General features: G+C 46.7%; 1 protein-coding gene across 9 annotated transcripts; it reads right to left on the bottom strand.

The window, feature by feature from the left end:
- Positions 1–25641: 25641 nt before the first annotated feature.
- smarca2 (SWI/SNF related BAF chromatin remodeling complex subunit ATPase 2) lies at positions 25642–52537 on the bottom strand. 9 transcript variants are annotated; one of them, XR_013451919.1, is made up of 36 exons: positions 52374–52537; positions 50618–50869; positions 50242–50371; positions 49539–49895; positions 49304–49405; positions 48432–48681; positions 47586–47712; positions 46767–46940; positions 46506–46679; positions 45301–45471; positions 45009–45059; positions 44432–44562; positions 43903–43960; positions 43622–43719; positions 43183–43333; positions 40924–41087; positions 40088–40154; positions 39886–39996; positions 38712–38954; positions 37625–37738; positions 36583–36687; positions 36409–36495; positions 36175–36221; positions 34983–35149; positions 34168–34331; positions 33842–34069; positions 33487–33564; positions 32879–33097; positions 31750–31973; positions 30744–30849; positions 30366–30467; positions 29655–29781; positions 29398–29516; positions 26726–27512; positions 26614–26695; positions 25642–26483 (listed from the first exon to the last, which is right to left on the bottom strand). XR_013451919.1 is itself a non-coding variant. In XM_040195197.2 (34 exons), exons 2-34 carry the CDS (start codon positions 50837–50839, stop codon positions 27483–27485), a joined length of 4698 nt encoding a protein of 1565 aa, XP_040051131.2. In that variant the 5' UTR covers positions 50840–50869; positions 52374–52537; the 3' UTR covers positions 25642–27482. The 9 variants fall into 9 exon arrangements, 4 of the variants coding, with proteins under 4 accessions (XP_040051131.2, XP_077942372.1, XP_077942373.1 ...); XR_013451918.1 differs by having other exon boundaries at positions 25642–26639; positions 26696–27512; XR_013451917.1 differs by having other exon boundaries at positions 25642–26695.
- Between the last annotated feature and the right edge of the window lie 19552 nt (positions 52538–72089).

Here is a 72089-nt window from a genome sequence, read left to right as displayed (position 1 = left end):
TTCGTCCTGAAATCCACAACCATCTCCACTGTCTTCAGAGCGTTGATGTTGTTCTGGCTGCGCCACGACGCCAGATGGTCAGACCTCCCACCTGTAGGCGGACTCAATCACCCCACCAGAGATCAGTCCAATGAGGGTGGTGTCATCCGCAAACTTCAGGAGCTTAAGAAGAAGAAGGAATCACTGTGCATTCTGGGGTACAATCATCCTAATCTTTAAATAGATCATTTGCTGATGCATCACGGGCTTTTAGTGAGTCTACAATGAAAAAACTGACTCAAATATCACCAAAAGCAGTTGATCTGACTGGATGATTGACAGCTGATCTGTGGGTGGAAACACGACTACAGAAAGAGACGTCGGATTCCACGATGAGAAGAACAAGTGTCGTCACTTCAGACTCGACTCCATTTCAAAAAACGTGAACAAACTGATTATGAAGGAATAACATGGAGCGTGACATTAGCTTCTCCTCCTTCTCCACCAGCAACGAGGTTCAAGAGATGAACACATGAATGCTCGATTATGAGCCAGTCACTCTGGAGTTGTGCATTCCTCATAATGAGACTTTAAGTATATTAAGATTCTCACTGTTTTGTTTTGCTATTTCTACTTCAGGTAAACAACTGAGCACGACCCCCCCCCCCCTCATTAAACTTAAAAATCAATAGAGGGTCCACCAGGGCCTCAGCAGGGGCTGTTCCTTTCCATTATTTAGTAGTTTTTTGCCCGTTTAAAGGAGGAGATGAATGGCTCCCTCGGCCCCATTGGGAATGCGACCACTGATGCCCCGCCGCATTCCTCGATTCCCAGCATCCCTCTGCTGTTTCTACGGAAACACCACCAGCAGAGACTGTGACGGCCTGTGAATCTCAACGGACCCCCCCCCTCACATGTGACAGACTCCTCTTCATCGTCTCCATCTACTGAATGAACATCGTGCTGAGATTGAGACCATAAACCCGTGTTTACTGAGTCATTTTCTCGTGGACTGACTCACATATTCAGGCGTCTTCTTGCAATCAGGGAAGTTGCCCCTTGCTGCTTTTATTAGAGCGAATCTAAAGTGCAAATATATATAAAGTAGATGATTTGCTGGCGCTTTGCTTCTGGAGTCTTTTGGATGTTAATGTGGCCTCTTACAGACAAACAAGGTTGATGCCGCTTGTTCCTCGTAACTACGATTAGATAATCCACTCGTTTAGTATGAATACTAATTGTTTTTACTGCAGTAGTACGTTTTGTAGTTACTTGAAACAATTTTTTAACTAAAGCAGGCGGAAACCAGCAGTTATGAAGCATAACTTCATTTCTAGTGAAATAAATGTGGACGTGACTTCAACGTACGAGGTCTGTAGTGACCAGCAGGGGGCGACTCCTATATATATATATATATATATATGTGTATATAGATATACATATACATATATACATATACACATATATATACATATACACTTATACACATATATACATATATATATACATATATATAAATGTATACATATATATATATATATATATATATATATATATATATATATACATATACACATATATATAAATGTATACATATACATATATATAATTGTGCAAGATATACTATTTATTATATATATATATTACATAATGAATAGTAATGAATAGTATCGTAGGAGATGCATTGAAATTAATGTCACAAAAGGTATTTGAACAACCTTCAAAAGGGTAACAGACAATTAGGGGAGATATAATGTATAATAGACTCTGGAATAATAGATGCAATTACACACTGTAATGTAAAATTCATGCTTCCTCCTGGAAGCAATTTTTCTTATTATTCTTATTCTTATTAATCTTATTTGATTGATGAAAGACGGCCGATCTTTATTTATGGTGGAGTCACCAACCTTGTCGATCATAAACTTAAACTGAACTTGAGCACTGCATCGCTGCGTAGAAAACATATGTTCTAATGGCAGAAGTGGACGCTTCAAACATACGGGGAGATTTTAATCCTCCACTCCTGCCCCCCCGGGATGCATACCCAAGCACAGCGTATTGAAGGGAGATCACCAAAGGATCCATAGCTGTGATGTTGAGTGAAGTATTAATTCATCAGATTGTGCACCTCTGTCTGCAAATCCCTCAACCCACCTCCTTCTTTCCCGTTAGAGTGAATACCAAGCTGCCGTGAGCCTTTAAAAGATGCCCAAATGCCGGGAGAAGATAAACCAGAACCGGGATCTTACGGCACAATCTTGTTGAACGTTGTCTAAATATTACACACAAATATGGCACACGCAACCACTTCATTCAAATGAAAATACATGGCAATGTCTCAGATGCCGTTACCGTATAAGAGAGTGTGGAGGAGCCCCGACTGTTTCTTGCACTTTAATTTGCATTTGTATTAATGCATCTGTAACGCATCACAAGAGACAGGAGTGAAACCCAAGCGCAGAGCGCAGCTTTATTGTGGGAGTACAGACAAGGGTTAGGCGTGGTCGAGTCCAGTAGGCGGGCAGAGGGTCGAAAGCCAGGAGAGCGGGGATAAACAGAGGCACCGTCAGGGGGTCAGGCGTGGTCGTATCCGGAGTACAGGCGGGTGGTCGAAAGCCGGGATTACGTGGAGTTAGACAGAAGTACCGTTGAGGATCAGGCAGGCAGGAACGAGGTCTGGGACAAACGAGAGGTCAATAACAGGCAAGAACAGGAGATCGGGAAAACGCTCGGAATGTGATGGAACATGCACAAGACTTCGCAAGGAGCTTTGGGGAGTCACAGGCTTAAGTACAGGGCTGGCTCTGATTAGTGACGAGCCCCAGGTGAGTCGGTGGGCTGATCCCAGATGGCACAAACCATTATGGCTCAAAACAGAGGGGTGACTGAGGTCCCGATCTTCGCACCTCAATATTCCGGGGACGGGGAGCGTCTGCCTGTGACAGAGCCCCCCCTTCTACAGGCGGCTCCGGAAGCCGAAGTTCGTCCTCTACGGGGGGGCCGACCCCGAGGCCGCGGGCCGGGACATTCGGGGTGGGCCTGATGGAAGTCCGTGATGAGGTCAGGGTGTATGTCCGCGGCTGGACGCCAGGCTCTCTCCTCAGGGCCATAACCCTCCCAGTCTACGAGATATTGTAGACCAGACTGGCGACGACGCGAATTTAATAGTGCCCTGACCGTGTATGTTACCCCGTCATCCAGGAGCGGTGGGGGTGGTGCCGGCTGCACCTCAGGTCCTGACTGACCGCCCTCGGTCCTGACTGCAGGTTTAAGCAAGGAAACATGAAAGGTCGGATTGATCCTGTAATGGGAGGGTAACTGTAACCGATATGACACTGTGTTGATCTGTTTGATGATTTTGAATGGGCCAATGAAACGGGGACTTAGCTTCTTAGACGGGAGGCGGAGACGGATGTTCCGCGTGGAAAGCCACACGTCCTGCCCGGGTTGGAACCGGGGCGCTGGGCGCCTGCGCTGGTCGGCGTACTTCTTCTGGCGCTGAACGGCCCGTTGTATCTCTGTCCGGGTAGCGTCCCAGACCGTCCTGCTCCGCCTTAACCAATTGTCTACCGCCAAGATCTCAGACGGTTCCCCAGACCACGGGAACAGCGCTGGCTGAAAACCGAGCATGCACTGGAAGGGTGATATCCTTGTGGATGTGCTTTTATGCGAGTTTTGCGCATACTCTGCCCATGGCAAAAACCGGCTCCATTCCCCTGGTTGCTGAAAGCAGTAGGCGCGTAGGAACCGGCCAATCTCCTGGTTCAGCCTCTCCGTCTGTCCGTTGCTCTGCGGGTGGTATCCAGACGACAGATTCACTTGTACATTTAACATCTTGAAAAATGCTGCCCATACCTTCGAGGTAAACTGGACCCCTCGGTCTGACACAATCTCCTCAGGGAGGCCGAAGGTCCGGAACACATGATGGAATAGAGATTCCGCGGTCTCCAAGGCAGAGGGTAGCTTCTTAAGGGGAATCAAGCGGCAGGCTTTGGAGAATCTATCCACCGCCACCAAGATGGTGGTAAAACCCTGGGAACAGGGAAGGTCGGTGATAAAGTCCACTGCCATATGGGACCAGGGTCGGTTAGGTATGGGGAGGGGTTCCAGGAGACCTGAGGGGAGGTCCCGGGGGGATCTTGTTTGTGCACACGTGGTACATGCCTGAACATAGTCTGTGACATCCTGTGTTAGAGATGGCCACCAAAACTGCTCTCTGGCTAGTGCAAGGGTGCGTTGGATACCTGGGTGCCCAGAACTGGGGCATGAATGCATCCACTGAAGGAGCTGAGCTCGGACCGCTGCGGGCACATAGGTTTTATTCCCGGGGCACCCCTGGGGAATCGGGTCACCTGGCAGGGCCTGTTGTATCTGTCCCATGATATCCCACCTGATGGGAGCGATGATGTGCTTAGGTGGTAGGATTGGTCCCGGAGTGTCCTGGGAGGACGCAGATTCCTGGAGCCGGGAGAGTGCATCTGCCTTGCCATTTTTCGAGCCGGGTCTATAACTCAAAATGAAGTCAAAGCGGGTAAAAAACAGAGACCAGCGAGCTTGACGCGGATTTAGCCGTTTAGCCGACTGTATGTACTCCAAATTACGGTGGTCGGTTAGCACCAGAAAGGGGTGTTTGGCTCCCTCTAGCCAATGCCGCCACTCCTCAAACGCCAGTTTGACCGCCAAGAGTTCTCGATTCCCTACATCATAATTTCTTTCAGCCGAGGTCAATTTGTGAGAGAAGAACGCGCACGGGTGTAGCTTTGCGGGCTTACCCTGGCGTTGTGAGAGGACGCCTCCCACTCCTGTCTCAGATGCATCCACCTCCACCACAAAGGGGAGGGCCGGATCCGGGTGCCTGAGGACCGGCGCTGAGGTGAACATGTCCTTCAGTTTCCGGAAGGCCGAGGCGGCAGCCTCATTCCACCTGAGCTTCTTGGAGGACCCCTTGAATAGAGACGTTAAGGGTGCTGCAACAGAACTGAAATTACGGACGAAGCGTCTGTAAAAGTTTGCAAACCCTAGGAACCGCTGGAGCTCCTTGATAGTCTGGGGCTCGGGCCAGTTCATTACTGCCTTGACCTTCCCCTCGTCCATCTGGACCCCCTGGGGGGATATTATGTACCCCAGAAATTGTACCTGTGTCTGGTGGAATTCGCACTTCTCCAGCTTGACATACAAGTGGTTCTCAAGCAGTTTGTCGAGGACTTGGCGTACATGCCTGACATGCGCCTCCAGATCTGTGGAGTAGACCAGAATGTCATCAATATACACTATTACACTCCTGCCTATGAATTCCCGGAGTACTTCATTGACAAAGGCTTGGAACACTGATGGGGCATTGGCTAATCCAAAAGGCATCACCCGATACTCGTAATGCCCTGTTGCCGTGTGGAACGCCGTTTTCCACTCGTCCCCGTTCCTGATGCGAATGAGATTGTAGGCGCTGCGGAGATCTAGTTTAGTATATATCCGAGCTTCTCGCAGTTGTTCCACTGCTGCAGGCACCAAAGGCAGGGGGTAGCGGTACTTAACGGTGACGGAATTCAACCCCCTGTAGTCAATACATGGTCTGAGACCCCCATCCTTCTTCTTTACAAAAAAGAAACTTGAGGCTGCAGGTGACGTGGATGGGCGAATAAAGCCGTTGGCAAGAGCCTCCTCCACATATTTTTCCATGGCCCGGGACTCTGGTAAAGATAATGGGAAGATCCTACCTCGGGGTAGTGTAGCTCCTGGCACCAAGTCAATGGCGCAGTCCCATGGTCTGTGTGGTGGCAGGCACTCGGCGCTCGCCTTGCTGAACACCGCTGCAAGGTCTCGGTAGGCCGGGGGGACCTCTGGTGTGGCAGCCGTGGCTGTGCTCCTGATGGTGGCTGTTCTGAGGGGTTTTGTCAAACACTGAGAGACACACTTGTCACCCCAACGGAGCAGTTCGTTAGTGTTCCAAGAAATTTGTGGTTCATGAAAAGCCAGCCATGGCAGACCTAAAATAACATTGTTCGATACATTGTCAATGACTAACAGGGATAATTCTTCAGAATGCAGAACACCCACAACCAGGGTAACCGGGACGGTAACCTGTGAGATGAAGCCTGACCCAAGGGGCTGATTGTTTATGGCGGTAATCGATAATGGTGGGGAACAGGGCAACGTAGCTAGTTGCAGTTGTTGTACTAGGCGTTGACTAATAAAATTCCCCGCAGACCCCGAGTCTATCAACGCAGGAACGGTTGTTGCCTGCCCCCTGCTCCCGATGATAGTGACCGGTACCAGGCATTGGTGCTGGGAGATGTTTGGGCAGAAGAGCGTACTCACAGTCAGTGGCTGTTCCCTGGTCCGCCGATGGGGGCAGTTGTTCCGGTAGTGCCCAGCCTTACCACAATAAAAGCACAACCACTCCCTCCTTCGTTGATCTCGTTCCTCAGGGGACAGTCGAGTTTTTCTGAGCTGCACTGTTTCCCCCTCCGGGCCTGGGGTACCCTCGGGGACGCTGTGTGGAAGACCCCTTAGCGGGTGGTCATCACTGCCCCTGGACTCCTTCTCCTGCTGTCTCTCCCTCCTGCGACGGTCGAGTTGGGTAGCCAGGCTGATGAGGTCCTCAAGGGTATTGCCCCAGTCCCTGTTCACCAGTTCATCCTTAAGAGACTCGCTAAGGCCATGATAAAAGGTGGGCATCAGGGCAGAGTCTTCCCACCCGCTTTCTGTTGCCAAGGTCCTGAAGTCTATCGAAAAGTCAGACACTGACCGTGGGCCCTGGCGTAACTTCAGGAGGCGCCTCGCAGCCTCCTGCAGGCTAGTAGAGTGACCAAACACCTGTCTTAGCCGTTGCATGAACCCCTCATGGTCGGAACAGACAGGTTCCTGTTGGTCCCACAAGGCCGTGGCCCACACCAAGGCTCTTCCTGTGAGCCTAGAGATGATAAATGCCATTTTAGCACGGTCTGAAGCAAACTGTGGGGATTGCAGTTCAAATATCAACGAGCACTGCGTCAGGAAACCTCTGCAGAGTTCGGGACTACCATCATATCGCTGAGGTGGCGCTAGATGAAGTGCTGACTGTGGTAACGCTGGTGCGAGGGTTCCTCTGGTAGAGGGAGCCTCGACAGGGGCAGTAGCGGCGAGCGCCTGAACAGCCGTATGTACTGTGTACTGCTGGAAATCCTGGAGCGCTGCTGCTAAGTTGTGCACGGACTCCCCGACTCGACCCAGTCGTTGACCGTGCTCTGCTTGGACCGCGGCAAGATGTTTGACGATATGTGCCATGCTGGGGCCTCCTACAGCCCGCTGGTCCGGGTCGGACATCTCCAAGGACTGAAGGGACTCTGCGACTCTGCTGGGTCTGATTGAAGGCGAAGTCTTCTGTAACGCATCACAAGAGACAGGAGTGAAACCCAAGCGCAGAGCGCAGCTTTATTGTGGGAGTACAGACAAGGGTTAGGCGTGGTCGAGTCCAGTAGGCGGGCAGAGGGTCGAAAGCCAGGAGAGCGGGGATAAACAGAGGCACCGTCAGGGGGTCAGGCGTGGTCGTATCCGGAGTACAGGCGGGTGGTCGAAAGCCGGGATTACGTGGAGTTAGACAGAAGTACCGTTGAGGATCAGGCAGGCAGGAACGAGGTCTGGGACAAACGAGAGGTCAATAACAGGCAAGAACAGGAGATCGGGAAAACGCTCGGAATGTGATGGAACATGCACAAGACTTCGCAAGGAGCTTTGGGGAGTCACAGGCTTAAGTACAGGGCTGGCTCTGATTAGTGACGAGCCCCAGGTGAGTCGGTGGGCTGATCCCAGATGGCACAAACCATTATGGCTCAAAACAGAGGGGTGACTGAGGTCCCGATCTTCGCACCTCAATATTCCGGGGACGGGGAGCGTCTGCCTGTGACAGCATCTGACCATGAGGTGTGTCTGTACGCCGACGATATCTTGATCTATTTGAGGACTCTATCTTTGTTTAAATCGCGATCCTGCCAAAAGCATTTGGTGAATATTTAGGAGATGAAGCTAAATATGCAAAGATCTGATTTTTGGAATTTTAATTGTACACCCTCAAAACAGATTAGCTGGAACTCCTTGAAATAATTTCCATAGAAAAAAATCGACAAAAATGACAGATGACACAATGGATGGAACTATTTCTATAGAGTGATTCAGGGTTTTGTACGTGCAGAACATGTTCAAGACAAGAAGGGGACGTCCGAGTATCGAATGAAGACTTCAGTGGGAAATGCATCAATGCTCATTTTCAGATGGGCGCCAAAAGTACGCGTCGCCCGGGAAGCAAATCACTGGCATCTGCTATCGGAGTCCGATCCTTTCTGGGCTGAGTTCCATAAAGTATTCAGAAGAATACTCAACACTGACTGCAATTTGAAGCATTGTGCTTGAGGAAGAATTGATTTGCACGCAGCAAAGCGTCCAGATGAAAACGATAAGTGAGAAATGCACCCACGAGGCGGCGGCGGTTTCTCCCCGAGCTCCCTGAGCCGGATGAATACGCTGAATTACATGTTATGGAAATCTTTACCCTTTTTGCCTTCAGAATAATGTGTTTCTTCGATCCTGGAACAAGTGGGTGGGGGGGAAAGAATGTGAACCACTCACCCTTCACCCGCTCAGCCTGAAGGTGACGGTGCTGCAGCTCAGCAGCCCTCTCCGGTTTAGAAGAATTGTCGATCGCCGTCCCAAAAAAAGAAAGAAAATTCACCAAAGAAAAGTTCCGTCTTGAACTCGGCGCCTCCCTCTACAGTCGCATTTGGTCTTAGCCCCCAAAATCACAATCAGAAACCAACTGGCCCAAATATTTCAACATGAAATCATTTTGTTTTAATTGCTTGCAGCTGTGAGCGAAGGAACAAAACAGATGCAGTGGGTTTTATAATATGCAGACATTACATTTATGAAAACATATATGTATGAATAGATAACAAAGGAGGCCGGATCCTTTGGAAGCATTTGAAGCTCGTAGATCAAAGTGACTTTCTAACGTTTTCGCGGCTCCGATTCCACCAACGGACGGCGTTTGTGATGCGCTACGGTTTCTCCCGAGCGGCCTCGGGCCGTTTCCTCGCGAACGTTGTCGCTGATGAGGAACGCAGGCGGCTGAAACGCTCAGCTGGTTTCACGTGGCGAGGCTGCTCCAGATCTTACAGCAATTAGGCTTCTCATTTTCTAATTTGAATAAACGCTCATATATATATATATATATATAACGGAGAGACAATTAGCATGCAAGTGTGCAGCTCAAAACAAAACAAAGTCTAGTTCAGTGTTCGACACACTGTTTGTCTGCACCAAAGAGAAAAGAGAGAAGTCAGATGAATTTAGTATAATCGCCCCGTAAAAGCGGAATACAGAGGTATTTTTAGCTTTTCTCCTGCCACCGTTTATCTGTGCTTCATAAGCCGGAGCATTTCATGCAGCTTCTGAATGAGTCGCACAATGGGCTCCACTGAACGCACGGAGACAGTCGTAATCCTTCTTCGTGAAAAAGGATGTTTGGATGCTTTTCAGATAAGAGAGAGACTCTGTGGCTCATAATCCCTCTCGTGCACACTTTACATTGTGGGGGAGGTATGGAGGTCTTCATAAAGTATCACGGTGTTCTTCCATATTTACGATGTATCCGATGACTGAAGGTGAGACGGAAACCGGGGTTCATCCCTCTGAAGAACGTCTCAGCTGAGCGCGTTGGTTTCGGGCCTCTTTGGTGGGTCAGCCGGCTCTGGAGGTTTTCTGCCCCCTGGCGGAGAAGGTTAATGTGTAAAAACGCAGCACACTAAGCTATTGTTCTACATTGTGATTTGAACTGACATTCATCTGGTAATGAAAAACGTAGTCACATAAAACCTTAAACTCTTCTCGCCCCTGATGAACATCTGTTTTCAGTTCACTCTTTTATTGCGCGTAATTATAAATCTACGCACATCTGAGACACAGCGCCTGCTGCCCGTCAGCGGCACAGTCGTTTCTCCCCCCCTCCCCCCCAACCCGCCTCCCTCCCTCCCTCCCTCCCGCTCACTCCAACAGGAGCGAAACAGCCGTAAACTGTGAACGAGGTGTATTAGTGGCCCCCACGTGGAGGGAGAAGTAGGTCGCGCCGCCTTGTCAGATCGTTTTAAACGCCACGTGGCAAACAGGAGATGAAAAAGACCACCGCCCAGGCATTAGTCACCCCCGCAAGCTGCTGCGTTGTGCGCTTTCTTTCCCCCGCTTGGGAACATGATGTCGACGAGGCAGTTTTCTTCGTCGTATCAGGAACACGATTCCTGGCAGAGGAAGTCGGACGAACCGGGTCGAACAAACACAGGACTTTCCCCCAGGAGGCCGCTGTTGGTGTCCCGCGTGAAGCATACTCGCTTTAAGGCGTCGACCCACGAACGAACGGAACCGGCTGAGAAGAAGCAGCAGATTTACCACCTGGGAGAAAACAGGGCCTCATCCGGAACTATCCGCAGGCCACCATTGATGCTCAAGGGGGCGCTACGCAGTACTAGAACCAATGGAATGCAGATGAACCCCATTAAAAATGAACCATGCGTTCCTTTGTGAATAGTACACATCTCACAGGATGTGTAAAGGCGAGCGTGACGTGACATCGGTGGTCGGAGAGACTTCCCGTTAACCTTTGAGAGAAGACCCCTCCAGCTGGACTGCCCACCTTCCTACACACCCACCGAGCAAGGAACATTTTTACATGTTTGAACAGCCCTGGGTGGTGTGTTAAGACCAGTGTTTATTCGAATAATGCCCCAGAAAACAGGGACATTATTCAACTGGAAACAGTGCAAATGCAACATTAATCCTCCCGTTGTGAAAGGTTAAAATCAAGTAAAGGCCACAGCTTAAATACATAAACATAGCACATTATCACACGGCGGGCGAGGCAGAGTACGGTGGTGAGGAAAAAGGGGAACAAGAGTCATTATCACTTGCGTTGCATTTTTAATAATTGAAGTTACGGACTTTTCGGTTCTGGGGTGAAGTAAAGTAATTGGTTTTGCTGGAATTCTGGGTTTAAACCTGCTTGAAAGGGGCTATTTGTGACTGCAATTATAATAAAAGCCTTGTTTTTATGTAAAGTTGATTCTCTCGGGTGGCGGTTTTGTCATTTTGTTGATGGATTGCAATATATTGCAGCATTGAAAAGAAAGTGAGAGAATTTGATGGGATAGTGCAATCATCTGTGGATGATCTTTGCTCATGTATAGGCTGATACAAAACGCATACTAAGAACATCCTAACACATTGTTTACATCTCAACGGGACTTGAGCGGACGCCGACGTTGAACCCTTGGCGGAAATGAGAGATCCTCATGGAAAACTCATTATTGGGAAACCAGCACACACGTCGCACCCTTGAAGGTATGAAACACAATCACGAAACAGCGGAGGCAGCCGGTCTGGAGTGTGAGCTGCAGCGGCCGTGAATCCATTGAGTTTCATTAAATCCAGTTAGCGCTGTTGGACAGCTTGCACATTAGTAATTGGATTTATTTACGACTCCAGAGCAGCAGGCAGATGGTCGGACAGCCTGAGGCCGAGATGCAGCTTCACTGCAGAGGATTAATGGATGACACCCAAATCAGGGCAAAGTGAGAAAAATACAATAGCAATTGCATTGCTGAATATTCATAAGGACAGTTGTTCTATTTGCTTTGGAATGTACTGCCCATAGGACATCGGAAGAAATTCTCTAATTGCTTCTTCATGTCATCGTCTTAAATAGAAGCCGGTATTTGGGACTGATGATGAAACGGGAATAAAGCACAAGCAGATTGCAGAGCTGGCTTTAGCCCTGGTACAATATAGAAAGATAAAGAGAGGATAAAGGGGGGTGGGAGATGTAGGCCTGCAGTGGGACTGTATTGCATGAGCTATCAGTGTGTAAATGCCCCCCCCCCCCCCCCCCCCCTCCAATAAAACCCCCCCTCCAACCTCACGGGAAGTGTGGTTGAAAACACATCTGTCGGGAATAACATCCACACCTCTGGTGACTGAGCTGTTAATTGGACTTGGTGTGTGAGTGTAAGCGACGCATCAGCAAATCTCTGGAGCTGCGCCTTGCTTTCCTCTCAGAAGACGGCGGCGTGCGTTAGGAGGAGGAGAAGGAAGAGCAGGAGCAGGAGACGAGCCCTCTGTGAGCTATTTGTTGCACACGTGGGGGGGGGGGGGGTTTGCTCGTGTGAAGGCAGGACGGGCCGACTGTTCCCCAGCCGGATGCGGGTCTGAGGCCTGCATCCAAAGTCCAAACACGATTCCCTTCCCATTGCATCCATAACGGGAGTGAGTGCCGTCTGTCGTCCACCGGGACGCGCCGAGCTCCTCCCTCAGGTCGTTAGATCGCCGCTTTGCCGCGACAGCAGCTCTCACGCGCTGTCACGGCTTTCCACAGGGCCCTCGACTGGGTTCCCCTCCATTCCACACACACACACACACACACACACACACACACACACATCGCGTGTCTGATCCCCGCAGCCGTTAATCCGAGAGTCACAGCTTCCTTTTTTAGCTCTTTGTGTTTTCATTTGGGACGCGGCCGTGTGAACTGTTGGAGATCGTTGCTTCCTTCATCTTTTTGGTGCCTTTAAGAAAGAAGCCACATCTTCTGCGTCTGACCCCAGGTGACCTCCTGTTGAAGCCCAGTCTGTTTCAGGGCAATGAGACAAGCAAAGGTTTTATTCACCTTGATATTTTTGAGGAACCGTCTACAGATCATCATTTTTACATTTTGGGAAGAAAGTCATACTCTCTTGAAAATAGCATAGCCGGCATATTTGTATTTTACCTTAACTTTAAAGAAACAACTACCTGGTAGAGACAATTTGAGTATGACTTATTGGCCTTTAAAATAAATGGTTTGATATTTTGTGCAAGGCCTTTAAATACAGTATTTCTCTGGCTTTTATTGTGAAAGCTTTGCGCTGCCTCCTTTGACATCTAATGGAGAAATGATTGTTGCCATCGTGTTTTTGTGCCACGGAGCCTCAGAGTGGTTTCATAAATACAGGCACAATTCATCTGTCAATAAGTGGCTTTGCTTCCTGCGCCTTCTTCACCTTCTGTGTTTACACAAGACAAAAACATCTGGTTTAGAATAAAAGAAACGTACACTCAGCTTTATATATGGAGCCAGAACCCGGAGGGGGAATGCCAGTTAATGTCACATTTCTAAATTCTAAATGTCACAAATCTAAATTTGAGATAATTATGGGGGAGATTTGTAGCCATGGCAACTTTAACTTGCGTCACCGCCTGCAGACTTCTTCTGTCATCAGTGGAGTTGAGCTCATTTGGCGGCGTGGCATCGGTATTGAGCTCTTTTGGAGAAATGTCATTGGTATTGAGCGCTTTTGGAGGCGTGTCATCGGTGTTGAGCTCTTTTGGAGGCGTGTCATTGGTGGAGTTGAGCTCATTTGGAGGCGTGTCATCAGTGTTGAGCTCATTTGGAGGCGTGTCATCGGTGTCGCGCTCATTTGTCATCGGCGTTGAGCTCATTTGGAGGCGTGTCATTGGTGAAATTGAGCTAATTTGGAGGCGTGTCGTCAGTGTTGAGCTCATTTGGAGGCATGTCATCAGTCAAGCCTCAAATGAGCGGAGCTTACGAGCAATTAAGAATCTTTCGAGGAATCTTTCTTTGATTCCTTCCCAACTCGCCGCTCAAGATTAAGCGTTGCTTTTTCTGTCATAGAGCTGTAACACAACAGCACATCTTGTCAAATCAGACTAATCCCTCCTCAGGGCTGCTCCCCTCTGACAATCCACCTTGATCACATAATGATGATCCGCTCTCCAGTGGTGAACGCTGAGGGGGGGGGTACGCTTCCCGCCGCCAAGCCGGCTCACTGCCAGCGCCACGCTGGGGACGATTTTTATGTTGTGTTGTCCTGGAAGTGAATCAGATTTTAGATGACGTTCTCCCAGAAAAATGAAATTCTCCAGCCTCAAAATGTAGCTTGGTGCCGCCGTGCAGAGGAGACGGGGACACTCTGCGTGGTCTTCAGGTCCGCGTGTCCTCCTCGGAGGAGACAAACGTTGCGCTCTTCTTTCTGTTGTTTGGTACATTAACCAACAGCCCGGGCTTAGAAATTCCTCTGCAAAAAGACAAATATAGACAATATTCTCCTTTTGTTCCCTAACGTCACAAAACCTTTTTTCTAGCATCTCGCCTTTTCTTCCTCACCGAAGCACAAGCCTCTGCGGTCCCACCTTTGATTGGCCAACAATCAGCACTATATTTCTGTGCCGTCTCGCCCGGCAGACACTTTCGAGGTGTCATTATAGACGTAATTTTCTCCCAACAAAAAGCACTAAATGAGAGCGTGACAGCAGCTCCCGGTGACCATTCTGGTTCTCTAATGGAAGAAGGGATTCGACTCGGTATTGAATTTCATCACCGGCCTTCATTTCAACAAACCCTATAGCATTAATATAATATCTTCATCTGGGAAGTCAATTGAACATCGTGTAGAGTTCCTGCATCTAGAGGGTGCAGACATTCATGCATGTATCATGGATATCTTTTATCTCAAGGAATATCTCCCTCGTGTCCAATAGAGACACATAGTCACAATAATCTGGTGTAACGAGTTGGGAACAATTAGTATTCATGATGCAATGAAGCATGATGTAAATTCCGGAGAAGCCTCACGGGTCCTCGTTGCATCTCTTGTACTTCATTCTAAGTCCAAAGTGTTCAAAGTGCTTGGCTCAATCTTCTATTCCACAGGTGTCGCTCCGCAGAGCGCACCATGGTTTTAATCCATGTTTGGATCCGCTTCGAACAGCCATTGAACGAAAGCGGAATATAAATGCTGAGCCTCGTTTGGATCATAGAGCAAAAAGAAGTCTCCCCAGTTGAATGGCCGCCGCCTGCGTGAATCCTCATTCTGCAGCAACACGGAACCGAGATCTTCCCGCCGGCTACGATTGACGCCGAACTCGGCCTCCACCTCCACGGAGCCGCCAATCAAACACTCGTTACAGGAAGAACCGGAGTACGAGCTGATGTAAATGCAAAGATAAGAAGCACCCGGGAGGCCGGCGGAGACGGAATGTAAGCGATGATATCGCAGCGGCGATGAAAAAGCTTCTTGAAGAACCGGAGGAGTCGATCATGAACGATGGAGCGGGACTGACATCAGTGACACCATTTTCCTTCTCCCCCCCGAGTCTTTAAAAAGTGACACTCATCGGCACAAACTGGGGAGGGGGAGACGTTTAAGCTTTGCGCCGTTATTCGTCCGGTCGACGGCCTTTTGAGCATTTTTTTACTCTTTGCAGCCTTTGTTCCAGAAGAGGAACAAACTTTATCAGCTCATAGAGAATCTAGATGACAGTGTATTCAACAGTGGACAGTGCATTTAGTAGTTCTGGGGGCACTTTTTGCAAAAATCAATGAATGACCCAATGCTTTGGAAAGCTCCCACTTATAAAACACTGTTTGCCTTTGCGGAGCTGGAAATTGAAATTCATAGCGTTGCATTCATGTCCCGTGTGCCTTTGAAAAGCCCGGAGCCATCCGGTCTATCAAATAATTCACATCTATGTCCGTTTCTGTGCCACAATGAGAGAAAAACATCTCCCTCTTCTCATATAATTGCATTATTTTTGCATAATGCAGGATATCCGAGGACCGAGTGGCTTGGAAAAAGGCCGGGACAACCAAATTGCTGCCAGACGGATTACAATGTATTTCCATTACTTTGTTCCATGTGAACATCCAGTCCAGGGATTTAGATTAACCCGCCTCAGCATTGGACCTTCCTGTGAGAACGCTCGCTCCATTTGGCAAATAAAGGATGTTGTTCCTTTCACTCACGCCAGATACTTTATTTAAGCAGTAAGGTACGAGAGGCTGTACTATCGTCCAATAATAACAGTTAGGGGGTGTTGTTGGGGACGACTCATTCATTCATATCACTCATGGTGTCCACCTTAAAGCTCGCGTTGCCCGAAAACCGATCATTTGTGGGATTTCCGGTCTTTGTTCGGCGATCGCCACCGAGCTAAAGGCTAAAACTAAAATAAAAACTGTGGCTGCGCAGTGATGTGTAACGCTCGGGTCAATGTGAAGAGGTAGTGCGCGTCGGGCCTAACAACACCTACATGATTGGACGACAAAATACAGCCTGTGAGTCACTCTCAACCAATCAGAACGCTGGATTTCATCAACCCCTATTATAATGTGGGATAAAGCATAATAAACCGGACAGCAATATACGGGTTAGTCTTCATATGGAATAAAGAATAGGAAGCATAATTCTACGTTTTTACATATTTCCTTCAGCCCAATCAGGTTGAATTTTAATAGGTTTGATACTTTTGGTCAAACGATTCCCATCAGCCTCAACTCTCACAGATCAGAGCTCGACTGTCAGCATGCTGACATCCGTATTTTTAAAAAAAACCGGTGCAGCGTCGCGATTGCACTCGCCGTCCCGACAACGAGGAGGGATGTGCACAACGGACTTCTTGTTTTCGCTCTCTGACGGAAAGCTGGGCCACAGAAACCTCGAATAGAGCCCGATATCCTCGACCTGTCAAATGAACTCTGCAGAAAGCTGCAAAAAAAAAAAAATAGGATGAGATGCCAAACTGAGTCTGTGAGAGTGAGAAAGTGCACTTCACACTGCCAGGATTCTGCAGTCTGACGGTGACACGTGGTCTCCTCCTTCAGAACGAGACATTCATCCGTCATGAGCTCAGACTCGCCGGCCGGGTGATCGGGTCGGTGTTTAAACGGGTCTTTCAGCTCGTTAACGTGTACGTTTGCGGCGCGTCTATCGGTGATTATGTCGGAGCAGCAGGTTGAACGTTGACGTCTCTCGCTGCTTCTAGGAAACGGTTCGATCGAGGGCGTGACTCGTCGTTTGGAGAGAAGCATTTAGCTTCTCCCGGCCTCCTTCTGTAATTTTTCACCTTTTAGTTCCTTTCCTCTCCTTCTTTCACTCACAGGTTCAACCAGCTTTAGCGTCTGGAAGGCTGATTTATAACGAGTCTCTGCTCGGTGGAGATTCAAAAAGGGATGTAAATCAGTCATGTGACTAATTGGACCGCGTTGGCCTTTCACTGGCTAGTTTTGGTCGATTGGTCGATTGTGCGGCTGCTTTGTAGGAACCGTTGGAGTGGAACACGTTTTGACAGGTGTTCTCAGCTAACAGCGTTCACATGGGGAAGCGTCATTTATAAAGAGGGCGGCGCAGGAAATGGGTCTCAAAGTCGACGTGTTTTCCTAAATGGCTTTTTTGGACGCTTGTTGTTCTACGACTGAATGACTGCTGTCCTCGCGTCTCTGGTGGATCTGGGATTGTTTCGCGAGGACGTTCTGGTGCTCGGTGTGGGAAGCCGCGCTGCCCCCGGGTCGACCCGTTCTGTTATTCTGTTGTTCTGTTGTTCTGTTACGGTCACGAAGGCGGCGCACCGCCCACGCCGATCACGCGTTATCAAAAGTTCAAGATATTTATACAAATCCACAGAATCAGTCAAGTTTTACAGAGCCGGCCCACAGAGCTCAAGAACGGAGCTCAGAAGGGTCATGTTGTTCAAGATGTGGTTCTACTCTGGGGGTTGCAGTTAACAAACAAAAACACATATTTTACATATATATATATATATATACACACACACACCAGTTCTCCGTTTTATCTTGTTAAATTGCACGCGTTTGAGATATTCCAACGCGGATGAGGAGTCCTGAAAGCGGCCATAACAATCTACAGAATCGTACTGATGATCACCTGAATCTGCAGCTCGCTGGTGGCTTTGAGCTCATAGCTTTGCCAACAAAACAAAAAAAAACTCCATTAAACCATCGTACACCACCTACACCACCCGATCGGGACACCTGAAGGTTGGAGACCAGCTGGGGAACATGGTGGAGGATTTAGCTGAATTAGCTACAGGTGGTGGAGACCCAACACGGAGACAAAAGAGAGTGAATATCGGACTTCCACTCGACAATTTACCCTCCAACGAGTCGAATTCTCACCGCGGCACCAGTCCCTCTAAATGAAATATCCCTTACGTTTAAAAACCTATTCTATTTTAAGGAACAGTAATAATCTGTAAAGCATTCTCTGCAGTTTGCCCCGTTAATAAAAGAGCTTTAAATACTGTAACATGATGCAAGTGGTGACACAACCGCCTGCGGCCACATTTAAATCCAAATCTTGAATCAGAGGCGGGGTTAATTCTGCACAAATCTCCCGTTTGCATTACATCTTTAGTTTATTTGCCAAGAAATCCACGCAATCACCCCCCCAGCCGGCTGGATGATAAACCCTCATAACCAACTGAGAGATAATCCCGTCAAAGTGAAAAAGATGCAATCACATGTACCCGCACGCGTCTGCGTTGTGCTGCTAATGACCACTTACGCTGGTCGTTCCAGGCGTGATGACAGATAAAGGCGATCATGGTCACTCAATCACGGCAACAATTACAGCCGGGTTTTCCGGCAGGAGGCCACAGCTAGATGTCTGTTGATCCAACACTTCCCTCCAGAGGGAAATATATAAACACACTGTATTCGATGGGCAGAGCAGGAAATTCAAGAGAAACATTTGTGATCTCCAGAGAGCAAAAGAAAAACCTTGTAATAAGTTTGGTGATCCACCAAATATCGACAAGTCAAACTATGAAATGAAAAAAAGGCTGTGGGCCGAAAGAAAAAACACAGGACCAGGCGAGGTAATATTCCAACGAAAAACTGCAAAACTGTTGTTATCTGAAGGTAAAAAAAAGGTTATTTACGAGAAATGAAATTGTGGATCCAGACATTAATGAGAAATAACATCTGAGATGTCCTTCAAAAAGTCCACTTCACACAGGACGATTTCCGGGTCGATTTAGGTAAATCAATCTCAGTACGAACGCTTGAATAAACCCTAAAGCCTTTGAAGCATCAAGCGGTCCACTTTCATGGACTTTGGGTCCACGAGGACGATTCCTTTGCAAAACTCTCTTTTATGAGAAAATCTATAACCCCGCGCTGCGTTGTCCTCCCTCGCCGCAGTCGGGACCGTTTCTCGGGCGTCACGCGCACACGAACCTCTCGATTTCAGCCCCACTGTGAAGATCGAAACCTGTAAAAGAAAAAGACCACAGGAGCCTCTCTGCGACTCGGACTGAATCTCCTCCGCACCCTTCAGGCATCGTTCCCCGCCGCCGCAGAGAGCTGACCCCCCCGTCCCGCCACGTCGACTCCGGCTGGCGGGTTTGGCGCGAGGTGCAACACCCCGGGGCCCTCGGCGATGGGTGTGGGGGGGGGTGTGCAGGGGTCGCAGGGGTCAGAGGGGTTCTTCTCCTGGCGTCAATCAGCCGCCCCGATGAGACCAGCAGACGGATAATTGGTTTCCGCTGCCGACTCGTCAGACGGCCTCAATGAAACGTGTGCATGCCGGTTGGTATCAGTCAGTCAGCCAGGAATGGATGATTATTGCTGTATTTATGATCCTACTGAATGTTTTCTGTGTTTTTGTAGGCAGCAATCAACCGTTCTATTGGACGGCAGATGATGTTCAAAGGATTCTCGCAGAGTAACTGTAGAATTGAAGTTGAATTGAAATTGCATCAGCGCGCGGATGAAAAGCTCCTTGATGATTTGCAAAACAGAGGGAAAAAAAAACTTTCATCTTCCTTCGATCGACTTGGCTGAGATTACTTAAGAGCCTCCTCCATTTGTTCTTCAACCAGCAGAATTCTTGAAACTTTTTTTCATTCTCAGCCGCGTCGTTTCTGGTGAGACGCTGGACCAATTTCAGGAAATCGTTGCCCCCATTAGTCACTCGACAACACGGGCAAAAATATCTTCAAACTGTTTCTTGTTCCGGATTCTTCATCTAAAATGTTGCTTTCATATTTCAGCCGCTGCGGGTAATTTGTTGTTGGTATTTTGTGCAATTATTCTCCAACAGAATAAATCTCTGTGATGACGGATTCCTGAGTCTCTCCTTGACTCTCACAGGAGAGCCCATTAGAGATCGTCCAGGCTCATAACTCCGTCTCACAAAGGATATCGAAAAGAGGACGACGCTCTGCGGGATCACGGGCGGCGCGGAGGAACGTGGCAGAGGGCGCCGGACCGCGGCGCAGGTGGAGAGGTTAAAACAGGTGGATCGATCGCAGAGGCAAAGAGGTCGCGTGGAACCTCAGTAGGGGCCGATCCGTATCTGAAGAGCAAAGGCCGCTAATGGCGTAAATGGATCCGCCCCCCCGGTGACAGACTCCCGCTGAAACAGAGTTTGACCCCCAAAAGGTCTGAGTTCAGTCGTCACCATTAACTTCCCGCAGACGCGCTTCCCGACTTCCACAAACTGCCTTCGTGTCGCTGATTGTCTCCACACCTCCACCCCCCCCAGGTTCTCTCCTCGGGGTTCCAGGTGTTTTTTGGTGTCAGTTGGCATCAATCCAGCGTGCGATCTTGAAAATTGTCTTTGCTCGGCCGTCATCACACACACGGTGAAAAAGGACGCCGGGGGAAAGGGGGGAGGGGGGAAGGGGGGGGGGGGGCGGCGGAGCGGATTTGACTTGAAATATTGTGTTAAAATTCCACCTGTCGGGAGCCGGAAAGAGAGCAGCGCGCATCATTCACCCGCTCACCGATGTGACGCCGGTGACGCTTCGCCGCATGAAGCGTTCCATCATGAGAGACATTTATTACAAACGTCCGTCGTCGCCGCGTTAAATATCAAATTACTTCTAAAATCGGATCAAGAGGACGTATCGCATCATTACAGCCACGCGTTCTCCCCCGCCGTCCGCCTCGTGCTGCCGTCGCCGAAGGACAGGCGGAGTCGCACATCTCACACGAACATCATCCGACTCGGAACATCAGAGCCGCCGCGTAGCGCCGGAGGGAAACTTCAATGGAAACGTCCTTCAAAAGGAAACCAGACAGCGGATACAATCTAAAAGGTTTCCAAATATCACAAATACGCCGCGATAAATATGGCGGAAAGGATGCACAACTGCGACGGGGAAGGATGCCGCTAAAAGGAATATTTCACTAAATGGTGTAAAAAGACGACACGCTGCCGTGTTTTAATGAGACACCGGTGTAGCACAAACCGCTACGAGCTAACGCGGGATTCCCACTTCTGGGCCGCGGGCGCCAGTTGGGAGGCGCTGAACGGCCCCGAATCAAAAAGGAGTCACGGATTTCATATCCGTCCGCTTTCGGCACCACGAGCTCGGAGCTTAAAGTCCGACGATGACTTCAGCGATGATGGAAAACATCTAAACGTGGATGGAGACGCATTTAGTAGCTTACTGTACGATTACAGATAAGATCAATGATAACTAAGTACGTCAAACGGCGTCTCCATCAATCCAGGCCCGCAGGGGTCGACTGGTAGTTCGGCTCGTAAGCAGACTCGCCTTAAAGCCGAGATATCGTTAAAAATAAACTACATTAAAATGAAGGAATAATTGGAGTCCACAACTTCAGACAAGATGACAGCTGCATTAACGATAACCGGCGATAATGGAAAAGTACTTTTCCGAGTTGCCGAATAGAACGTTTTTATTCGGCAACTCAACCGACGGCGTCGCGTCGCACTGTGACTTTGTGGCTGTAGCGGTTAGCGGCTTTTAGCGGCTAATAGCAGTTAGCGGCGAGGATGGAGTGCAACCGAATGAGACTTCAATCCAAATCATCAAGGGGACACTGCGCGTGTCCTTTTTTGTTTCCCGGCTTTGTTAGAAGAGGATTTGTTCTCTCATTTGTTGTGAAATCCGTCTGCGAATGAGCTTCGGTGTCTGATGTCATAACATCCGTCACGTGAGGGTTTTTTGTTCTCCATCACCTCCATCGGGGACTTGAACAAAACGCATGCCTTCACTTTGCCTTTCCTCTCTGGCAGCACATTTTCAGATAAATATTCAACCTCATGGCGATATTAATTTATCAGACATGAAATTGCATTTCTCAACAGTCAGTTTCTAGCCTGCGAAAAATGATTGATTTGTTTTCTATGAATGCATTCACGTTGAAATATCGCTGCTCTCTGGGCAGCTGTGGGAAAGCTGTTTTCATTCAGTGGAAGCACACCGATGCCCGGAAATGTAATGGAAAAAAAATAGTTTATTTTCCTTAAAAACAGCTCTATTTACTGAAATAAATGGAGGACAAGAGTAAAATAAATAATGGCTTTGCATATAAATTTTAAGTTATATTGTTATCTTATAATTGGGTATTTTATCATTTTCATTGAACTTTTTGTCCTTTTTTAATTGGCTTTAATTGCAGCCTGTAAAGAGGCAGCTGCAAACATACAGTCTGTGAGACTCTGACATACTTATTAGTTATTTATGTTATTTTCTCGCGTTTGGGTCACATTGTACGATGGAGGGACCTGAAGGCATCTCCCAGCTTCTCCTCTTGCAGCACCTCGAGAGCTACTGCTGGTCCCCGAGGGGCCGACGGGACGATCTTTATTATTATAATGTACTTTCCTTAATTCCCCTCTGATTGAAAACACGTCTGACTTCAGCCACTCATACTTTCCTTTTCTTACCACTGAAAGATTTAACTTACAAGACATAGTCTGCACACACACGCTAATAACTGGTTAATTAACAACTATTTCCTGAGTCTTAATGTTAACTATTAAGACGTAGCATGCTAACACGCTAGGTGTCTTTGTGTTTGCTCGTCGATGTTAACCAGGGGAAAGCACGCACTCACATGTTGACGTGGCAGCTTCACAGAGCTGCCAACAGACGTGTAGACTCTCAGGTGTGTGTGTGTGTGTGTGTGTTCGCTTCCCGCCCTTTGTCTGCAGGCGGTGATAAATGCGTTATCTCACTGCACCAACGTTCCCTTTTCACGTAATAACCGGCGGGGCTTTGACTTTGTTCCTGCCGACTTCAGAAGCGTCACAGCCGCCCGTACCGTCGCCTCCTACGAAGACGTCCTAATCATACGCACACACACACACACACACACACACACACACTTTGCGTGTGCGAGCGCTTGCTTTCAGAGCGCCACGCAGAGCGAGAGGGTCAAAGGTCAAGGCAAAGCCTGAAGGGGATTGAATAATCACTGAAGTGAAGTCAAAAGTACATTATTTCCATGTGGAATGTGGTAAACACACTTAAACGCAGTGCATGAGTACATTTACCTAATTGCATTCCGCCGCTCTCAGATCAAAAGGCCTCGGCACGGCAAAGAAACAGCCGCTTTTTCCTCGATCATGCGTTAAACTGGTAGTGAACCCCGGAATCCGGCGGGAGACAAAGCCTCCTCCCGCTCTTCCTTTTAAGTTGTGCACGAGTTAGCGCCGATCGGGCCCCGTTTCCCGCTCTCCAATGTGGACGCGCCGCAACGCCAGAGCCACTGATAATAGGCAGCACCTGCTCCTTTCACATCGCCATTCATCAGCCACCGGGAAAGGAAAATCCCCCCGGATCGGCCGGCGGGTCGGAGGGCCCTGCATCTGCCGCGCGGAGAATGCGACGGCGGGGGACAAAAGCTACAGAGGAACAGCGCCAATCGCACCGCCACCCGACCCCCTTTTTTTTTTTTTCTTCTTTCCAGCTGACGTCTCTGGCGGCTCGGACGGGGATTAACGTCCAATTTGCCGCTCTCTTCCTGGGCTCAGGTCTGTCCCAACAGCTCGGCACTTCAAAGGGGGCAGATGTGAGGGCAGAGGAGGGTCGGCCATTCTTCGCGGGGCAATCGGCTTAGTCGAGCTCTGTTTAAAATGGCAGCAGCACAAAAAAGGTGAAAGCTGTTTTGATGTGCTGCGGAGTGTGAGGGGTCGGGCCAGCTGTACAGTAGCCCCCCCGCCCCCCCCCCCCCCAACATGAGACCATGCGCGGGCTTGTTCCCTTTGCCCGCCTGCATCTCTGGGGATCAATCGGGATTAAAAAGGTCACATTTTTCTCTCATTTGGGCAGCGTTAATGCATGTGGTATGAATGGTGTTTTTGCAGGTGCAATATGAGAAGTATATAGAAATATTTGGAAGCAGCTAATCGTCGAGACTGAAGTTGGTGAAATTATCTTATGATTTTCTTTTTACATTTTGAGTGCAAATGGGCCTAAAGGTCAAAAATGTGGACACCAAAAAGCTGAAATATAAATTGAATGTATTCTTTGTGCAGTAATGACGATGACAGAAACTTTTCAGTGATATTTATTCAGTGGTTTTCAGCCGTCGGTAACCGTCAGTAACCTGCAGTGCAGAAGCAACATGGAGAATCCCACATGAAATCCTTTTCTGTTTCCTTTCCTTTCCACCGCCTCCTCTCCCTTCAGGTCTCAACATGCTCTTCTCCCACCGAATGTAGAAAACAAGCAGCAACAAGTCAGTGGGGAGCACTCGCCTCAGGTTGAGGGGAACCAGCGTAAACAAACACTGCTGGAGGGTCCGAGAGGCGATAATTCTCACTGCACACCAGTGTGCCAAACTGGACAAATCAGCGATAGAAGGCAAGACAATTTGTCTCAGAACATCTTCTGAGTAGCGTGTAGCCAGATGTCCTTTACACGTGAGATTGTAATAGGCCGCGGTGTCTTTTACGGAGAGTGCACCGCCTAATCCCGCCCTGCTGTGCTGTGATTGGCTGATTAACTGGCAATGTTTTCCAACTAGCAAGACCAATAACATCACTGCAGTATTTACCAATAACATCACTGTGGTATTTACCAATAACCTCACTGTGGTATTTACCAATAACATCACTGTAGTATTTACCAATAACATCACTGTGGTATTTACCAATAACATCACTGCGGTATTTACCAATAACATCACTGTAGTATTTACCAATAACCTCACTGTAGTATTTACCAATAACATCACTGCAGTATTTACCAATAACATCACTGTGGTATTTACCAATAACCTCACTGTGGTATTTACCAATAACCTCACTGTGGTATTTACCAATAACATCACTGTGGTATTTACCAATAACATCACTGCGGTATTTACCAATAACATCACTGTAGTATTTACCAATAACCTCACTGTAGTATTTACCAATAACATCACTGTAGTATTTACCAATAACCTCATTGTGGTATTTACCAATAACCTCACTGTAGTATTTACCAATAACATCACTGTAGTATTTACCAATAACCTCATTGTGGTATTTACCAATAACCTCACTGTAGTATTTACCAATAACATCACTGTAGTATTTACCAATAACATCACTGTAGTATTTACCAATAACATCACTGTAGTATTTACAATCACAGTATCATTAACTAATAACAGCACAGCAGCACTAATTGACCAATTACAGCCGAGCACTCTTAGCCAGTTACGTCACTGTATTTTTAACCAATCAAAGCAGAGCAGTATTAACCAATGACAGCAGAGTGGACCGGGACTAGGCAGAACCAACATTTGTTCTACCTACTTAGATATAATAGTTTTAGAGATGTGTCAATCATTTTATCTGCGACAATAGAAAGTTTAATTTAGTTTGAATATCAGTCGGGAAATAAAGACTTTTTTGTAGCATTTGTATGTCCGGTTTCTAAACTTTATTAAAAGACTTTTCAACCAACAAACTGGTCTTTTAACCAAATATTTAAATGAAAATCAAGGTTTTGAGTGCTTTGCTGATGGAGGGACGTTTAAAGTAAAATCCATGAGCAGTGTCGCAAAGACGGGATAAAAAAAAACATGCAAAAACATTTTTTGTGCAGAAAATCGGTGAGATTTTATTTGCCCTGGGCTATGAGATACCACAAAGACACTGTGCAAAGAAAGCAAAGATTAAGTCACACTTATGGAGAGTCGGCAAGCACATGTCACACCAAACAAAAAAAAGATTTATATCTGCATGTTCACAATATATTGCCAAAAACGTTCATGCTACAAATGAAATACAAACAAATAAAATGTGGGCTCAAAACTAAAACAGAAATACAAAGACCTCAATCCAATTAAATCATAAATCAATACATTGTTAAAAAACTGCTCTGCTTAATGTGTCATTCAAGTTACATGTTTCAATCCCACAACACTTTTCATTGTAACATTATCTGTTGTTTACCGTTTTTAATGGTCTGTACAAAGACCTGTTTCCAGATGCTGTCCAAGAGCCACGTTTTAGCTTCGACGGATGCCGGTTTTATTCCACAAAACAAGATGTTTCCCTCTGTCCGGTTTCTCAAGGAATAAAACCACAAAGAAAACGATTACGACAAAGTCCGGAGCATCGGCCCCCGATACACGACAACTTCAACACATCATAGGAAAGGATACATGACACACATGGACTCACCAACATGAAGTGAGGTTACGCTTCCCTTAATAAAAGCGGTGTTTAAAAAAAGAAGCGTCCAGCATTTATGGTCACCTCAAGGAATCGCTTAAGTCATCAAGCAACAACTGTCGTTCTGTTGTGCTGGCTCGAATATACAAAGAAAAAAGTTTTACACTCTCTGATTTGAATGTTTGCTTCATAGTTACAGTTGGTACGCCTAGCTAACGGAGCTAAAGCTAGCCTGAGCTAATGCTAGCCAGCAGCTACCTGAGCTAATGCTAGCCAGCAGCTACCTGAGCTAATGCTAGCCAGGAGCTACCTGAGCTAAAGCTAGCCAGCAGCTACCGGAGCTAATGGTAGCCAGGAGCTACCTGAGCTAATGCTAGCCAGCAGCTACCTGAGCTAAAGCTAGCCAGGAGCTACCTGAGCTAGAGCTATCCAGCACCTAGCTACCTGAGCTAAAGCTAGCCAGGAGCTACCTGAGCTAGAGCTATCCAGCAGCTAGCTACCTGAGCTAAAGCTAGCCAGCAGCTAGCTAACTGAGCTGACTGATGTTGGCAGCTTTAGGTCTCTCCAGCATGTGTTGTTATTCAGGACAAACACATATTTGGGTGAGATTGTTTAAAATGGACAATCAAACATTTGCCGTTAACCTTCGAGCAGATTAATTCAATTATCTTTGTGAATTGAAAGAAATCTAAAGCTCAACTTGAAAGTCAGACAGTGCTTGGCTGTGATTGGACAATGGCTGGTTGGGGGAGGGGTTTAGCAAACAATCAATTTCTCAAACATTTGGCACTGCAAGTTACAAAGATGAATCCAAAAATTCCTAACTCTAATGATTGCCTTTTTTATCGCTAGTGGTTCTCCAAATTATGTTTTTATAACACATTTTTTTAAATTTGAATGTTAATATTTAATTTCCTAAAAGTGCAAGCAAGCAGGTACAAATCAAGCAGAAGCGCGGATGAGACGACCAAATCGTTTTTCTCTTCATTGTTTTTCATACAGAATTTGAATCAGCTTTAAAAGCAGGAGTTAAAAAATATACTAAAAAAATTGTCATATAATTGTCGATATAAGCAGACTGGTATTGCTGTAGCTTATCGATTATTAGTAACACATTTCTAAGCTGGTAGGAGAAGGTGCGACAAAACACACAACAGATACACAAAAAGTACAAATAAAGTAAAAATGAATGAAAATACAGACTATGAACCTGAACGACGGCGATGGAACATACTGTCGTTTTCAAACGACGTCCTCTCAGTCGTCGTCGCTCCTGTCCGACTGATCCTGCAGAGAGACGGACATCAAGAGGCGTTACGGGAGAACGAGGTTCAGAGGGGAGAGGAGGAAGCGACCGTCGGGTCACGGGGGGGGGGACTCTTTATCGAGCGCCCAGCGGCAGAGCGACGTGACTCTCGGCCACACTCCGGCTGAGATGTTGAACCTGCAGTTTAGTGTCGAGAATTGAACATTTTAAATCCTCCAACTTGTGCTGAAGGGGAAACAATGTCGGATCCCAGTTGGTTTAATATCCGGGTAGAATATAAAAAATGTATCACTGCTGTTGTTAAACTGGATTCAGACCGATGGAGCCTGTTGACCAACGTGTCATATTTTATATCAAATTCCTATCGTTTAAATAACCTTTTAAAGAGCATATTAAATGTAGAGCCGACGAGATGGAAAGATCGAATCTCAGATGAAAACTCATCTCCTGTCTGTTCACAGCACTTCACTTCACGAGACACTTCCCTAAAAATAAGTCCACGCATCTCACTGAGATGGATCGATTCGCAGTCGATCCATTGAATTGGTTGAGTGAATAAAAGAAGGTATAATGAACACAACGTTGGCTTTAATCAGACAGACGTGTGCGGCGTGTGGGAGGAGGGTCAATGAGCCGTTGATCATGTCACAATGAGGGCTAAGTGGCGGTTGCCATGGCTTCGAGTCCTCATTACCGGTTTTGTTGCGCTGGCAGCAGATGAGAGGGACGAAGGGACAAAGGAAGCAGCGTAATGCAGTTTAATACAGTCATCGCTGACAGGTGTCTTACAGGCGAGGCTCACTTGTAGATTCCCCCGGGGGGGGGGGGTTTATTTCATCTTTCTGGCTCTTGTTCACATGTGATGTTTTCTAGTCGGGGGAAAGTGTGTTTTTGTAAGTCGGCGCTGAGTCATCGACGCTCCGCCTTCGCTCTGATTTAGAGGACTGGAGGCTTTTCATGTCTGATGAAAAGGACTTGGGGAGCTTCCCACAGTTTGGAGCTTTCTGTGCGTCACCGACTCTGACTTGACATTTTGACACCAATGGGAGCCGTAAGCCTCCGCTAAGACAAACAATAGAAGAACGGAAAGCGCTTATTAATATTTGACACGCTGAAGCAACCGATAATTCTCCAACGTCTCAAGTATCGGCGGGTAACGTGTTGCTGCTTTTTATTTCTTTATTTTAAGTGAGACTTCAACTCCTCTGCGGACTCACGGCATCATCTGTCCGCGAGGCGACGGGCCGCTCGTCTCCTACGGGGACACGTCGTCCAGCGGATACGACAGCTACGGCAGCTTAGGTAGCGTTAGCTCGCCTCGCTAGAAAGGAAACGGCTTAATGCTCCCGACCGACGGGCCTGTTGTGCTACACAGAGGTTTGGGAAAAGGTCCAAACTGTGGAGACCGCGAGGCGAGGGCGGGGTCTGATTCTGAGGCGTTTTAAACCAGGAGGCACCAGGTTTTCAGCGACTGTTGATTGGACAAAAGCACCAATTTGAAAACACCTTTTGGAACCCGTGATGTGATTTCTTTTATTTTCTTATTACAAAGACAAATGGTCGCTAAGTGCGACGAACGTTTACTCATTACTCATCACAGCAATGGACGCCGTCCTGATGGCACTGAGGAGGCTTGTTTCAGTAAGTGGTACTTTTTAAGCAAGAGACCTGCATCTCAAGTCACTGCTTCGAACCTTCGTTACTCGCCGCTGTGAAAGCGCCGTTAAGTTTCTCTCCAAGAACTATTTGAATATCAACATCTGCTCATCAAAAAGCACTCTGCGCCAAAGTGCCCATTTTTGACAGTTTACCTGCAATTATGCAACTATTGACGTCTGCAATTTCCCCCTTTTCTGTCTGCGCGTGAATGTGGTGAATACAGAGCGCGGCAGTGACTCCACCTACGTTGTCGTCCAGGTCGTCGTCGCTGTCGTCGTCGCTGACCACCGGCTTGGCCTTCCCCCGGCTTTGCCTCTTCTTGCCCTTGTCCTTACCCAGCTTGATCTTCACCCGCACCGACTTGGCTGCAGTGGAGGAAGCACACGGAGAAAGCATTTCTGCGTGGGACTCAGTAACCGCGGTGACGGCGAACTGCGGCCAGTGCGGATTCTTTTTCCTCCGGTCTTCCTAGCAGAGAGCGGCGAGGTGCGCCGAGGACGTACCCTCGGCCTCCGATTCGTCCTCGTCCTCCTCTTCCTCCTCGCTGTCGTCGTCGCTCTCCTCATCTTTGGCGATCTTCTGCCGGGCACTTTTGAACACGGACTGAAGCACAATGGAGTCCTCGTATATCTGTGTGGGGGAGGGGGGACAGACGGGATCATGTGAGCAGTTCCTCAAACAGCATCAACGGGATTACGTGTATCAACACCATTCATGGCGGACATGATGGACACTGAGCAGCGCTGCTTTGAATGATGGACTTCAATCGCTTGGAAGGCTTCAGGCGGCTTCGCTTGCTTTGTGACTCCAGGAGTCTTAGAAGTCTTAAATGTGTCTGGTGTCCTCAGACCGACGATCCCAAAACAAAAGTGATATAAAAAAAAGTCATTTACCTTTGCGTTATGTTAGCTGGGAGGAGAGAGTGTCAAGTAACGATTACGCTGTCACAATAATTGCTTTATTTCAGGGTTATTCAATTCAATTCAATTAAAAGTTCAAAGACGTCCACGTAGGGAACCTTCTGGAACTTGACAATAACGTATTGGAGTAGCACTTTTAAAGCAGACGAAGAACGTTCAATTCAATATATATGTCAGATATAAATTCTAATAATAGATCCATATTCTCCACTTTTTCAAGTAAAATCTAACAAAGCATTTGAATGAAATAAATGAAGTTGAAATAAATAAGGGTCAAATGGAAGTGAGGCTGACCTGGGAGCCCTCCAGGTTGAAGGTCTGCGCGTTGTGACACAGCAGCATCACGTCTCTCTCCAGGTCCCCGACTCCTCGGTATTTATGGTTCCTCACGCGGTCCTGCAGAAGGAAAAACACAGTACAATAGAATCACCGGCTTGAGTCAAACGGGTCTTCCCTCACTTTCAAAGAGGGATTATGAGAGACATGTTCCTAAGTGGCACTTTGTCACGATGTTAATTAGGCCAGCGACTGATCGGTGTTACGTAACGTCTGTTGATCGTATGAAAATCTATTAATCTCACAGAAAACGGGCGAATAAAAGAAGCACAAACGCGTTGTTTCTGCTCTTCGACCCCCTGCTCGTTATTATTGGTTATTGTCAGCGTTTCGTACTTTGATCTTTTTGAAGTCCACAGGTTTTCTGATCAGCTCGTAGTATTCTGGGAGCTCCTTCCTGGACGGTAACTGGACGAAGACCTCGCTCAGCTGTCTTCCTGACCTGTGAAACACAACCAGTCAGCAGCGCGTCGTTCACGTGTCACAACAAACACACCCGGGACTTTCCGTCAATATTAACGATTAAAGAATCCACAATGCAGGCGTGTAAAAGAACAGTTCAATCCACAACTAAAGACAAGTGACTGCAGGAGCGTGTTGGAGGCGGAAGCGTCGACGACTCAGCACCAACTTACAAAAACACACTTTTCTCCTTTTCTCCTCCTTCGCCTTAAATTGATTGGCAAGAAAATTACAACTGTGTGTTTAAAAAATAAAAATATATCCATTTCAAAGTGGTTCTCTAAAATGTGAATAAAAAACCCTTCTACTCGTGCATAAACTGTCCATTTGCATCCTCGGCGTGTTGTTTTGTCACCGCACACGGAACACGCTGTCAGCAACACGTTACCTAAAGTGCTCCTGATGACACAAACTGTGCGAGCGCCTTCCGCTGTGAGCTAACGTGACTGTTTATAAAAAAAAAGACTCCCGGCGTCATGGCAACAAGCACCTCCGGGAACAAACCCCAGGGTGGACGTTCGGGGGAGACGCTGATGAATGGAAATGTGACGCCGTGGTTTGGTTGCGCCGGACAGCAGGAAAACAAACAACGCTTTTTGAAAACAAGCTCCAACATCTGTATTCAGGCGCACACCTTAACCGCGCGATGAGGCGCCGTTTATTAACTTCCAGGAAGCTTCACGACATCATTTAAGCCGCACGGCCTTCGACCGGGGAAGAATATCGCTGAGAAAACGCATTCTGTGCCATCCTGCAAATGGGCACCGACGATGGTGGTGATGTCGGATACACATTTCCCAGCATGCAAAGCAGCAGGAGACCCGGTGTGTGTGTGTGTATGTGTTGGACCTCTGGATCATCTGTATCTAAGGCTGCTTACCCGTCCCTGTAGTTGATGACGGTGTCGATGATGGTGTTCATCTGCTTGGTGAGCTTGGGCGGGTTGGGCGAGTGCTTCTCGGCTGGAGGACGCCCACGTTTCTTCTTGGCCTTGGAGCCTCCGTCGTCTCTGCTCGAGAAGTCCTTGTCCGGGCGTCTCTTACGTTTGCGCTTCTTCAGCCGGATCTCCTCCTCCATCTCCTCCAGGTTCCCGTCCTCGACGGCCTGGAGGGGAGGAACGAGACATTTTTAAAGTTGGATCCACTCACAGAGGAGCAGGTGCGTAGCATTTCCTACACAGAGCCCGCAGGTCTCTGCGCGTTTCTTCTTCTTTTAACAGAAAGAGAACTACGGCTTCCAACACGCCGACTGCACCGCCTCACAGTTGTTTTGTTCTATTCTGAGCCACGGCCAAAAACATGGATGAGGAGCCGCTTTCGGGAGGGACGGGGGGAGGAGGAGGGGGGGAGTGTGTCACTGCGTGTTTGATGTGATTGACAGTGTGCCACCAGCTGAACACAGTCCGCCCTTCAACCCAGTATTCATATATATATATATATATATATATATATATATATATATATATATATATACGTGTATATATGGATGTACTAAAATAATCTAATACTCAATTAAACTTACACTCCAACACTGGTATTAATGCAACGTGACATTGATGATACATGATATATATATATATATATATATATATATATATAAATATATTATATATAAATAATATAAATATATTATATATAAATAATAAAAATAAAAAAAATATATATATATATATATATTTTTTTTTTCATATATATATATTATATATCTTTTTTTTTAAAAATATATATAATATATATATTTTATATATATATATATATATATATATATATATATATATTATTATTTATATATAATATATTTATATTATTTATATATAATATATTTATATATATATATATATATATAAATATATCATGTATCATCAATGTCACGTTGCATTAATACCAGTGTTGGAGTGTAAGTTTAATTGAGTATTAGATTATTTTAGTACATCCATATATACACGTATATATATATATATATATATATATATATATATATATACACGTGTATATATTCTCAGCTTTTACCCGCAGCCACTGCTTTTCAGTCAGCGTGTCGCTGTAGTCGACGTCCCGGCGGCAGCGGGACCCTCGGCCGAACATCTTCTCCTCCTCCTCCTCGTACGTGAGCCGCTCCACCTCGGCCTCGTCCCTGATGATCCAGGAGGGCAGCTCGTCCTCCTCCATGAGACGTGGCTTACGCTTCGGGTTCCTGGCCTCCTCGCGGCGTCGGTCCATGTCCATACGCTACGGAGTGAGGGGGGGGTGGGGGGATGGAAATGTTTCCATTACACAGATTGGAAACAATCCCACGCAGTGGGGGCTGGGTTATTAACACCGACCTTCTATGACCTGATATAAGAGCCCATCCACACAAACACGTGTCCATCAACCACCAGAGTCCCACCTGCCAACCTCCAACCGCATGCATTAAGCCATTTGCTCATAACAGAAAGCATCTGGAGGACAGTCTGTGAACAAATGGTGACATTTAACCCGGCTGACGAAGTGATGGACAACCTGTCCTTCTTTTGGAGGGCAGATGTAGGACAACCGGCAGCCAGCCGCTCCTCCCTGAGTCCGCTCATCACAAAGTCTCAGTCTGCCATTTGGACCGAAGGACGCTGTTTTCTCACCATGAAGAGCTCAAATTCGTCTTCGTTGCGGGCGATCATCTGGTTGAGGGTTTCGTCGTCGGGTATCTCATCTTCTTCCTGGGGAAATATTGGGAAAAACTGTTTAAACGGCAAACACATTTAATCAAACACAAATTAAAAAGCTGAGATTGCACAAGAAAAACATGCAACATTAAAAGTGACGGTTTGCTTTAATTTGATGTCTGCAGAACCTCGATCAGAAGCAGCATCCATAATTGAACTTGAGGAGGATCAAATCCATTTAGAGCCTCATTCATGTTTCACAAGATCATATCAGATGGAGCGCGAATACCTAAAATGAATAATGAATGAGGATAAAGTGCACACCGCTGACCTCGTTCTGCTCCTCGGTCTCCAGGATGGCCTGGAGGAAGGCCCGGCGCTCGTGGCTCGAGGACTTCTGGTCGAACATGCCCGCCTGGATGACCTTCTGATCCACGTTGAGTTTGTATTTGGCGGCCGCCAAGATCTTCTCCTCCACGCTGTTGACGGTGCAGAGGCGGAGCACGCGCACCTCGTTCTGCTGCCCGATGCGGTGGGCGCGGTCCTGAGCCTGAAGGTCCTGGAGGCGGCGGAGAAGAAAAGGAGAGCGCGAAAAACGCTGTCACTTTCCTCTTTAAATCCTCTTTAAAACTGCCAAAGCTCTGCCGATGGACGAACCTGGTGCGGGTTCCAGTCGCTGTCGAAGATGACCACGGTGTCCGCGGCCTGCAGGTTGAGGCCGAGGCCGCCGGCTCTGGTGCTGAGCAGGAAGATGAAGTACTGAGATCCCTCCTCGTTGAACTTCTTCAGCAGCATCGCCCGGTCGTCGGACTTGGTGGTTCCTGAAATGTGATCATTTTTTAAGTTTTGTCTCTGATGTGAAGCTATTTGAAAAGGCAAACTGCCTTTTTTTCTTCTGAAAAGGCCCCCGCCGTGACTCTAATGGATGAAGATCAGCTTCTGCACTGGGGCACATTTCCACAGTGGAACAGGATATTTTTTGCGAATAATTTGTATTTGATTGGACAACTAAAGAGTAGACGGGCTATCCATCCGTCATTTTACACCATCTGAAGTTCACCTCCAGCGGGGAAGTGTCTTAAAGCTGCATTCTCCTCTGGTCCTCAAACCCCTCCACTTCTCACTTGATTCATTCCCTCATTAAACATTGTAAACATCAGTTCATGGTCTCAATTTCCACATTGATTTCTGCTCCCTTGTTATACAATTTCAAATTATTAGCGGCCCAGACGCCCAACCTGAGGCTTCAAAACACCCGCCCACCAGCCAATGGTGGTCGTCATGGAAACTTCACCCACTTCCTGTAAGCAGTTTGAGCCAAGACTCCACATTGTATTGTTTATTAACTCCTTAATAGTTCTATGGGCTTATTGCAGCACCACGTGACATGAAAACCCAGTTTATGACCAGCAGTGGGGAAAAGGGTCCACAGCGACTTCAGGGCCGGTGAAACGACCACAGCGTGAGCTCACCGTCCAGACGCAGGTACTGGAAGTTGCGGTAGCCGAAGTAGTCCTCCATGATGGTCATGAGGGTGGTCATCTGGCAGAAGAGCAGCACCCGGTGGTTGGTGGCCTGCAGCTTGGGCAGGATGCGATCCAGGAGCTCGAACTTCCCCGACGCTCGATACAGCTCCAGTCTGGGTGGAGGTGACGGAGCAAAAAGATGGTGGTTGTTGCTCATTAGTCTGGTTACCAGTACGCTGAGGCCTCATTTCTTCTTCTATTTAAAGTAAAGAAGCTGTGCTCTGCTGCCTTTTAATTAAATCCAAAAATTATCCAGATCATACGCTGCACTTTATTTATAATCATGTATTTTATCCTGTTTTAAATGTTGCTTTTGCTCTTTAATGATTGAATCTGAACACATTTGAAGGTCCTCATGCACTTTGTTTCAAGGATTTTCGTGTTTAGTTTAAAGCACTTTAAGAGGCCGTGTTGCTGAAACGTGCAACATAAATAAACTTGTCTTATCTTCTTCCAGCACGTACTCTAAATCGCTTCTCTTGTAAAGCATTTCAGTGAGATCGATTAACAAAAGAGTCGTGTTGCTGGCTGATAGCCAGTGTGTGTGTGTGTGTGTGTGTGTGTGTGTGTGTGTGTAATACTTGCATTATAAGATACCTCATTGATTTGAATTCATGCAAATGATCTTTTGTTTATTCACTGCACGTCGTGCAGAACAGTTCCGTGCTGTGGTGTGTATATATGAACATATATATTTATATAAACACATATAGGTGGTGGCTGTAAAGAGAGTCTAAGAAAATAAGTCATTTAAAAATCCTCCTTTTCTTTGACACAATGTTGGGAATATACTTCAATCCTTTTGTTTGTGACAATCTCAGAAAGTAGAAAGGCATCGACCTTCCCTGTTAATCATTAATGAGCTAATCTAAATCTTAACACACCAGAACAAAGCTGTCTGCAGAAATCAATGCACCTATCAGGAACTAGATCCATTTCAACAATAAACACATTCATGTATTTCACCAGTGTTTCATAAAGTAACTGTTAGATATTTATTTGGTGCTCGTGAATTCTTAATATCAGACAATAAAAGAAGTTTCCCAGATCGGACACATGATACGTCCTCGAAGACACAATTATTTCTCTTCCAACGCTGAATAGCATTGAGGGATGGACACATATTGGTTTTACTTACCCACTGATAACATTGCTTGGGAAGCCCAAGTGTTCAGCAAAAGACTCCTGCAACACAAAAAGCGTTACTGGTGTGGATAACGTGTAGAAAACCACGGAACAAGTGTCTTTTCTTCACAGCTGATAATCACTTTATTAATAGATAAATTCTGCACGTCACAAAAGGACATAAACAACACACACACACACACACACACACACACACACACAGAGAGGAGGGCGGTGTCGGACCCACCTCGATGTGCTGGAACATGTACGGGTGGTTGCAGATCTTCTTCAGCTGCATGATGGTGTTCATCAAGGTCTTGGCTCCTCCTTTGCCCTGCGGACACCAAGCGGCGCCGGTCAAACGCCGCTGAACACGTCATGGAGAGAGCGAGCGCGCGCTCGGCCGTTTTTTGGCGTTTACCTTCTTGTCTTTCTCCGAGCCGTCGGTGAGCAGGATGCCTCTCTGCATGTGGCGGTACAAAACCTTCTGGATGGCCGACATGTCGCACTTCACCACGTACTCCACCTGCGGGAGCGACGACGCGGTGAGAGGAATAACGGGGGCACTTTTTGCAGTAAACAGTCTTTAGAATTCATGTGGCTGTTTGGGAGACCAGGACCTTGACTGTGTGTGTGTGTGCGTGCTGGTTGTGTTAACTACACACAGTGAAGTCCAGGCGGCGTGAAAGCACATTTTCTAACAGCCGACTGCCTGCATCCCTCCGTGGATTAAAGGTTTGGTGGCTTTCAACTTAAAAACTGAAATGAAACGCTTTATCTAATATTCCCCCTCAGGGCCTCGTCTGTTTAGACGCTTTTTCGGAGCCTCAGGTGGGATTTTTCAATCATGTCAAGATGTTTCTGGGAATCATCGAGGGGGGGGGGCGATGACGACCCGCTCGCCTTAACTGCTGTTATTACAGTTCTTTCGCTGCCTCGTTGGGATGCATTTAAACCAGCAGCACAGAGGACGTTGGATCCTGGCGAGGAAAGACCTCCATGGAGTCTGTGGGCTTCGAGCCGCTCACTCTAGCAGCCAGGAGGCACGGGGCCAATCATTCACTAAGTAGTAAATAATGTTTCATTTCAAGGGTGTCAAAGGCCGTGCATCCGGGGCTTCAATTAAAAAGGTCGTACGTGACTACGAGATAAGAGCCGCCGCACTCTGCAGAGCATATCAACCAAAACCACGGGAATTATTTCAAACATTAAAAACATGTTTTAATAGGACCGTTTTATACGGGAATCGAATAGCAAAAACACTGACTGGATGAAAACACTGTGGTGCTGCCAATGCAACAATGTAGCGTTACAATGATGCATTGTTACATTGTTTCACTGTGACAATGCAACAATGTAACATTACGATACATTGTTACATTGTTTCACTGTGACAATGCAAAAATGCAACGATGTAACAATGTTACAATGTAACAACGCTCCGCAGGAAATCAAAGTCTCACCTTCTCCGGCAGCTGAGACTCCACCTCCTTCTTCAGTCTGCGCAGCAGGAAGGGGCGGAGCACCTTGTGCAGACGCCGGATGATCAGGATGGTCTCCTCTTCGTTCAGGTCGACCTGAAGACAGAAAGATGCAACACAGAATGCTGTGTCAGCACTGCGCGTCCAGATGACGTGACCTTAGAACTGCAGTGTAAGCCGACACAAGAAGGCCACACACACACACACACACACACACACACACACACACACAGAGTGGATTCTCTCGGAGGCTTTCAGCGTGGCCAGTGGTGAGGCTGGTGGTCAATTAAAAAGCCCCCCATGGAGCCTTCACTCTGGCATTCACGGCCAGCAACATCGCCCCAGAGAAGGAGCCGACGCGTCCGTCTTTTTTACTTGATGGAAAAAATAATGAATTCCCGTCAAATAAAGCGGATAGAAAGCCAGCTGAGTTAGATGCACCCGTCTGGGCTCCTGGAGGTTGTTTACAGCCGAACTGTAAGAAAAGCAATGCGTTTACACCACGTGGTGTAAATACAGCTGCTGTCTGTTAAGAAGACGGATCGTCCTCTTAGCGGAGTCCAGCGGCCTCGTTAAAAAGCCGTAGAAACGCAGATCAACCTTGAACTATGAATACGTTCCATTAACTCGGCTCGCTCTCACATTTCTTTTCTTCTTTGGACTTTCCTCCCAGTGAGGCGACCCTGAAAGCAGCAGGTTTAAAGTTTAAACAGCCAAGGGAGAGTTACGGGTCTGAAAAACAAAGCATTTCTTTTTACAGCAAATTGGGTTCCTAGCTTCAGGGCAGGAGGACGGAACGAGCTGCTGTAGGGAGGGGGGGGGCGGTGGCGGTGGTGGGGGGGGGGGGGTGGGGGTGTCAAAGCGATCAGACCTTGTGGGCGAAAACAAACGAAGAAGTTAATTGCTGGTAAAGATGCTAATTTCTCTCTGACCTTCGCTGTGGGGAATCATGACGATAATAATGATGTCTTATGCCTTGAAAACTTTATACTAAACCTCGCTCCACCTTTTCAGTAGAGGTTGTGTGTGGGGGAGGGGGGGGGGGGGGGGGCTGTGTGCTCGTACGTACCCGCTCCCCCGTCATGGCGAACGGGGCGTTGAACCACTGCTCGAAGGTGCTGCAGCTCTTGAAGATGGTGGGCAGCAGGAAGTTGAGCAGCGCCCACAGCTCGGGCAGCTTGTTCTGCAGCGGCGTGCCGGTGAGCAGGAGGCGGCGCGGCGCCACGTAGTGCGTGTTCAGCACCTGCGTCAGCTTGCAGTGGTGGTTCTTCATGCGGTGGCCCTCGTCCACGATCATGTACTTCCAGCGGATCTGCGCGTGCGCGGAGGGGAGAGACTTTGAAAAAAGGTTCCCGCCTCCGGGAACGAGCGACGCCGACTCAGACCAGCGGGTCACACGATGTCCGGACATACAGACGGAAAGATGATGTGACACGAAGCGCCTCTCAGGTGGGCCTTCAAGACCACGACCTGAACAACGCAGCACGGATAGCAGCGGGCTACGCGGCCGGAGTGACGACGGGTGGGAAGAGCGGATTGTGTGGTTGTGAGTTTACGGCATCACAATTGGTATGCGAGCGCACACAAGCACACGCAGACAGTTTGATCAGGTGTGTTGTGAGCAGCCTGCAGCACAAATACACAACGCCGCTCCCTGATTAGACATGACACCGACGTGTGGCTGATCAAAGGGCCGCTTCGGCCTGGATAAGAAGAAACGACGGAGGCCTTGCTGTCACGCCCCCGTTGTAAGTCGCACAAAGAAACCCGCCAGGCGCGGGACACTCACGTCGTTAAAAGAGCTCAACGCACAGCCGGCTCTTTTCCTTCTAATCTCCGAGATGCTCTGAAGCAGCTGGAGTTCCTCCATCGCAAGATGGATCCTCCGGCGCCGTGCCTCACAGCCGGGGCCAAGAGACGGGCGAGCAGATTGGGGATTAACCAGCGACGCGTCCGTAGAACTATTAAACAAACCCTCTGTTCTCTGCAGGATGAAGCTTCATCTAAAGAGACTTTCAAACCAATTCTGCCTTCAAAGAGATGAGAAACGTTTCTGTTTCAGCCTAAAAGGCAACGAATATCCCGACCTCATTCATCAGCTTAATTCACGCTAAACAGCACGCGTCCCTCGCTACCTGATCTCAGCACAGACTGGAAACATGTGCATATGTGTGTGTGTGTGTGTGTGCATGAGGTGTACAAAACAGCAACTGAGTGGATGCACGAGGAGTGCGTTCCTCCACCTTGGCCAGGATGTTCTTGTCCTTGATGATGTACTCGTAGGTGGTCAGCAGGACGTTGAACTTCCCGCTGCGGAGTTGCGGCACAAGCCCCCGGCGCAGCACGGGGGTCCCCTTTAGACGGGCCGGACGCAGAGAAAAGCGTCAGTCGGGAGGTAAGCAGACGGGCAAAAACCAGAAAGTTCAAATGCTACAAGACTCTTACCTTGTAGGCAATTTTGACCACGGAGGGCGACCACTTCTCCAGTTCGTACAACCAGTTGGACAGAGTCCTGGGGAGAGAGGAGGAGGAATCAGCAGGCAGGACGTTGTTTGGGGGAATTCTAGACACAAAGTGGCATAAAGGCAGAAGCAGCAGCACCGGTTTTGCAGTCTGCTCGTGACTCCTTTTGCTTTAATAATGGAGTTATTACGAGTTTAAGAACATCACCTACAGGGTTTGGAAGACGTGAACGTCTGATCCATTTTTCACGACGTCGGGGTCTAATTTGCTGGATAAACATCTGAAGAAAGTCTCCTCCGAAATGCATTATGAGTGGTAAACCACACACACACACACACAGCGCAGTCTGCATGCTCCCCGTGAGCTCACATGTTGAAGAGAAAATCCATTTCCCCCTCTTATCCTTCAACGCCTCTAGTTGTAAAATGCCACACAGAGGTATAAATGAATTAGGTGAACTGGGACATTGGGTCGTTCACAATGACCAGAACAGTGGAGAGGTTTGAGTTTGAAGGGTTTAAAGGGATTAATGGTGCAAAAGCAGCGGGAGGAAATCACACATTTTGATTAAAAAAGCGTCCAACCTGTGAAACTTTTAAAAACAACTAAAGGAAGATGAGACAAAGTCGAACCGACTAGAAGATCTGACAACTCTGTTTTCTCCCCCGTAGACTTCTAACGTGACAAGAGTCTCCCACAGCATGTTGCATTATGGGTCGTTTTCAGCCCCGATGTCATGAGGACCACTGTGTCTTTAGGAGTCAATTATGTTGAGCGGCGTCAGAGCCCGGGGGTCCCATAACGAGAAGGGTACTTACGAGAGGGGGACGATGATGAGGAAGGGCCCGTTGATCCTCTTGTACTCCATCAGGTAGGTGATGAGGGCGATGGTCTGGATGGTTTTGCCGAGGCCCATTTCGTCGGCCAGGATGCCGTTCAGGTTGTTGTTGTACAAGGAGACCATCCACTCCAGCCCCTGAACCTGAATTACACAGAGGGACAAAAGGCACGCCGGCCTTTGAGAGCTTCTCCAGAGCCGCTGAGATCCAAAGGGGGAAGCGCTTGAGGTGTTTGAAGAGACCATCGAGGAGAAGGACTTGTCTAATTAGACGTCAAAGAGGCTAAATGTTGTGCTGCCAGAGCCTCAGCCTGTTCAAAAGGGCAGGAGTGACATTCTGAATACTAAACGGAGAAATGCAAGCGTCCCGCTCGCTCTTCTCAAATGTCGACCGCCTCTTTTATCTTCTAAGAGATAATCTCTATCGCTTAAATCCGTCTTCACCACACGCAAAGGGCAAAAATTAAGAGAAAATTACGATTAGTTTCTGGACTAATTGCCACAAAATGATAAACAAATGTTTAAACAAGTCAACATCTCCAAATAGCCAGTTTATTTGATATTTCATTTACTCAACATACAATGAAGAAAATAATCAAATCCTCTAAACTGAGGAGCTGTACTGGAGAGTATTTGGCTCACACTATAAATTCCAAGTCAAAGTTCAGCAGGATGATCGTGGTTTGATGCATGTTTTCCTCCACTTGTCTAATTACAATGGGAATAACTGATTATTATAATGGTCACTTGATGCCACAAACACCTCGACAAACAGAGACGGGATAACCTAATAAAGCTGTCACTTATTTACTAGCTTAAGACTCTGGGAAGGAACTACGGTAACATGATGTAAATTCTATACTCTTGTTTGAATGCTTTTCATTGCCAGTTGTGCAAACGTGCAACCGGGGAACCATCAGCGGAGCAGCACAAGGAAAGGGAAAAGGGAAAAGGGCACGAGGGCCCACGGCAGCGCCAATTAGCGGCTGCGCTAATTGCACCTGAACGAGGCCGACGGGGGGTAAAACTGACCAGAGATGAAGGGGAGTCGCCCCGTACGAAAGCAAAGCTTCTGTAAATTAACGGGTTTGTTACGGCAACAATTGATCCAATTATCGTGCAGCTCACACACCGCTGCAGCCCCCCCCCCCCTCCCGAGGAGCTGCCACAATATTGCACAGCATAAATCACAGGAGTGCTCGAGCTGCAACCAGACTGGAGGAGAAGAAGTGGTAGCAGCATCCAATTACCAGTTCGGGTATCTCCGGTAAGACACCATCTTTCACTGCCGTGTCCTCTCGCTGCAGGGGACGGGATTACGGTCGGACCGGGGGGCTTAGCTCTGATATCCATCAGGGTGCAGCATTGAAATCCATGACGAATGCTAATTAAAAATCTTTTGAGTTTTAGTTCCGTCTTTTTTTTTTTTGCTCAACATTTTTTTACCTCCTTTTTTTGTCACGGGTATTTTCTCGACTGAAATATTTACTTTTCTTTCAAAACATTTTTGGACTTAATAGTTTTGGACTTTTTCCATGACATTTTTGGACTGAATATATTAAATATGTTGAATACTATAAAATATTATAAAATATAAAAATATTTTTCCATAAAATCTTTTTTTTTATTTTTGACCTAACAATATTTTGACTTTTTTGAAAACATTTTCCATTTGATTTTTTTCTTTTCTCAAAACATTTTCTGACTTAATACTTTTTTTCAATGACATTTATTGATGTAACATTTTAATTTCATTTAATTTTAAATTTTTTTGTAAAGAAAAGCACTGCTTCTATCACTGTAAAAACTCCTTCATAACTGTATTTATTCAAAGTTTCTCTCACACCAAAGTTCATTTTACAAGATTGCATTTGATTCAGAGTAGAGCTTGAACTCACAATACAACCCAACTCCTCCGCGGATTACAGGTAAAAATTGTCGGCTTTAACTTTACGGCGCATTTACAGAAAGGTTTTCCATTAATGTGCACTGTCCCGTATCAAATAAAAACCTGGTTGTTTAATATTTCATATTTTATAAACCCTTTGATCTTGAAGATTTGACAACGCTTCAATGTTTTAAAGTGAAATAATAAGTTAAAATAGAAAGGTAACAAATTTCCATCTGACACACAATGTAGATAGAAAATAACAAGCGCTGAAAAAGTAAAAAACAAATAAGCGTCAAGAAACGCTGCAGCAAAGGTGCATGAAAGGAGACGGAGTGCGCGTGTGCATACCTGGTAATGTTTGAGTGTGCCGTTGATCAGCAGGGACGACTGCTTCTCCACCCTCTCGATGACGGCGTGCGCCACGCCGTAGTAAGACGACTGGGAGCTGGTCTGTCCAGCGGGGACGCTGTACTCGTCGTCCACGTCCTGCTTGGACGACCTGAACGTGTGTGAAGAAGAAGGATCGTTGGAAAGCTCCCTGAACCCCGACTGGACAGTCGCACGTTATTATGCCGATAACCAAGAGCTTCTTTTCTTTTGTTTCCTGGTCAAAATTATGTTTTTAAGTTTGAATGTTTACTGTAGTTGTTTTAACAAGAACCATAAATACAACAGAGAGAACATTTAACAAGTTACAAAGTGGCCCGTAAACTTTATTCCCCACTGTTTATTCCTGGTAAATGGGACATGAGCGTGAGAGGTAAAGTATACGAATGGAATACATTACTCGATAATTTTGTTGGCGGCCGTCACAAACACTTCCACTCCGTTGGGGTCGATGATCTTCTCGTCCTCCATGTCCGCCTTGGGCCCCTCCTCTTCCTCCTCGGAGGGCAAAGTGGACAAGACATGACTGAGGGCTCAATCCGTACAAACACAATAGACCAGAGCTGTGCAACAGCAATGTGCGCACAGCTACCGCCCCCTGCTGGACTCTCATGACACTGCGTGTGTGTGTGTGTGTGTGTCCTCCTCAGGACGGAGTTCATTAAAGACAAAGTCACTCACCTCCTCCTCGAACTCGGAGCCGCTCTCCTCGCTGTCGGACCGCGGGGCCACTTCATACCTGGTTTGGAAAAGGAGGAGAGCAACAGACACGGGACGTACAGTTACAGCAATTCTTCGTCAGCCACAAATAGAAATACCGGCGGCCTCCAAAGCAGGATGTTACTTTATTCCACCCCGTGAGGCCGGACTCTCTTCAAAAACAGGAGTCCCTGATGATTTTAACCTTTTCTAAAGACCACAGCATGCCTGCAAACACAACTGACCCTTTGCTAAGCCCCGCCCCCAGCTGCTACTCCGCCATGCTGCCGGTTACCATGGAGAACAGGCTGTCACTAACTGCACTCTCTGAATAAATATCATCCCAATTCTGGAAACGCAACAAATGGGGCCTCAGCAAGGGTAAAGCTAAATATGAGTAAAACATAACTGTGCTTCTGGTCACTTCAACAGTGAGAAAGAGACTTACGATTTCCCCTTATGGATATTTCCCAAATGCAAACATAACAACGCTTCCTTTCCCCCTGCTCACCCGGGGTTCATCTCCAGCCAGGCCTCCAGCTGGCTGGACTTGGGAGCGTCTGTCCCCTGCAGGACTTTGCCGGTCTCCGTCTGGATGACTTTGACGGGCAGCTCGCTCATCTGGCTGCTCTCGTCCAGCGGCTGCAGCGCACAGAGAAAAGCTCCTTATTGCTGCCGTTTGTAACGCTACGTATAATACAAAGGCCCACGGACATAGATGATAAGCGGTCAGACCGATTGACCTGTAATTGATTGTTGTTACATAAGCGTATCCATTTCTAAAGGAGGGGGAAGACAAAGAAGAGCCTTTGGGAAGCTGCGAGGATGAGCAAGCACTGCTTTATTATTTAAGAAGTAAGGATCAAGCCTCTGAATGGATATTTACTGTGTGATTGAAATGAAGTGCAGGTTTGGTTTCACCATCACACAGCAGAGCATGAACGAAATATGAAATATGCTCCAAAAAAACAACCAAATCAGTATAAAAATGGATGGATTATTTAGATTGGATACGGGTTACTATGTTATATTCTAAAAACATAACCGCTTTAAAGCAGAAACAGGATGTTAAAAGATCTGTGACTCACCTCTCCATCCGGTCCGATGGCGCTGGTGCCTTCACCGTCTCCAACCTCCTTCTAGACATCACAAATGCAGTTATTCTACAGGTGTGTGGGGGGGGCTTAACGTGCAGGTAACATGGTGTCATTATGTCTCAATAACTGCACAGCTTCCTCCATCCCGCCGCTAGGGGCCGAGGAGGAGCTCTCCATCCAGTCCGGGGTCACGCGCCACGGTTTTTACGTGAAGTGCCACGCCCACAATTGTTGTTGTTTACTTTGGTGTGAATATCTCCCACCTGACTGTTCCTGCTCTCACCTTCTTTTTCTTCTTCTTCTTCTTCTTGTCCTTGGCGGCCTGAGCCGCTTTGTGCTCGTACACCAGCGTGGTGAGGTTGGCCACGTACTCGTCCGTCTGCTGCAGCAGGTAGGCCAGCCGCTTGTCTTTCTTCTGGTCGATCAGCTTACGGTAGCCTTCCTCATCTTCTGCCTGGGAGGGGGGGTGGGTGAGAAAAGGGAGGGGGGGGGGGCAATGGAGTGAGTTGGGACCATTAAACAGGGTTTGCTGGTCACTGTCAGGAATGAAGAGTCTCTGCTTACTACTTCGGTTCCACCCTTAAATCACCATTCAACCAACTGTTTTATCAGTTCAAACATTTGAATTATCTGGTATTAGATAATAAGATATTATAATATATTAGATAATATCTTATCTCGAAACCTGAATATCTTTCATTAGTGGACAAAACGAGACATTCAAAGACGTCATCTCGGGAAACGCTGAGATTTTTCACCATTTTATGGAATTCTAACAACTAATTGATTAACTAATTAACTAATTGACTAATTGTTGGATCAATTGTCACTGACATTTTCTTATTTTAATTGTAGTTGCTCTGTAACGTGTCGGCGATGTCCTGAGTTGGTACAATTATAATAAAAAATAATTAAGTGATTCAGTGTTACAGATTTTACTTTTCAAGTTGCACTCTTGCACTAATTTCATTCACCAGCCCTCAAAGTCTCTCATTACCTTAAAATATGCATTTTCCAGAATGACCAGGGCTAGTTGGAAATGAAGAATAATTATTTGATTAATGGTGGCTTGTATTAACATTCAGACGGCAGGCTTGCCCAGAAATAAATTCTACAAAATACATTCATTCAGGATTCTGGAGGTGCGTAATGTGACAGTTCCCTACAGATGAGTCCATCCGCCAGGACCTCAGTGAACGCGACAGCAGGAAACATTATTTGAAATAAAAGAGAAAATATTCAGTAGAGTAACTTTTACTCCAGATACTACAATGTATTAATCATCTAATAACTAATAGAGGACAGAGGCGTTATTCAGTGAGCTCACATGCTGATAGCAACCCACACATCTCGTTGGGCTCATAAGGAGCAGGGACGTTGGTGCATTGATTGGCCGTGAGATGGATCTCATCACTACTGTGCAGCTGGGATCAACGTGTGTGTGTGTGTGTGTGTGTGTGTGTGAGATCCTCCCGAGACGTCCTTTACCATCAGTCTCCTCATCCTCTCCTTCTCGATCCTCTCCGTCTCCTTCTTCTGCTCGCGCTCCGTGTTGGTGTGCCAGTTGGCGATGGCTCGGGTGAGCTTCTGCATTTTGCCGGACATCGAGCGGTGGTAGTCTTTGAAGTCTTTGGCGTGCTGCAGGATGCTGTTGAGGTATTCCTGTAAACACACACAACTTGTTGAACGTCAAGTCCCTTTTTTCCTCTGGTAGTTCACTGCCAAACTTCCCGGGAACAGCGCGATCACCTGGTGCTTCTGCCGGCGCTTCTTCTCCTGCTCCAGCTTCTGCTGCTTCTCCAGCTTCTCGGTCATGCGAGCCTCCCTCAGCGTCTGCCGCTTGCTGCGTCTGTACGCCTTGGAGTTGAGCGCCGTCTCCAGGGTCGTGTCTCGCCTCATGCACGCCACCACGTCCTGCCTCAGCTGGAGGAAACGTCGGACAAGTTTAACACTTTAAAAAAGGAAAAGAGCGAAATGAAGGAAGGGCGGCTTGTGAGGAATCAGCACGCGCAGCAACGGCCAGAAGTCCAGCTCACTTCTCACAGGAGGTTGTTGCTTTGTGTTACTGTGAAGATGCTGGCAAACTACGTATTTACGTATTAGATTCAATTGTAGCTCAATTACTATTTTACAAGATGATTAAGTCATTCTGCAATATTTATTACACACTAGCAACTGCCACAATGTTGTGTATTCTTGCTGAAAAAAACATGTTCAAGATTCCTCTTTCCCCCTCTATCGTTTGGTATTACTTGTCTATTCCTGTGCTCTGTGCTTTTATTGGTGTTTTTTATTTTCTTTAAAAGCGCTGCCTGAATAAAATGTGTAGTGTACTTTTTACCAACAACTGTCGAGGTATCACTAGAAAGCAAATTGCATTTCTGAATCCTTCTTTCATCCGCTTTGGCGGCGGAGGAACTAAAACCGCGGTTTAACCCCTCGAGGGGGGAGAAGCAACCCCCCCGCTGTGTGGATTCGCCGTCGGGAGGTGAAAGAGGGAATCAGCGGCGTGTCTGACTGCGACTCATCGCGGGGGAAATGAAATGAGAGGAAGCCGCTGCCGGGTACCTGCCGCTGGAAGTTGAGCAGACGCAGCGCTTTGAGCTCCACCGTGGCTTTGTTCCTCAGGTCGGGGGGCAGCGAGCCCGGCAGGCTCTCCAGCTCCTGGATGCGATGCGCGATCCGGGCCTGCAGCCTGCGGGGAGGGAACACGTCTCAAGCCGCGAATACAAGAAGATCCGAGGGATCCGGGTCAGGATGTTTGTCCGTGTTTAAAGTTTCAAAGGGAAAATTGAGGATTCGGTTCGACTCCGGCTCATATTTCTTTTCACCGGAATCCAAATCCAGATTGTAAACAGCTTGTGCTTCGTAACCCTCTCATGCAGCGTCTCCTCCTCTCGTACCCCCTCCCTCCCCCCCCAGGGTAACGACTCGTAATAATTCATCAGCTCTGCCTTCATTGTCTTGATTACTCAACTGCCTGCGATGTTTATCAATAAACAATAAACTTCTGTTTCATTCCGGCGGTGTCTGCGGTCCGGGCCTCGTGTTCGGTGCTCTAATTGGCCCGGCGGGATGCAGAGAGGGGGGGTGGGGGAGGGCGGGTGAAGAAGAGATCATCAGAATACGATACCAGAGGCTTAAAGTTGCATGAAACCTTTCCGGTCGAAGACCTGTAGGCTTCGTACTACAGGTGGAGTTCACAGGTACGACGGGCGGAGCACTAATCGATGTGCAATATTGTGCGAGTCATATTATCGCTTCTGATTTTCACTTAAGATTACTTCAAACGCACAAGTTCGTTGGTTTCCTCTTATTTTGAAAATCTTTTAGATGTTGCGGGCTAACGAGCATCAAAGACAGTTGTCGAGTAGAAATGCGGTGGATACGCGTGCGTGTGCGTGGAGGAGGTACCTGTACTCCCTCTCCTGCAGGATGCCCACCGGGTCCAGGCCCTGGGGCTTCTGGATGGGCGTGATGCGGTTCTGTTTCTGCATCTGGAGCATGGGGGACACTTGCTGCCCCGGGGGCTGGGGGGTCACAGGGCCGCCCGGAACGGGCCCGGCCGGCAGGGCCGAGGCCTGCGGCGGCGCCGGGGACGGCCGTCCGCTGGGTGCGGGGGGGAGGTGCTTCTGAGGGTTGGCTTGATTTTCAGCCACCTGACCTGGAGACCAAAGGCGCGTTAGCGGGTCGCTTCACAGCCGGGTGGGGTCACACGGGCGGAGTTATTCTGATATGATTAATGGATTAAGCCTCCCCATACATTACTTCGGATTCAAACCTTTTGCTTAACTTGATATAATTATTATTATACAGCTATTTGGCGGAATCGTTTTTTCCAGCTCGTGATAAACTAACGTTCATCTCATAATCATTAAAGAGATTTCAACCATTGGTTGAGAGACCCGCGTTGTGTGTGAACACTGCGATATTAAACTCAGAGAGCTACAGACAAGTCAATAAATAAAATATTTCAGAGGTGGGTCAACGCTCTTTCCACCGGAGAACCTCGGCTTGACGTCAAATGTTTATGAGCAATATTTATGAAGAAAATAAATGAAGAAAGAAAACGCACTTCAAAAGTTTGGAAATCAAAGGAAACTATTTTTGATGCTAAAAACTTTTGGATCCCAAAAGGCAAGGACCCCCCCCCCCCCCCTCCAGATTGCATCATCTTTCCATGCCGGCTTCAAAAGGATTCACCTTCAAAGAGAATCTGATGTAAGAACGCACACATCAAACCCACCTGTCGCTCACACAGACTCTCTCACTCGGCTCGTACTCACCATCAGACCAAGGCTTGGAGCCCGCGCTTTGGTTGTGTCCTTGCATGGTGGGGGTGGGGCAGGGACTCGACTGGGGGCCACCCAGAGGTGCCATCGGCATACCTTACAACCCAATAACAATGTGGGAATGATTATTATGTGACGTCCACACGTGGTGTGAGAATGTGACGGAATTGTTCTGCTTCTCTCTCATTCATAATCAGCAAAAACGGGTTATTAGATCGATGCGTCTTACCTGGAGGCCTGTTGTAAGGGCTCGCGCTAGGTGCCTGCTGCTGCTGCTGCTGCATTGTGGGTAGACTCCTCTTGCCCTGAACAGCCAGCTGGAGGTTATCAGGCAGGGGTTGCCCCCGCCCGAGGATCTTGTAGGCCAGGATCTGAGCTCTGAGCTGCTGCAGCTGCACCGGACTGAAGGCAGAAGGTCCCCGAGGCTGCTGGCCCATGTTGGGAGCGGCGGACTGGGGGTCCAAGGGCATCATGGGGCCCGACTGGGAGGGGGGCATGTGGGGCGGCGTGGGCCCCCCACCTCCTGACATGGGACTAGAAGCGTGCTCATGGACACCCATGGGGGACGGGTGGGGGGATATGTATCCTAAACGTCAGAGGAGAAATCACATCATTCCAAACCTGGTGGTCGGCAGCGACCTCAAGGATCGGACGATTATAAAAGAGAAAAACAACAGATTCATTTTCTCTGACACAAAGTCCCTTGAAGGGGTTAAAATCCCTTAAATGATTTCTTGTCAATGCGGTAATTATTTGTACTCTTTGAACCTATTAAGTCAGTCTAAAACGGTGTGAGTGGGAATAATCACAATTGAATTGCCCTCATTGTAATCTGGGAGGTATGTGCAAGCTGCGGGTTAAGCTATAGTTAATAGAAGCATCGTGATTCATTTGGCCTGTTCAGACAGCTTTTTGTGTAATGGACAGGAGACCTTGGCTGTGCTGGTCCATTGGACTCTGCGGAGGCCCCATGCCGCTGTGCAGAGATCTCATCCCCACACCTTTCATGTGGCCAAAGTGCATCGCGTCTGCCATGCTCTTCTCGTTCATCCCCTCCATGGTCTGAGAGCAGAAAAAAGAACATTCGGTCACTGCATGTGATTGCACATTCTCACCACAGACCATAACCTCCGACAGACTGATCATCATGCTGCCTGATAAATCAGACTGTTGACAGAGTTATAAAGAACTAGAACATTGTCCCCGGGCAAAGTTGGGAGGGGACACCAGCCACAAATGACGTTAAAAGACGGCAGCTGGATCTGCATGTGGATTGTTCGTATTCAACAATAAGCAGACAGGCTGTACCTTGTGATACATGCCATCCTGAGAGTATTCACTCTGTCCCTGCATGCCATGAGAGGCGTTGGGTGTTCCAGGTCCAGGGCTGGGTCCCATCATGCTGTGAACAGAGCCCGGTGAGGGGTCCGGTCCAGGGCTGGGGCCCAGGATGGGCCCCGGGGAAAGACCCGCCCCCGGCGAAGGGCCAGGATGTGACATTCCACCTGCCGCGTCTGAAGGGGTGGACATCTACTGAGCTGCTGGGAGCATAGCAGACAGCTGCACGGGGGAAAGAGGGGGGACAATAGTGGCTGATTACATCACATAACAAACTCGGGTATAAACTGCTGCATTTCATGTATGAAATATAGTAAATAAAGTATCGTCTTCTTAATAAAAGGAAGCCTTCAGCACACACTGGACACGATATCACTGGTCCTCCTATTTCTGTAGCATGGGGGACACTTTGGCTGTTCTACTGGGAACGTTTAGGATCCAGCGTAGATTGTAATGTCACATGATTACACAGAGACTTGACATTGGCTAACACGCCGTTATCATAAAGGCATAGAAAGTACCAATTTGAAGTGGTGTGAATAGATTATTTATAGTCTTTACAGTTCATGTAGGCTTATTATTTTGTTATAGATGACAAACAAAAAAAGGAAAACAACTTGTCAAGGGCTTATACAGCAAATGGCACATTTAATCTATAGACGTTTTGCTCAACAGATTGGGCCTGTTAACTGTATGTATGGTCGACCTGCCTGCTAGAGGCCGACCCCTCAGTATCTGAATTAATAATCAATCAATAGATAACATCATTTGTGCATTTTTAATGATTCTAATACTTCTCTCCAGTCACCACTGCCTCCAAAGGCCCCAAATCTCCAAAGAATATGAAAATCAAATCAGAGTGAAGAGACCTGTAAAAACACCACCGGGCCTAGTAAACAAACACCTGTCTTCTATGCGATCAGTGGACATCTGGTCCATCCACTGTCCCTCTTGGGGACTGTGAGTCCATCACTTCCTGCTGTCAAACCTCACAGCCCTCATAACGCGATCCCCTAAACCTCAACAGCGTATACATGTTCATTCGTGATCTCAACACCATGACTGGGATCCGCTGTACCGCGGTCAGTCAGTCATTAGCACAATCAACGCTGAACCCACATTTCCAACTGAGAAAAACAGACGGTTTTTACAGCGTTAGAACAGATGTTTGAATCGATCAATTCAGCAATGATGAACCAAATAAAATAACCGGACGCAGGTTTTATTAATACGTTAAGCATCGCGATGGGTCGCGTCGCCCCCGCGCCGTTACAGTAACGTTAGCTCGCTGTGTTTATCAGTCGAGCCAACGCGACGCTAACTGTGATTGGATCATGGCTTTCACCAAAAAGCGGGTGGCCATCGCGGATCTGCAGCCTTAAATCGATGTTCCATGAAAGTCGGGCGCCTGACGCGACCTTGGCGGATTGTTAAGGGCCCCAACTCGACTTTAATGTTACATTTAGAAGCACGCGGGTTCACAGAACCGAACCAGCGGGACGCGGGAGGCGGTCTGCTTCGCCCGATCGAAGGGGAACTTAACGTTAGCTAACTGACGTTAGCTAGCGTAGCTACTAGCCTTGCTAGCTACCTAGCTAGCTACCCCCGAGCACCGAATCTCCAGCTAGCGAACTGTCCCCGTTTGAGAAAGTTTGGTCAGTTAGCTGAATGCCAGCCGGCTACATGACCGTCTTTATAACAGATGACGCGCCGTTGGTCAATTTACCTTTCGGCGGAACTGTAACTGCAGACGATAAGAGTACAATATTGTAAGGTTAATGTTTCTTCAAAATATGACTGCTGAACAAAAGTTCACTCCCCCTCGGTGTTGTTTTGCTGACATGTTAAAGTTCGGCTTCCTTCGCCATTACTGATTTGTCAATGTCACCGGAAATCCGGTCCTCTGTGCTCAGTGATTGGCTGGATCTCACGCCAGTCATTTGTGTTCGGCTCCTTGGGCGTGAAGCTGCCCTGCAACCATTACTGTAACTTTCTGGTTAAGTGGGCATTACTGCAAACAAGACGATGTATTCTGAAATTGTCAACCCTGATTAAATCAAATATGTACGCAATAACGTGTTTAATACTGTTAAAAGCACAAATGTAAGCTGAAAATGGGTAATAAAATCTGCTGCTCTTCAAAATCGTGTTCGTGTTGATAGATATAGGTTGGTGTACCACAAATTACCATTCATTTTAAGGTATTCGTGAATGATTATTTCAACCCTATTAAATGATAAAAAAATATATTTGGCAGGTTCTTGAACCACTACAAGTATTATGCGACTAGTTACCACATACTTTTCACTTTACAGTCTCACAAATAATTCTAAAACACTGCTGTGAAACATAGAACATTTTTGGAGATGAAACAACTCAACTGTGCATCAAGCACATATTGCTAATAATACTTTCACTTTCTCTGAGGCAAAATTATGATCCCCACTTGTATATTTACAATGTAGTATTGCTACCGTATTTTTGCCACCCTGGCTTGTTAGATCTGAAAGTTTCTAAGCAAGTATACTATTTGTTATTAGATGTTAGCAGCTCTTTAACAAAGGGAATACCTTAATTAATGCAAATTATTCAATGTCATAAATCAAATTAACCTGAACGCGAGTGGCCTACAGAGAAAGACACTATAATTGCCTGTTTCCAGATGTTCCAAAACAACAAAGCAATAGTGTTTGGACAATGCACTTTTCTAAATGAAAAAGCTACCCTGGGAGACCTTTTTACATGTTAGAGGAAGCCGTCTCAGCGGTCCTTAAAGGGAACACAAGATGGCACCAGTGACCAGCTGTTGCCCCAGTAAACTGGCCCCAGCAGCTGTGTGCTGAAACATCTGCAGGTGATGAATTCCCCCAGACTTCAGAGCGCTAAACAAAACAAAGTCAGAGTGACGAACGGCTGGCCCTCATTTACGTGCACTAACTTGGTGCGTCGGATGACAGCAACGTGGAGTTTTAAAGGCAAGCCATGCAAACGAGGCCCGAGTTAGTCGAGCTCCATTTGCATCCTGATATCAACAACTTTGTTTTCATTATGAGAAAAATGAAGCGGGTTTTACTGGGCATTTGTTTGCTTGCTTGCTATTTTTTCTGTCCTGTTTTTTTTTTTTGTTCATTGTAGAGTTCATAATTTGTCTGCATTTACATCAAGTGTATTTTATACAAATAGTTTAGAATAAATATTAGAACTGGACCTGTTTTAGGACTGAAATATCTCAATATTCAAATAGTTTCTTGATCTAGCTAATAAAAATATTTAATATTAGTGTGAATCATTTCAAGTTAAAAAGATCAACACAGGTGCCTCTCTGATCTCCCAATCCTAAATCTCTCTAGTCATATTTGTGTCTTTATTGTCACCAAACATCTACACAGGTGACCATGTAAGTCATTCAAAGCGCTCTGGTCTGACAGACCATCATTTGAATACCTCAGTAAACAAAGCCTCACCTTTAAACTTTGATCTTGACTTCCCCTCCTCAACATTTCTGCCCTTTTTTAAATGTCCCCATAAAGGGATGTGCACAGGGTTCCTGAATGTAAATTTTACCCAAATAAACATACCTGATTAAGTTTGCGGTTAAAGCCGCCGCCCCCCTCAGATTCAGCGAGCCAGGAAAGAGCGCGGCCGCAGGGATTTGGCAGTGAAAGGACTAGTGGTTGTGGCTTCCACTCACCTTGAAACCATCCGTAAAAAGGCTCCGGTGAACCGCCGGCGTGACACTTTATTCAAAGCCTGCAGGTTTTTAAATGGATGGATTGAACAATAGATCACCGAGGTGCAAAGATGAGCCTTCCATCCGTCCTTCTTCTCCTTCTTTTGTGATAAATCCTCCTCTTTGTTTGTCTCTGAAACGACAAAGTGAAATAAATCTGTCTCCAATCAAGATCTCTAATGCAATGTGTAAAGGGATGAATCATTTTTCGTATTTTAGATTTTATTATAATTTAAATTAATTTATTATTTATTTTATCCAAAGGCACACAACAAAACCAAATGCGTTGTTTTATTCTTTAGTATTTCCTTTTTATTTCACTAAGATAAAAACAAATCTCACACAAGCTCTTTATTAAACAGCGAGTAAACCTCTAAAGAGTCTTTCAGCTATAAGTTCATTGTAACAAAACTCTGCACGATTGATCGCCGTGTACAATATTTGTATTAAGTGAGGGAGCTTTGCAAAGATGACCGTCTGTTTTCACTATCACATAGACAACAGCCAGCGATACACACACACACACACACACACACACACACACACACACACACACACACACACACACACACGCATGCACATACAGGTGTGTGCAAACAAAAGGAGTGTTATAATTAGTTTTACATGAGCCACATTTGGCAGCGGGCTGTTTGCTTTTGCCTGTGTCATCGGAGAGTCCCATTTGAATAACCAATGCTTACATTGTGGTGCACTTATTTTTATATCTGCGTCAGATGATGGAGTGGTTGTTTTAACAGGGAAGACAGGCGGCATTTAAAATATCAAGAGGCCACATTTACTGTGATTCTGGAAAATGTGTCCATGTCCTCTCCTTTGCTTTTAGCACGTTGGATCTCTTGCTACTTTCACACTAACAGTCACACGCAGTTTTTCTTAGAGGAAGGATTGTGTCCCCACATTATTATTAATATTAGCAGCGGAACCATTTTGTTTCTATTTTCCTTCCTCTCTCCCTTCCGTATTTTCATCATGTTATTCTTGTTCTTTGTCCTTTGCATTTTCTTTGTTTAACATCTACTTATTACTTTCCTTTTTCTGCTAATTCTTCTCAAGACACTTCTCAAGTACAGAGTGCAGCGCTAAATCAAATAATGCATCTTCATGAATAAGTATTTGGCAGCCAGAAAGCAAACTGCTAGTCAATAGTTAGTCACAATAGCTCTCTGAGCCTTTTAAAAAGTCGTCTTTAATGGGCTGTTCACCTTCGGCACAGAGAGAACAAGCTGACTCGCTGTTGGCAACAGACAACAAGTTAACCACAGTTAACCGATTAAAAAAGGCTTCGACTTGTGTCTCAAAACGAAGAGCCGCCTTTCCAGTAAATAGCTTATGAGAGCTAGTTACCGTAGCAACGGTCAGCTGCCAACAGCCAGTTAGCAGGCCAGCGGGCTTCATCAAAGAAAAGGCTAATAAAGTGACACGCCGTGTTCGTATCCTCCTCCCAACCGTTTCCCTTTTGTGGAGTCTGAAAAAAAAATGTTCCTCTGTGGCCCCCCGGGGGGCCGTTTGCGTGGCCTCAGTCCTCTTCCTGAAAACGGTGTCGCCCGGCCTGCTCTGCGTGCCCCTCACTGCAAGTGCTTCCACAAGATTTACGGGCAGGTGCGCCATTACAACCCGCCTCCCCCACCTCCCCCACCTCCCCCTTTTCCACCTCCCCCCTCCACCCTCCATCCTCCGCCTGCCGCTGCTCAATTTGCGCGGGCTGCTTTTGAGCTCTCTCTCTCTCTCTCTCGCTCTGTCTCTCTCTCTCTCTCTCTCTCGCTCTGTCTCTCTCTCTCTCTCTCTCTCTCTCCGGCGTCTGGTCCACGGCGATGGACGCTGAGATCCTTTTTTGAATACCTCAGTAAAAAGATGGTGGGGGGGGGGGGGGGGGGGGGGGGGTCACGCAGGAGAGGAAGCGCTGTCAGAAGAAGCCTCTTTGTAGTTTGCTCTGTTCGCAGGTGTTCCGGCCTCCGTTGTTGGACGTTACGAGCTGCCGGACATCTGGAGGCCCGGCGCCGCACCGACGCAGCAGCTCGTCTGATAACATCTTCTGACCGATTACACGTTAAGCACACGTGCACATACGGCCTTCCGGACAGTGTTACGTGTTGTACTGAGGTGTTTCCTGTGCAGAAAAAAATGTTTCTCTGTTTTGCTGCATTCTGCTGAAAAAGGAATCCCTTTTTTATCATTTCTTAATTGAATTGACATAAACAGAAAGTATATGAAATAAATACAGTAAATAAAGTAAACAAAGCCTCACGTTTAGACTTCTTGACTTCCTCAACATTTCTGCCCTTTTTTAAATGTCCCCATAAAGGGATGTGCACAGGATTCCTGAATGTTAATTTCACCCAAATAAACATACCTGATTTTTTTCTTTCTCTGTTTTGCTGGATTCTGCTGAAAAACGAACCCCTTTTTTTGTGATTTCTTAATTAAATTGACATATCAGTATGAACACAAAGTATATGAAATAATTACAAAATTAAAAAAAAGATGTTTTCACAACTGGAATAAGGCACACAGCGTGAGAATGAATGGCTGAGACAGGTAAGTACTTTGTGAGGGTCGGGGGACGTGCTCCGTCACGGTTGAAGTGATATTCGGTTGTTTGGTTAGGGAACAATCATGGACGTGGTTTTAAAGAAACCTGACTGGCTGGAGGAAACAGGAAGCCAGCCTCCTCCCTCCAAGGCTCTGCATCGACACACACGTCTCTCCCACGGGACCAGAATCACGGACCGGACGTTGGTCCAACAGTCGCTCAAACAACTGGTTTGGACGCGGTTCGTCCTGCGGGGCCCAAACATATTTTCCTCTTGTAATCTTTGTATAGATTTTCTCCGCCTCTAACAATGACGGTGTTCATCACTTTGTTATTACATAAATGAATGATGTAACTATGCGTTCCCAGAGACATCACGAAGAAGGAAGGAGGCGCCGGGCTGCAGCGAGGAGACTGAACGCCTCTATTTCCTCGTCCTGCACCCGCCTGGAACCGGATGAGACCGACTGGTTAGTTTGGCTCTCTTCTCGCCCCGAATGGTGTTTCAGGCCCTTTCAAGTTGTAGCTGAAAGTCCATGTGTTTCGAACTTGTCACAGTGAATCGCCAGGGTGGGAGGGAGGGAGGGGGGGGGGGGGTAAACCCAGGAATACCTGCCCACCACCCGCGCAGGGCCAGCATCTGTGAGCTGTTAGGACCACTTCATCTGCCCACCGACGGGAGGGTTCAGGCGTGAAAGCAGTCCGGAGGACAAGATGTGTTCATGCGGGCTTTGCTGCAGAATGAAGATACGAGGCGCTTTTAGGGGTGATTTATTGCACGCTGCGACTAATTGCCGGTTTCTCCTCACGTAATTGAGCGTTTAAGGATTTAACGATGGGAAATGCCGTAAAAGAAATGCCGTTCTAGAAGGAATTCATGCTAGAGATGTCTTCACGCTCCTTCTGGAATTCGAACAGGCTGCTGCTCCCGTTTGGTCAAAATGTGACCTGCGGAGGGTTTGATGTGAGGTGTCAAAAGCCAAAGATCATCAGGAATTGCTTTTCCGTCTCTGAACTTCATCCTCAGATGTCCTTCCAATGCGATTGAAGCTTCGGTGACGGACACGGCAGCCACCTGATTCATGATCTCGCACTGATGTGAGCGAGCGGATCTCAATCTGCTCGTCTGACTGTGAAATGTAAACTTACATCCCAGAGTTTAAAAACGCCCGACGCTTCATGAAGCAAACTCAAACAGGGAAAGTCCGCCAAGAGGGTCGAAGGTCGTCTTGCTGACAGAATCGTCGCGTTTTGACATAGCTCGTGACCTCTGCGTGGACTCCGTGTCCTGAGCTTTTATTACTTCTTTGTCTTTCTTGGAATTTGACGGATTTCAAAATCTCACTCAGGTTCTTTCTGCATTTATTCGACATATTTAACATCTTAATAATATCTACCGCCCGTATTTTTTGTTTTCTTTCTCCTCGCGGCGTTGCTTTCACACACTCGCCATGCATCGTGTGTTAGTATTAGGTGTTCACACAGGTTATCACACGCTGTAACGCACACCATTCTTATCGGAGTTAGCGGCGCGTATAAGAAGATGATGCATGTTTTGTCAACCCCGTTTCTGTTTGACAGGTTTCGAGGCTTAAGCCATTACCGAGGCATCGACAGACGGACGGGATCAGATGCATCAGCCTTCATCTTTTCTCCGGGGACTCGGCGCTCACTTCCCGAGAACAATGGCGCAGATAAGTGTTTAGTTGTTCGGGTGCGATCCCGCGGTATTTCACCCCGGCACCGCCAAACCCGAAAAAGCCCACTGACGGGGGGAAGGCAGCCCGCCCTGCGCCGCCGCAATTAATAACACGTGATTCCATCGGCTCACAAAGGAGCTTGTCAAAGGGCCCCACCTCGCTCCTCTCAGGCCTTTCACGATACAAATCCCCCCTCCGCCGTCCTGCAGGCTGCAGGGTTTCAAAAGGCATCACCCTCCCTCCTCACTCACTGTGTGTGTGTGTGTGTGTAACTTCTTCAACCTGCACAGGAATCCTGTGATGACTTGTTGTCGCGGGCAAACAGATTGAGCTGTCATGTGTGTCAGACGGGGGCTTTGTTCTGGCATTAAGAGCAGAGAACGTTTCACATCCAGAGCGGTTCTTCTTCTGAAGCAGGGAGACGTTTAGCTTTGACTGGTGGCGGGCAAACCCATCTCACTTCAGCCCATTTAAAAAAATAATATATATGTTACATTATTTCACCTTAATTCGTTAACATCTTCTTATTGTTGCAGCTGGTAAAGGAGACGTTTGCGTTTTGTTTCCGTCACGCGGCGCTGAGTAGATGACAGAGAACGTTTGAAGTAATCGTCATGCATCTTCATATAGCAGGATGCCTCCCTCTGATATGCAGGTTGGCTCGGTACACATTTGCATTCGCGATCTCTTAATGATAAATGAAGCCGACTCAAATGGCTTCATCTGTGCTCCTGCAGAAAGAATCACCTCCACACTTTCCTTTCTGTTCTTTGTGCACGTTATTTCTAAATACAAAGTAAAAACGCAGGCGGCAGGTCGGGACTTGATGCTGCTGTATTCTTACATGCTCAATATCGCTGTGTAAGCAATGCATTCTGGGAGTCATGACTCCTGTGATCCAGTCTAGTGTCTGATGCGTCTTTTCACCGGTTTCACATTTTGCAGACAAAGTAGAGATAACTCGCTGTAAAACTGCTACCAGTGAAATAACGTGTTTTTTTATTTACAGTAAGTGTCCGTATTTTGAGACGGAGAATCTGCAGAATGAACACAAGCTTGATGACAAGATGGCTGCCAGTGATTGACCGTCGTTTCACGGTAAAAGGGTTTAGCATTCTGCCAGAGGGTTAAACCCTCACCGTGCTTTTGTTTTTTTTGACTACGTTCATAACAGAAAGAGCCTCGACATCGAGATCTCACAAAAGCTGCACAAGCGGAGCCGTTTGTTCCGTCTGATAGAAAAGTAATTTATGACGGTGTCACTTGTAATACTTTCAAAGCCGGCATTACGCTGCTACTCATCCCCTGACAGCTTTCCGCTGAACTCAGTGTTCCCCGTCTGCAAAGAACAACACACACACACACACACACACACAGCTGAACGCCATCTCAAAGAGGTGTGCTGACGCAAGCCGGTCGGCGTCTATTTTTATTCAGACTCAAATAACACCACGTTACAGGAAGACATGTCCCCAAAAATTCCCCAAAGAAAAGCCAAACGGGCCGGAGGTTGTCACGGCGATGCGATTTCCAGAGGTTTTCTTCCGGCCCGCACAGCTGGGGCGAGTTTGCTCAGGTGGGATGCAGACGGGCCGGCTGAGGGCCGCGAGGAGCCTGCTGGACACGAGGAGGGAACAACGCCGCGCGAAGAGAGCACGCGGAAACACTTTCAATGCTCTGTTATTCACTCGTGTCAAAACAAGGCGTTTTTCTGTCCGTCTCGTTTTGTCTTTCTGCTCGAGGCGCCGGCGGGTTCAGAAGTGGGAAACTTTTCTCACAGGTTCGATGCTCGGATTCTTCTCGTGAAGCGACTTGTTTCCAAATGTTTGTTACATGCATTAAATGTATCTTGCATGCATTAAAGGTGTGTTACACGCATTAAATGTTTCTTACATGCATTAAATGTATCTTACACGCATTAAATGTGTCTTACATGCATTAAATGTATCTTACACGCATTAAATGTTTCTTACATGCATTAAATGTATCTTACACGCATTAAATGTTTCTTACATGCATTAAATGTATCTTACACGCATTAAATGTATCTTACACGCATTAAATGTTTCTTACATGCATTAAATGTTTGTTGCATGCATTAAATGTGTGTTGCATGCATTAAATGTGTGTTGCATGCATTAAATGTTACATGCATTAAATGTGTCTTACATGCATTAAATGTATCTTACATGCATGCTTTTTAAGGTCTTCAGTGGAACCATGTGGCCTTTTCACGTGTCATTCTGTGCCACTTTCTGTGCAACAACCGGCTGTCGCAGAGAAACAATCCTCAGCATCACGGACCCTCTGAATATCATTTAAACTTCACTGCAAAGGTTGATTTGTATCCACCTCACCAGCGAGTTTATGTTATGGCTTTACCGTTTGTGTGGTTTGGGAGAGGAGAGATGAGTCGGTGACTCACTTTTGAATCACCATACGCACAAACTCTTTGCAGCCTGCAGTTGCACCACAAAAAGCTGCCAAATGATTTACTGAGTGACAAAATACATCATGAAAGAGTGAGAAGCCAAAACAAAACACAGGGCTGCAGTGATACCAGCTTATAACATGTCACTCAAAATACAGGGTTGGGAGGGAGTGTGCAACAATAAATAGAGATTAAATAAATGAGTACAGAATGTTATTATTTTAAGCAATAAGGTACGAGAGGCTGTGCTTTATCGTCGAGGGCTGCCAGCACTTTATTGGACGATAAAATGCCTTATTGCTTAATTTAATAACATGGTGTAAATATTTCATTCTTTAAAATATCACGGTTGTCCTGATTACGTTGACACCCGAAAGCCGCCGAGTGTGACTTTCTCAGGATGAAAATGTTTCATTTGTCAGCTGCATTACCGATAACCTGTTTCCAGATGTTGAGTTTTATTCACCGAAATCTGCTCCGTCCAACACAAACAGGTGAACATTCTTTGGCATCCTGCAAGAAAAACGAGTGACTTCAATGATTCAAAGCTAAAACTTGATCAAAGCAGAGTTCCTGCTTTTGGAACTAGCTGCATTCAGGGGACGATGAACTCACATTTTATTTAGATGTCAGAACTGAAGCGAGCGGTCGTGGCGGCGTGAAACAGCCAACAGGCTGACACAGGAGAGCGCTCGCCAGAGGCCCGATTCATCTCTAAGTGAGCGAGAAATCCACTGTTTCATATCATCTCCTCTTCAGGCGCGTTGAAAGGTTTTTCACTTCAACAAACAAAACAAGAAGAAAAAAAAAAACACTTTGCACTAAAATCAGAGCGCAGGAGCCGCTGTCCTTCACCACCACACCTCCACGATCCAGAAGCCACAAACGGCTTTGACCCCGAGCCGCCGCGTTTCCTCTGCCGGGCTTCTAGAACATTCAGAGGCGGCAGCAGCAGCAGCAGCAGCAGCAGCAACAGGTGGACCTCCTTAAGCCGCGGGAGAACAGCCAAAGCATAACAAGGCCCCCGTGGCTCCTAAGTGTGCCCTCATTTACCGTGCACGCCCGCACGCACCCTCTGGGTTACAGGCCATTAAGCCGCAGTTCAGCCGGAGTTCAGCGGGCACCGGGAGGCCCGCGGAGGCCCGTCCTCGCGGCGCTGTTTGGCTTTTCTGACCAAATGTTATGGTTAACTTCTTCCACGGAGCTCAATGGGAACCGGCTCCTCTCGCCGCGGGCCGGAAATCAAACGGGGGTTGAGTTGCAAATAATGGCTTGTTTTGCCGAAGGCCGGCCGCTGGAGGTTTGCCCCCCTCGGTTTAACGAACGATTTAGCAGTTAGGGAAAAAAGCAAGCGGGGGCTTTGCCCCCAAAATAACGATTAAGGCTTCTATCGGATGTCAGCCGGGGATCACAAGTGGCTCCGCGGCGTCATATCGTCTCACCTCGGGGCGGAAACGTGATCACGCCGAGCGCTGCCGGCGGGGGGGGGCACGACCATTTAGGCGGTAACCATTAGACTCGAAGCTTTCCACGCGGCGATGTGTCCTAGTCTCTTTGCGGTAAACTTTCCGTAACCTTATTTTTGTTTTCATTACTCTTTTTATCATCTTGGTCGGCATCTGTTCAAGTGACATTTTGCAAACCGTTGGGGGGTGAAAGGGGGGACTGGGGGGACGCGGGCGGCTTTACACTCGGGGGCCCCTGGGCTTCTGCCCCGGTAGTTCCTCTCACTAATCCATCCATGACCTCAAAGCGCCACAAACCCTGCCGCTTTGACGCCACGTTTTAAAGAAATCATACCTAAACAAACACTCTTAAAAAGTTGAGTGCACTCGGCTTCAGATTGCCTTTAGAGTCACCCCCACCCGCCCTCCGCCCCCCCAACCGTGCAACAATTACCCCTTTTAGGATCGGCTAATCCTGAAATATGGGCCTGTGACTAATGGCGGAATTTAGCAAGAAATCAGCTCCAGTTTCACCGGCTTTATTGACTCTAATGCAGGATGCAGATACCTTCAGCTATGATGAATGAGCGTGGGGATACTGTCAGCCCCCCCCCCCTCCTCCTCCTCCTGCTCCTCCTCCTCCTCTTTCACTGTTGCCTTTGTGCAGGTGATAATGAAAAGTGTCAGAGAAGCATGTAGCGGGCCCTTTTCACTGGCTCTCGCCAAAAGAATGAGCCGCCATGACAACATTGACGTTGGAGTTTGTTGTTTCACAGGGCGAGGCGCTTCGCAGACGTCCCTCCTCCCTTATTGTATCGCGGCCGTCAATAAACTGCAATATTGTGTCTCACTCTTGAGCGTGTGCCAGCCTGCTCCCACATTCTGCTACGGGGGGGGGGGGCGATTGAGCATAAAGCCACAAAAGCGGGGTCTTAGTGTACTTTGCTGCACAAACGAGTTATCAATCACGCTCTGCATGCGAGGTGATGGATACGCGAGGCGCTTTTATTTGACAGTGACAGATATGGTGCCGATGAATGAGTGCAGATTGCCCGATAAATCAACCCCTCAAATGTTTCAGACTCTGCTAATCATGGGCTTTTACTTTGAAGGGAACAAAGTCAATATTTGCGTTGTTGCACCTGCAGGGTTAAGAAAATAAAGAGGGTTCGGGTGAAGACAAAGTCATCCGACTAAATCCTCGGGGAGTTTAGTTTGTGAGTGTCATCAAATTCCTGGAGACTGAGATCAGATCAGAATGTCGTCGACTTCACTCGACCACTGAAGCGGAATAATCTCAAGTGGCAACAAATGTGGAATGAAAATGAATTTGCGGCTCAATCATCCATCAAAGTGATGATGCACTAGTATCAGTTTGTGTGAAAATATGTGTGGAAACTAGAACTGGAGAAATAATATGAATTTCATTGTACAGAGTAACCTGTTAAACTGCACATGCCCATAAGTCAGGAATCATCAGGGACCAGGAAACATTTATTGCCATAATATGTGAGACATACAAGGGATTTGACGTGGCGGTTGGTGCGTGACAGCAGACAGAACGACAACGGACGACAAGACAACAGTGCACGAGGAATAAAATAAAATATAATGCTATGGGTTAGTTTAAAAATTAAAGTTTAAAATGTTTAAAAATAAAGTGCAAACAGCGGAGCAGAGGGAAGGGGCACAAACAGGTTTTGTCCGGGGTGAGAGGGGTCTACTGTATAGAGGGGTCTATGTAGGAGGTCTATATAGGGGTCTATATAGGGGGTCTATATGGTGGTCTATGTAGGGGGTCTATATAGAGGTCTATATAGGGGGTCTATATATAGGTCTATATAGGGGTCTATATAGGGGGTCTATATGGTGGTCTATGTAGGGGGTCTATATAGGGGTCTATATAGGGGGTCTATATGGTGGTCTATATAGGGGTCTATATAGGGGGTCTATATGGTGGTCTATGTAGGGGGTCTATATAGAGGTCTATGTAGGGGGTCTATATAGAGGTCTATATAGGGGTCTATATAGGGGGTCTATATGGTGGTCTATGTAGGGGGTCTATATAGAGGTCTATGTAGGGGGTCTATATAGAGGTCTATATAGGGGGTCTATATATAGGTCTATGTAGGGGTCTATATAGGGGGTCTATATAGAGGTCTATATAGGGGGTCTATAAAAAGGTCTATATAGAGGTCTATATAGGGGAAATATCTTCAATCTTGAATTTAATACGTAATAAGTACATTTTTGTTTTTATTAAACACTCATTCCGAGGTCATGAGATCAACTTCACAGCAGCTGCTATATAATATAATTATTATGTACATTACAGGTCATTTAGCAGATGCTTTTTATCCAAAGCGACTTACATTACACTTTAAACTCATGGCTTTTTTCACATTTTTGCCCGGGGAGCAATTAGGGGTTAGGTGTCTTGCTCAGGGACACTTGGACATGGAACAAGGGGCAGCCTGGAATCGAACCACCAACCTTGTGCTTCCCAGCACACCTTCTCTAACCCCTGCACCACGACGACGGGAGATGTTATTTAGCAATTTATTCTTAAATATAGTTTGCTTAATTGTTTGGGTAATTGGATCACTAATGCTGTGGGCACCTGGAGGTTACGTAGCCAGGTGGGACCAGCATGCACCTGGGTGACAAATAGTTTTCACCAGTGAGTCAGAGCGACAGAGCGACATGCACTGCATGGGAAAGCAGACAAGTTGCGCATGTGTTGTGGATTCTGTGGAATAAAGGCGAAACAAAGGAAAAGATCGCCCGGACAATCCGCTTTCTTACTGCGTGAAAGAAAACAAAAACTAGGTGCAGCAGTGGCTCTTTGAGATGTAAAGATTAGTTGGTAACAAGGACAAATGGCCACTACAAGTACGCTAGTATCATAATGTGTGACCCTGTAACTGATCTAGAAGCATGAAGATATGAAAATAATAAAATGTAGGGTCTGGAAAACAGCTGTTGTTTTGTCCACTAATATTTTTGCATGTCTAATATTTTGAGGATAAACACATTTTGCTTGTGTGAAAAACACTGTTGGTTATTTATAAGTAAGGTTGATTTACTGGAGGTGTGTCGGAGAAGTTTTATTCTTTGTCCTGTCATTGTTCAAACAGCTTCATCAAATGTTCTTATTTCACTGTAAGAAAACACAGTGGAAACAAAGAGGAACACAAAACAAACAACAAAAACAAAAAAGAAGAATTGTATATTTTTTGATCCTACGAATCAACACTTTGGAATCTTTCAAGGTAAAAATAATAGATAAAAAGGTAATATATGAAATATAAAATACCCAAACCTGTTGGAAAAAATATTTTTTAATTAAGTAAGAAATATAAAACGACATATCAAATATTACATATGAATGAGCTCATAACCGGATCTTGTTTTATAAAGATATTTCCCTTTTGACCGAGTTACATGCAACTGTATTACGTAAGTAAGCCGACTTCTGCCATGAAAGATGAAATAAAACTTTTGTCCTGCAGTAAACACCTGCAGGGAACATGAGCAGAGAGCCGACACGCATATTCCTGAAAAGATGGAATACATATTTACATCACACACAAGCGGCGTTTGACCGCCTCTGCCACCTGTTTGATGTCAAACAGGAGATTCTGATAAAAAGCCCGGTACCCGTTATGAAAACGCTGTTGCATAAATACAAGTGAAACCCGGCTCTCAGGAGTCTTATGAGTCTTATGAGATCTTATGAGTAAACAGGTGTATATATTACTCAAACAACAACAGGAGAATAATGTTGAGGCAATAAATAGTTGACTGCGGAGAGGATTTACGCCACGATGAAATAAAGTTTATGTGGAGGTTTGATGCAGGAGTCACGACACCAGAGTCCTGTGAAATAATGCTGAATTCAAGCAGCACAATAAGTCTTCTTCTCCACGGAGGGACGGGAGGGAGAGGGAGAGGGGGAGGTGGAGGGGGGGGGGAGATTGTATCTTGGCAGTTGCAAAAGCAAACTGTCTGATGTGACACATAACAACATCCAAAGACAACAGCAATAAGTCACGCTCATGAGCCCAAAAGGCAAATATGATCAGGTGTTGTTTTAACAGCGATGCAAATCAGCCCAAAGTGATACTTCTGGAACACGTCTCCTGCGTGTCTTCACACGTCCATTTAATCCAAACTGCAGAATAAACTGAAGTTTTAAATTTGGATTTAAAACCCCCCTTCCCTCCCCCACGTCCACCCCGTCACCTCATCCGTCCGTCAGCAGCCTCTTCTGCTCGGTAACAGTTAGGAATGGTCATTGGTGTTTAATGACACTGAATCCCTCTTTATTGCTGATGTTAAGCACTAATATGAAGTCAGGCGCTTAGTAATGACCCCCCAGGGGGGGGTGCGTGGGGGGGGGGGCACTTTGGTGAAGGGGAATAGTATTAAAGTGCTGCAGCAGCTGCAGCGCTCTCCGTCCCAGCGGGTTTTAGAATCACAATCAGTGCAGAAAATGAAACATTACAGTCGGTCAGAGCGCATTCATACATGAGGAGAAGATTCCTGTTGAGAACCTGGGCTTCTTCTCCACACATGAAGCCCATGAGGAGGAGATTCATGTTGAGAACCTGGGCTTCTTCTCCACACATGAAGCACATGAGGAGGAGATTCATGTTGAGAACCTGGGCTTCTTCTCCACACATGAAGCACATGAGGAGAAGATTCTTGTTGAGAACCTGGGCTTCTTCTCCACACATGCAGCACATGAGGAGGAGATTCATGTTGAGAACCTGGGCTTCTTCTCTACACATGAAGCACATGAGGAGAAGATTCCTGTTGAGAACCTGGGCTTCTTCTACACACATGAAGCATATGAAGAGAAGCTTCATGTTGAGAACCTGGGCTTCTTCTCCACACATGAAGCACATGAGGAGGAGATTCATGTTGAGAACTTGGGCTTCTTTTCCACACATGAAGCCCATGAGGAGAAGATTCATGTTGAGAACCTGGGCTTCTTCTCCACTCATGAAGCACATGAGGAGAAGATTCATGTTGAGAACCTGGGCATCTTCTCCACACATGAAGCACATGAGGAGAAGATTCATGTTGAGAACCTGGGCTTCTTTTCCACACATGAAGCCCATGAGGAGAAGATTCATGTTGAGAACCTGGGCTTCTTCTCCACACATGAAGCATATGAACAGAAGCTTCATGTTGAGAACCTGGGCTTCTTCTCCACACACGAAGCACATGAGGAGGAGATTCATGTTGAGAACCTGGGCTTCTTCTCCACTCATGAAGCACATGAGGAGAAGATTCATGTTGAGAACCTGGGCATCTTCTCCACACATGAAGCCCATGAGGAGAAGATTCATGTTGAGAACCTGGGCTTCTTCTCCACACATGAAGCATATGAAGAGAAGATTCCTGTTGAGAACCTGGGCTTCTTCTCCACACATGAAGCATATGAACAGAAGCTTCATGTTGAGAACCTGGGCTTCTTCTCCACACATGAAGCACATGAGGAGAAAATTCATGTTGAGAACCTGGGCATCTTCACCACACATGAAGAACATGAGGAGAAGATTCATGTTGAGAACCTGGGCTTCTTCTCCACTCATGAAGAACATGAGGAGAAGATTCATGTTGAGAACCTGGGCATCTTCTTCACACATGAAGAACATGAGGAGAAGATTCATGTTGAGAACCTGGGCTTCTTTTCCACACATGAAGCCCATGAGGAGGAGATTCATGTTGAGAACCTGGGCTTCTTCTCCACACATGAAGCACATGAGGAGAAAATTCATGTTGAGAACCTGGGCATCTTCACCACACATGAAGAACATGAGGAGAAAATTCATGTTGAGAACCTGGGCTTCTTCTCCACACATGAAGAACATGAGGAGAAGATTCATGTTGAGAACCTGGGCATCTTCTTCACACATGAAGAACATGAGGAGAAGATTCATGTTGAGAACCTGGGCTTCTTTTCCACACATGAAGCCCATGAGGAGGAGATTCATGTTGAGAACCTGGGCTTCTTCTCCACACATGAAGCACATGATGGCGATTTGGAAAACAGAAGCTTTTTGCTTCACTCCCAGGAAATTGGAATATATAATTTCTCCTACGTTCACATTAACATCTGTCTGTTGCCGTAGCTCTCAAACATCTGGTGATGACCTGGACTTCTGATGACCCCCCCCTCGCTTGGTCATTTATTTACACAAATCGTACAGACGCCCAGCGGAGCGAAGACAAACAACGTGGACGCAGGTGCTGCTGCTGCACGTCCCACATCTCGGGAGCCATGGGGGGGAGGTGGGAGGTCTCCAATCTCCAATCTCCAATCTCCAATCTCCAAGGCAGCGAGCCGGTTCATCGTTGACGCTGAAGTTGTCAACATGGTGCCATTTGGATGGTTCTGCACATCGGAACACTTTCGCTCACGTGAGACTTTTCACAGTTTCAGTCGACTGCTCCTCTCGTCATCGAAGGTGATGCACGTACCTGCACACCTTCAGCAGCACGAGGGGGAACAGGCGTTGCGGCTCCTCTCCTGGTGGACGTCATCGGGGGGGAATCTCTGCAGGAACAGAAGCGCTGTTCATACTCACGGTACGGTTGTACTCGACGAGAGGACGCGAGTACACGGGACACTATTTTTGTATTTAACTTTAATAAGTTTGTAGTTGTTTTTGTCTTTTTGTGAATTGTCGTGTCGCTTCGTAACTGTTCTGCATCTCTGTGGTGGCTTTGATTATCTTTCTGGTATTTTTAAAGTGATGTTTTTGGTCTGCGGTGACTCTTTGTTGTAGCTTTGGGTCTCTTTAAGTTCGTCTTTTCAACGTTTCATAGTTGCCATGAATCTCTTCTGGAGCCGCTCTGAGTCTCCCTGCAGCTGTTGTGCATCTGTCTGTTGTTGTTTTGGTCTCAACATGTTATTTCTGTGCCTCTTTGTGGTTGGTTTGGTCACGTTTGCAATAATGTTGCGTCTTCATTTGCAGTCTTTGTGTATCTGCTTGTGCTTGTTACCTGCTATGTGGAAGGTGGGGCCCCGGGGCCACCTGGGCGTCTCCCACACTGCACTTCACCTACAAACATCTACAAACATCTACTCACGGGGCTCCGTCTACAACGCAGAGGGTTCTGTTAGATGTGATTTACAGTCCTAAAGAACGACGCGCCCTCTGAACACACGTGTTGGTGGAGGATCCGGCCCCCGCTGCCCGCTGCGTGACCGATAGTTTGGTATTTCCACACGTGAAAGGCGTGTTTGGACTTTATTGATGTGCTGAGCCACCCAAAGGGAGTAATAGCTAGTTTACCACGTGGGGATATTGTGCTGTATTTATCTTACTGCTTCGTTAGTAGCAAGGAGCTACTTCACAAATCAATGTTTTACATATGAAATGATTTGCATGACACAAATCGTCAAAGAGGAAACTTTATATAAACTTATAAACTTTCAATCACCTTCTTCAAATATTTCACTAAAAATGAAAGCTATTGGAGAATAAAACATGAAAGTGAATTTGAGTGTCAGAACTTTGCTTCCTTGCCCATTAATCATTTCACGGGCCTTCTGGTTCCTCTCGTGGCCCTTCAGGAGGGGCCCGGCCCCCCCGGGCTGGAGCCGCTGGAATAAACAACCAAACATCCAACAAACGGTGGAACTGGAACTTTCTAGATACTCTCAAGAAGACTCCTGTTACAGAAGTATTTCCATTGTATGATACTGTACTTCCCTACATCTGCAGCAGGAGATAATGTACTTCTTATTTTATTATTCCTCAGTTCAGTTCATTTAGATTATTAATTCAAACCAGTACCTCGTGATTTTTATGGAACAACCCACTGAAAGTACATAAAGTACTTTAAGTGTATTATTGGGAAGTGGGCTATTACAGTAAGTAGTACTTTTGGGAAACTTTTTTTATTCTTTATAAATTTAGAATGCAGGACCTTTTCTTATAAAAGAGGACAGCACCACCACTTTAATTCATCCCAATAAAACAATTCCCAGAACGAGTACTTTACTTAGTTTACATTTTGATAACATGCAGTGTATTTTTTAAGTATAATGTTTCAAACTTTTATTTGTAATGGGATCGTTCAGTCGGTTCTTTTCACAGGGAAACATCTTCCACCTGAAACAAAGAGATCAGTGGATCTTCAGGTCAATGGTTCATGGTTGTACTCTTTACACCATCCACAGTTTACAAGCAGAAGTGTGTAACGTGTGTGTGTGTGTGTGTGTAACGTGTGTGTGTGTAACGTGCGTCTGCATCAGTGCTACTGGGATAACTGCCTGAGGGCAAAGGTCAAACAAAGGCTCACTTGGAAGAAGCCTGAGGGCCGTTTCTACTGTTTACTTTTTGCATAAAGGATGACTTCAGGAGAATATTGGCTGCACTGTTTTTCCTAACTCGCAGCTATTTGCATAGAAGCTTTCATGGGTTTTCTCTTCTGTCAGCGTGATGATACCAAACAATCAGAACCTCCTTTTGTTACGAGAACGTTGCAGACTTTTTTTAATCTATTGATAATCTTATCAAGTCAACTCAATGCTTCAAATTTAAGATCATAAAATGCATAAACAAGTACTTTAGAAATGTATCCAAGCACAAGAAGTACTTTGTTACATTATGTGTACGTAAGGGGGAGGGGGGGGAGGCACACATACACCTCAATGTCTGAAGCATTTAACAGATTTCTGTATTCTATATTTCAGAGTGAAGCGTGCATACGTGTCGCTCTGAGCCGTTACACTTGATGAGCGAAGGGGGAGGGGAGGATGGTGGGAGGGGGGGGCAGGAGGGTGAGGGGGGAGAGAACACCTGCCTCACCCCTCGTTCCAACCGAGAGGTTTTGTGCCAGTGAGAAGCTGCCATAAACGTGGACACGGGCACGCAGGCCCTAATCGACCTGATCCCGAGGTGTCCCGTCTCCTCTGATGTTGCTGCCAAGAAAACGCCGCCCCCCCCCCCTTCCCCCCCCCCCTCCCCCCTCCCTCCATACACCCCCCGCTGGGCCTGCTGGTGTCTCTGCTCATCATGTCCACAGCCCCAAAAAATAAAAGCAGTTTTTAGATTTTTAACTTAAAGCAAACTAAGTAAGTCTGTGTTTGGGAAAAGTTGAAAAAAGTTGATGTTTCCTGTCAGTGTTTTAATTGTATGTTTGTATGATGCTTCTGGATACATATTAGTGCTGCGTTGACGTCTTGCATTTTACTGCTGTAGATGTTTTATATATTTTCATAATTTTTTTACATTGCATTACGATGAAAATGTAAATGAAAAACTTTTTGTTCGTAGTGAAAAATTTATCAATATTTAACTGGTCTGTAAAAGCAGCAGTACAAAGTGCAAAAGTAGTATAAAAATATATTTAAATTCACAAAAGTACAAATTATGGCCCAATACATATTAAATCATTGGATTGTGCATTTGCTGGTGACTCAATCAATGAAAACCCCCTTTTTTTTAATTTACGTTTTGTAACAATAATCTGAAGCTGCAAGATGATTCGAGCCGATAAAATGAGATGAAAAGAGTGAAGAAGCGCTTTGACAAATGTTCTCGTGAGACGTCTCTCTGAATC

This window comes from Gasterosteus aculeatus, chromosome 13 (assembly GCF_964276395.1).
Source record: "Gasterosteus aculeatus chromosome 13, fGasAcu3.hap1.1, whole genome shotgun sequence".
In the NCBI taxonomy this organism is placed as follows: domain Eukaryota; kingdom Metazoa; phylum Chordata; class Actinopteri; order Perciformes; family Gasterosteidae; genus Gasterosteus; species Gasterosteus aculeatus.
Note: the sequence above shows the minus strand (reverse complement) of the source record. Positions and strands in the feature narration are given on the sequence as shown.

Coding starts and splice junctions, on each gene's coding strand:
- smarca2 (XM_040195197.2), bottom strand. CDS start 50,839: ATGTCCACCCCTTCAGACGCGGCAGGTGGAATGTCACATCCTGGCCCT. Junction 41,088..43,182: donor GCACACTCAAACATTACCAG/GTATGCACACGC, acceptor TGTGTAATTCAG/GTTCAGGGGCTGGAGTGGAT. Junction 27,513..29,397: donor ACGACGACCTGGACGACAAC/GTAGGTGGAGTC, acceptor GTCTCTCTGCAG/GATCAGTCGGACAGGAGCGA.